Below are 71,856 nucleotides of genomic sequence, written 5' to 3'. Positions count from 1 at the left end.
TACCCCCACCAGAAGCCATCAATTGTGGAAAGCTGCACTTTAGCATCCTTATCACAATTTTAAGAGTTCTATTTGGTGACTTCCTGTCTAGGCTATTTCCTCTTTTTAGATGGTGGAGTGGTATGGGTATAGGAGTTGTCACAAAAGCCTAATATGTCCCTCTTTCTCACTGTGAGTTTGTAGTCATCAACATCCTGGCAAAAGTAGCTTTCTTGCCCTTTAAAGTCAGCAGGAGATCATGGACTTACACATAGTTTCTGGAGATAGGGCAGAACATGGACGTTCACATGGTCTCCAGCATCAGTAGGTGCAATGGACCTCAACATGTTCTCTGGTCTGGAAGTACAGACCACAGACATCAACATGGCCATATGCTGCTACACATGCCATGGACACCATCATTGTCTCTGTTAGCCATACAGGACAAGGACATCAACATGGCCTCAGGTGGCAGGTCAGGTCAGGTCAGGTCAGTCAGATCAAAATGGCCCCAGCAGCAGTACAGCCTAGGGCATCAACATGGCTTCAGGTGGAAGGAATTGCACAGACATCTGTATGACCCACAGTGGTAACACAGGACATGGATATCAACATAGGTTTAGGTGGCAGCACATACCACAGACATCCACAGGGCTCAGGGTAGCCCCTGGCTACAGCAGGATCATGACCAGAACATGGCCCTCATGGCAGCATGACCACAGATGTCAAGGTGATCTCAGGGGACTGCACAGGCAACTCACATCAACATGTCCCCTAGTGGAAGCACAGCCAACATCATCATAGCCTCGGGCAGCAGACAAGCAGAGGACATCTGTATGGACCTCGATAGTAGTTCAGGCCTGGGTCATCAACATGGCTCCTGGCTACTGTAGGACCACAGATATCCACATGAATCTTGAGCTTCAACACAGCCTTGGGCAGTGGGTCATAGATACCAAAGTGGTCTGCAGTTACATGACAGACCATAGAGGTGTTTTGAGGAGGTTCAATCCAGAAAATGAACTGTTCTTCATCTGGGAAATGCCGTTGCTGCTCATAACCAGGGTGATCATGTATCTGGGCAGTGTGTTTGAGGGCTCCATTGGAGTGCAAGCTCCAGGCTGCTGCATACCAACCTGTAGGACCTAGTTGACAACAAGATGTTCCCCTCTCCACCATAGCCTTCTCTCACACCAGTCAAGGACATTGTGTCTCCAGTTCTGCCTCTCTCCACGGCTCCCTCACTGCTCCATTTCTCTATCTTTCCCACCTCCCCATTGAATATTCATTCCCGGTAGTGGTGTTGGAGACGGTAACGCCAACCCCTTTGATTCTTCTACAGTCACCTTAGCAAAGAGTTTCCAAAAAGCGCTTTTCTCCTTTTCCACAGGGACGATTCTGGCAGCTTCAGTTCATTTTCATCTACAATCTTGTTTTCTCCAAAAAGGCTACAACTTTGTTCTTGATTTCTTCCAAACTGAGACACTGTGGGACTCTCCCTTAATGATTTGTTTCCATGGCAAACTGTGTCATTGTAATGAGTCATTGGTCTGGTTCAAGCTTTCTAGTTTCTGACAACCATCATTGGACCACCACCAAGATTCATCTTGGATATCTTGCTGTTGCCAGAATCATGGTGATCCTGCAACTCTGGCTTTTCAGGACCAGCTTCTCTCATACTACTAGCACTCATAAATGGTGGTAGATGATGGGGTAGACCCACTCAAAGTCCTGAATTAGGGCCCAGATGCTAGCTTAGTTGGTGCTGATTGGTCCTGTGGCTTCTGCCACCATTGACTGAGGTTTTCTATCTTTTTAGTGACTTCCACTGTGTCCTTGCCATCCACTGTTGTCCTTGAAGGCCGGGGACCAAAGGAGCCATAGAGGAATTCATATTGTTTCAGTGGCTACTTCTGCAAAGACAGATGCATACTCTTTCCCAGTTTTCTTCAGGAGAAGTAAAAATAGGGAAAGTTAATGTATCAGCTTGCTTATTGCCTACTACAAACACAGGGAAGTTAGAGTGTGCACTAGTATTAGTCTATCCCTGGAAATAATCCTGCAACACGAGCAGAATCTGAAATGATATTTACTGGTCTATCAATTAACTATTATAGATGAATCAAAGTTGTCAGTTCTACCTTTTGTGATGAGGTAAATATATTAGTAGATTGATGAATATTTGGACCATGTATCCCTCCTAAACACTTAGAAGAATCATTAATAAAATAAGTATCTTCTTGTGGCATGGGAGATAGTTGGACAATCTTTGTAATCATAAATTCAGTTTTGAGAGAAAAATCACATAGTTTGCCAGCTGGATAATGACTTCCTCTTCTTCTTAAGAAATCTTCAAATGGAATTTGAAAATCCACTGAGCTTTGCATCACTATTAAAAACTGATTGTTGGTTAAGGGTAATATAATGCAGCAAGGATCAATTCCATGTAATTGTTGACATTGAGTCCTCCCCTGATATACTAATTGAGCAAGAAGAATAGCTAAAACAGTATTTCATGGCCTTTATGGTGTAAATAAATCCATTCCTGAGATTTATCCTCTTGTGCTATATACAATTCCTGTGGGTGACAATTTAGTGGGGACAATAAGTAAGTTTAAAGGCTGTGAAGGATCCATGGATACACAAATGCTTCTTTTTATATTATTATTAAGAAATTTTCTATTCACTTTACATACCAACCACCGATCCCCCCTCTTCCCTCTTCCCAAGCCTTGCCCCCCAACCCACCTGCCATCCCCACATTTTCTAAGTCAAGCTCTCCCATGGGGAGTCAGCAGAGCCTGGCATACTCAGTTGAGGTAGGTCCAAGGCCCTCCCTCATGCACCAAGGCTGTGCAAGGTGTTACATCCTAGGCACTAGGCTCCAAAAAGCCCATTCATGAACTAGGGACAGATCCCGATCCTCTTGCCTGGTGGCCCCCCAAACAGTTCAAGCTAAACAACTGTCTCCTGTATCCAGAGGGCCTAGTTTAGTCCTATGGGACTCAACGGCTATTAGTTCATGGTTCATGGATTTCCATTAGTGTGGCTGATTATCTCTGCATGTTTCCCCATCATGATCTCAATGTCCCGTGTACGTAGAATCCCTCCTCTCTCTCATTGATTGGATTCCTGGAGCTCAGCCTGGCTCCTGGCCATGGTTTTTTGCATCTGCTTCCATCAGTCACTGGATGAAGGCTCTATGAGTTAGGGTATTCACTAGTCCTGGCACCAGAGTAGACCAGCCCAGACACCCTCTTGACCACTGCCAGTAGTCCAAGGTGGGGTCATCCTTGTGGATTCCTGAGAGCCTCCCCAGTACCCTGCCTCTTCCTATTCCCATGATGTCTTCATTTATCATGACATTTCTTTCCTTGCTCCCCCACACTGTCCCTATTCCAGCTTGACCCTTCCATTTCAATAAGTTCTCATCCCCCATTCTTTGCCATCCATTACCCACCCCCACTCACAGTTTGCTCATATAGATCTCATCTATTTCTCCTTTGCTGGGCTATCTATATGTCCCTCTTAGGGTTCTTCTTGTTAGCTAGCTTCTCTGGAGCTATGGGTTGTAGTCTGATTATCCTTTGCCTTACATCTAGTATCAACTTATGATTGAGTACATACCATGTTTGTCCTTCTGAGTCTAGCTTACCTTACTCAGGATGACATTTTCTAGTTCTACTCATTTGTCTGCAAATTTCATGCTGTCATTGTTTTTTACTGTTGAGTAGTACTCCACTGTGTATATGTGCCACATTTTCTTTATCCATTCTTCAATTGAGGGACATCTAGGTTGTTTCCAGGTTCTGGCTATTACAAATAATGCTGATATGAACATAGTTGAGAATGTGTCCTTGTAGTATGATTGAGCATTCCTTGGGTGTATGCCCAAGAGTGGTATAGCTGGGACTTGAGGAAGATTGATTCCCAATTTTCTGAGAAACCGCCATGCTGATTTCCAAAGTGGCTGTAGAAGTTTGCATTCCCACCAATAGTGGAGGAGTGTTCCCCTTGCTCCACATCACTCCAACATAAGCTGTCTTCAGTGTTTTTGATCATAGCCATTCTGATAGGTCGAAGATGGTATCTCATAATCATTTTTATTTGCATTTCTATGATGACTAAGGCTGTTGAACAATTCCTTATATGTCTTTCAGCCATTTGAGATTCTTCTGTTGAGAATTCTGTTAAGCTCTGTAGTCCATTTTTTAATTGAATTGTTCAGTATTTTGATGTCTAGCTTTTTGAGTTCTGTATATATTTTGGAGATCAGCCCTTTGTCAGATGTGGGGTTGGTGAAGATCTTTTCCCATTCTGTAGGCTGTTGTTTTGTCTTATTGACTGTGTCCTTTGCCCTACAAAAGCTTCTCAGTTTCAAGAGGTCCCATTTATTAATTGTTGCTCTCAGTGTCTGTGCTACTGGTGTTACGTAGCTGCAGTTTTCTACAGTCCTGCCTGGGTCTGCAGCCACTCAGACCCAAAGAAACACACAGAAGCTTATTTTAATTAAAACTGTATAGCCTAATTGCTCAGGCTTCTTGCTAGCTAGATCTTACATCTTTTTTTTTTCAGTCTTCAAATATCTTTTTTTGGAAGGCCATGCATTGCCTTCATTTATTGTATTTGAAATCACTGTACAGTTACTTTTGTGAAAACACTGCCTACATTTTCTAATATAAAAAAACCTAAAAATGGTTTCAAGAATGTAGATAAATATCCAATTTAAATAGTGAAAAAGTGCACCATAATCACTGCTGCACTGCAGTCATTTTTGCATTTCCTATGTTTCTTTTCTTTTTTTAAAATTTATTTTATTTTACAATACTATTCAGTTCTACATAACAGCCACTGATTCCCTTGTTCTCCCCTTTCCTTTCCCCCTCTCCTTCCCCCCAGCCCATCCCCCATTCACACCACCTCCAGATCAAGGCCACCCCCGAGGACTGAGATCGACCTGATAGACTCAGTCCAGGCAGGTCCAGTCCCTTCCTCCCAGATTAAGCCAAGCGTCCCTGTATAAGTCCCAGGTTTCAAACAGCTATCTCATGCAGCGAGCCCAGGACCTGGTACCACTGCCTAGATGCCTCCCAAACAAATCAAGCCAATCAACTGTCTCACCTATTCAGAGGGCCTGATCCAGTTGGGGGGCCCTCCGCCTTTGGTTCATAGTTCATGTGTTTCCATTCGTTTGGCTATTTGTCCCTGTGCTTTATCCAACCTTGGTTTCAACAATTCTCACTCATATAAACCCTCCTCTTTCTCACTAATTAGACTCCCAGTGCTCCTCAAGCTCTACTATAGAGCTCCAGTAATAAAAACAGCTTGGTATTGGCATAAAAACCGACATGTGGACCAATGGAATCAAATTGAAGACCCTGACATTAACCCACACACCTATGAACATATAATTTTTAACAAAGAAGCCAAAAGTGTACAATGGAAAAAAGAAAGCATCTTCAACAAATGGTGCTGGCATAACTGGATATCAACGTGTAGAAGGCTGCAAATAGATCCATATCTGTCACCGTGCACAAAACTTAAGTCCAAGTGGATCAAGGACCTCAACATAAATCCAGCTACTCTGAACCTGCTAGAAGAGAAAGTAGGAAGTAGTCTTGAACGCATTGGCATAGGAGATCACACCCTAAATATAACACCAGTAGCAAGGCACTGAGAGAAACGATCAATCAATGGGACCTCTTGAAACTGAGAAGCTTTTGTAGAGCAAAGGATACAGTCAACAAGGCAAAGCGACAGCCTACAGAATGGGAAAAGATCTTCACCAACCCCACATCTGACAGAGGACTGATGTCCAGAATATATAAGGAACTCAAGAAATTAGACATCAAAATGACCAACAGTCCAATTAAGAAATGGGCTATAGAACTAAACAGAGAATTCTCAACAGAGGAAACTCAAATGACTGAAAGACATTTAAGGAATTGCTCAACATCCCTAATCATCAGGGAAATGCAAATCAAAACAACTCTGAGATACCACCTTACGCCTTTCAGAATGGCTAAGATCAAAAACACTGAGGACACTTTATGCTGGAGAGGATGTGGAACTCGGGGAACTCTCCTCCACTGCTGGTGGGAATGCAAGCTTGTACAACCACTTTGGAAATCAATATGGCGCTTTCTTAGAAAATTGGGAATCAATCTCCCCCAAGATCCAGCTATACCACTCTTGGGCATATACCCAAGAAATGCTCAATCATACCACAAGGGCACTTGCTCAGCTATGTTCATATCAGCATTGTTTGTAATAGCCAAAACCTGGAAACAACCTAGATGCCCTTCAACTGAAGAATGGATAAATAAATTGTGGCACATATACACAATGGAATACTACTCAGCAGAGAAAAACAATGACATCATGAGGTTTGCAGGCAAATGGATGGATCTAGAAAAAATCATCCTGAGTGAGGTAACCCAGACTCAGAAAGACAAATATGGTATGTACTCACTCATAGGAGGATACTAGATGTGGAACAAGGATGACTGGACTGCTACTCACATCACCAGGGAGGCTACCTGGAAAACAGGACCCCAAGAAAGACACGGGGATCACCCAATGACGGAGAAATGGATGAGATCTACATGAACAGCCTGTACATGAGTGGGAGCAATGAACAGCGAGGGTCAAGGGAAAGAGAGCGGGAGATCCCAGCTGGGTCAAGAACAGAGAGGGAGAACAAGGAATAGGAGACCATGGTAAATGAAGACCACATGAGAAAAGGAAGAAAAAAAGTGCTAGAGAGGCCCACAGAAATCCACAAAGATACCCCCACAAAAGACTGCTGGCAATGGCCGAGAGACAGCTGGGACTGACCTACTCTGGTGATGGGATGGTCAAACACCCTAATAGTTGTGCCAGAAACCCCATCCAAGTACTGAGGAATCTGGATGCAGACATCCACGGCTAGGCCCCGGGTGGATCGCTGGGAGTCTAATTTCCCATGTTTCTTAAATAACTATCTTGTCTGATAACACACAATATAAAGAGCAATTATGAAAAACAGACATTTACATATACTTCTAAAGTCTTACTGAGAATACCCTGTTGGCATCGGATAGCCAATCATTGGCACAGCAGCTGCGGTAGCAGGATATGCATATGCCTGTTGGTTCATGCCATTGTGCATATTCGCAACATTACTTCCATATTACTGAGTGCTATCATAACTGTTCTGGTAAGTGCATAATTGGGTATTAAGCATTTGGATTCTTCTGAAATTATATTGGAAAACCACGTATGTCTCATGAAACTTGAGAGGAACTGGGAAATGAATTTCTTTTACCTACCCTAATCTAGCTTGCCTAGGTTGAAAAGCTGGGGTTTTCATAGGCTCTCCTAAGTATTCATCAAAATGTTCAGAATTTGAGATTAGACTGATTATCATATTCCTCAGCCCATACTTCAGGGTCATTTTCAGGCGTTGGAGGTTACTTATATGAAGGAAGCTCTAATAAAGGAATTGAGGGAGTTGTCACCAGCATAATTATCAGTAATGTACTATTTATACTTTTGATTTTGCCTAACTGGGAAAAATCACCTTTTTGCCTCCTTTACCAGTTTTAAGGTTTGATCATGAAGTTTATATTCAGTCAAGAAATTAGCCATCTCTTTCTCATTATTAATAATCTCCTTGTCTTCTTTAAGCATTTTAGTAACAGTCTGAATCAATGCCGAGGTGACCTAAAATGACACAGGGTCTTTTCCTCTTGTTTATATGCCTTTCCAACACTTTTTCAGACTCTCTCCAATACTTTTCATTGCAAGTTCCATAGTTTCTTTATCTGGAAACCAGGGGTTGTAATCATAAACAACTTGCAAGCAATCTGATAGTTGTGATTTTAATCCATGTGTTCCTCCTTACTTTAAGAAACGGTGCACAAGATCAACACAAGGCAAAGCTTCCCTGGTTTCTTCCCAACTATTCTCACTCACCTCCTTCTGTGAGGGTCTCCACTCTTATCTCCTAGTCCACTCCAGATCCCTGATTTGTGATTCCAGATGTTTACCACTCTGGAGGCGGTGAGACCTGGGGGAATGGAGTTGATAAATGAGTCAGACTAAAGTCTCATGCAATAGTCAACTTTATTCAGAGTACCAATTTATACTCTGAGGGCTAGACTGTTCAAATGAGTAAAGAGTCTGGTCCCAAGGGCAAGCCACAGGCATCAGTGAGCCACACATGGCAGACAAGCTGAACTGGGCAACACCACATTTTTTCCTTAGTGGCACAGAAACAAGTGACAATAGTCAGTTGCATTCAATAATCTGAGATAACTAGCTCCTATTCAGGACTCCTGGGAAGGACACAACAACACATTTCAAGGACAATGCTGTATATTTTAAGAAACTGAGATCACAAGAATCTTGTCTTGGTTTCTTGGAATTTTCTCATAAGCACTTAGAATCTCACATGAATCTATTCTTGGACTGTGCTCCCACAACATGGTAAAGAAGGTTTAAGGTGGATCTTGTGTGCAGAGATTTGACAGGAGGTGCATATAGAACCAATATTTAGAAACACAAATGTGTCTCAGTACCATTAAGAGAAGAAAGTTAAATTGTGGTGTAATTTTTATTCAGTGAAAAAGTTCCCCTAGGTTCTCTGATAATCACATCTTTAAGAATTAGAGAATGATTTTCCTATCTTTTCTATGTGCCATTCACATAGGCACACTTTAACTAACAACCCCTGTCCCCTAGAAGGGATGGGAATTTCATTGAATCTGCAGATTGCTTTTGGTAAGATTGCCATTTTTAATGTTAATCCTACCTATTCATGAGTATGAGAGATCTTTCCATTTCTAATATCTTCTTCGATTTCTTTCTTCAGGGACTTAAAGTTCTTGTCATACAGGTCCTTCGCTTGCTTAGTTAAATTTACCCCAAGTTATTTTATGTTATTTGTGGCTATTGTAAAGGGTGATGTTTCTCTGATTTCTTTCTCAGCCCATTTGTCATTTGTATATAGGAGGGCTTCTGATTTTTTTGAGTTAATCTTGTATCCTGCCACATTACTGAAGGTGTTTTTCAGCTGTACAAGTTCCTTGGTCAAATTGTTGTGGTCACTTATGTATACTATCATGTCATCTGCAAATAGTGAAAGTTTGACTTCTTCCTTTCCAATCTGTATCCCTTTGATCTCCTTTTATTGTCTTATTGCTCTAGCTAGAACTTCAAGTACTATGTTGAATAAGTATGGGGAGAGTGGACAGTCTTGTCTTGTTCCTGATTTTAGTGGAATCGCTTTGAGTTTCTCTCCATTTAATTTGATATTAGCTGTTGGCTTGCTGTAAATTGCTTTTATTATGCTTAGGTATGTTCCCTGTATTCCTGATGTCTCCAAGATCTTTATCATGAAGGGGTGTTGGATTTTGTCAAAGGCCTTTTCAGCATCTAATGAGATGATCACGTGTTTTTTCTTTCAGTTTGTTTATGTGATGTATTAAATTGACAGACTTTCATGTGTTGAACCACCCTTGCATCCCTGGAATGAAGCCTACTTGATCATGGTGGATAATTGTTTTGATGTATTCTTGGAGTCTGTTTGCCAATATTTTATTTAGTATTTTTTCATCAATATTCATGAGGGAGATTGGTCTGTAATTCTCTTTTTTTGTTGTATCTTTGTTTGGCTTGGGAATCAGAGTAACTGTAGCCTCATAATGAGTTTGGTAACATTCCTTCTGTTTCTATTTTGTGGAACAGTTTAAAAAGTATTGGTATTAACTATTCTTTGAAGATCTGGTAGAATTCTGTGTTGAAATCATCTGGTCCTGGGCTTTTTTTGGTTGGGAGACTTTTAATGACTGTTTCTATTTCCTTAGGTTTTATTGCTCTATTTAAATAGTTTATCTGGTCTTGATTTAAGTTAGATGTGTGGTACCAATCCAGAAAATTGGCCATTTCTTTTAGTTCTTTTTGTTTGTTCGTTCGTTTTGTTTTTTGAGACAGGGTTTCTCTGTGTAGTTTTGTTTCCTGTCCTGGATCTTGCTCTGTAGACCATGCTGGCCTCGATCTCACAGAGATCCACTTGGCTTTGCCTCCCAGAGTGCTGGGATTAAAGGTGTGTGCCACTGCCACCGTCTACTTCTTTTAGATTTTCCAAATTTGTGGAGTACAGGTTTTTGAAGTATGACCTGATGATTCTCTGGATTTCCTCATTGTCTGTTGTTATGTCTCTCTTTTCATTTCTGATTTTGCTAATTTGGATTCTCTTTTTGCCTTTTGGTTAGTCTGGATAAGGACTTGTCTATATTGTTGATTTTCTCAAAGAACCAACTCTTTGTTTCATTGATTCTTTGTATTGTTGTCTTTGTTTCTATTTTATTGATTTCAGTTCTCAATTTGATTATTTCCTAGTATCTATTCCCCCTAGGTGAGTTTGCTTTTTTTTGTTCTAGAACTTTCAGGTGTGCTCTTAAGTTGCTAGTGTGAGATTCCTCCATCTTCTTCATGTGGGCATTTTGTGCTATGAATTTCCCTCTTAGCACTGTTTTCATAGTGTCCCATAAGTTTGGGTATATAGTATATTCATTTTCATTGATCTCAAGGAAGTCTTTAATTTCTTTCTTTATTTCTTCCTTGACCCATTGGTGATTCAGTTGGGCATTATTCAGTTTCCATGAGATTGTAGGCTTTCTGCAATTTTTGTTGTTGTTGAAATTTAACTTTAAGTCATGGTGGTCTGATAGAATACAGGAGGTTATTCCAATTCTTTTGTATCTGTTGAGATTTGCTTTGTGACTGAGCACATCAATTTTAGAGAACATTCCATGGGGTGCTGAGAAGAAGGTATATTCTTTTGATAGGGTAGAATGTTCTGTAGATATCTATTAAGTCCATTTGAGACATAACTTCAGTTAAGCCCCTTATTTCTCTGCTAAGTTTTGATTTGGCAGATCTGTCCAGTGGTGAGAGTGGGGTGTTGAAGTCTCCCACTAATAATGTGTGGGGTTTTATGTATAATTTAAGCTTTAGTAATGTAATAAGCTTTAGTAAAGTAATAAGCTTTTACATATATGGGTGCACTTGTGTTTGGGGCATAAATGTTCAGAATTGAAACTTCATCTTGGTGGGTCATTCCTGTTATGATTATGTAATGTCTTTCTTGATATCTTTTGATTGATTTTAGTTTGAAGTCCATTTTGTTGGATATTAAGATAGCTACTCCAGCTTGCTTCTTAAGACCATTTGATTGGAAAGTCTTTTCCCAGTCCTTAATTCTGAGGTAGTGTCTATCTTTAAAATTGAGGTGTGTTTCTTGTTTGCAACAGAAAAAATGGGTCCTGCTTTCATATCCATTCTGTTAGCCTGTGTTTTTTTTATAGGTGAATTAAGTCCATTGATATTAAGGGATATTAATGACCAGTGATTGTCAGTTCCTGTTATTTTTTGTGGTAGTGTGTGTGTACTTCTCATTTTTGGGATTATATGCTGTGGCGTTATCTATTGCCTGTGTTTTCATGGGTGCATCTGACTTCCTTAGGTTGGAAGTTTCCTTAAAGTGCTTTCTGTAGGACTGGATTTGTGGATAGGTATTGTTTACCTCTGGTTTTGTCTTGGAATGTATTGTTCACTCCATCTATGGTGACTGAAAGTTTTGCTAGGTATATTAGTCTAGGCTGGCATCCATGGTCTCTTAGTGTCTGTATTACATCTGTCCAGGTTCTTCTTCTGGCTTTCAAAGTCTCCATTGAGAATTCGGAGATTATTCTAATGGGTTTTCCTTTATAAGTCACTTGGCCTTTTTCCTTTGCTGCTCTTAATATTCTTTCTTTATTCTGTATGTTTAGTTGTTTAATTATTATGTGGTGAGGTTCTGTGGGATGTTCTGTATGGCAAATGTGTTGCTCTGATTGGTCAATAAAAACATAAATAGTGGCAAGGTATAGATTTATGGAAATGGATTAATTTAAGCTATAAGAACAGTTAGCAAGAAGCCTGCCATGGCCATACAGTTTGTAACCAATATAAGTCTCTGTGTTTACTTGGTTGGGTCTGAGTGGCTGTGGGACTGGCAGGTGACAAAGATTTGTCCTGACTGTGGGCAAGGCAGGAAAACTCTAGCTACAGTGAGGGGACTTTTTTTTGGGTCTAGATTGTTTGGTGTTCTATAGGCTTCTTGTATCTTCATAGGTATTTCCTTCTTTAAGTTGGGGAAGTTTTCTTCCATGATTTTGTTGAATATATTTTCTGTGCCTTTGAGTTGGTATTCTTCTTCTTCTATCCCTATTATTCTTATGATTGGTCTTTTCATGGAGTCCCTGATTTCCTGGATGTTTTGTGTTATGACTTTTTTGGCTTTGGTATTTTCTTTGACTGATGAATCTAATTCCCCTATTGTATCCTCTACACCAGAGATTCTCTCTTCTATCTCTTGTATTCTGTTGGTTATGCTTGCATGTGTGTTTCCTGTTTGTTTACTCAGATTTTCTATTTCCAGCATTCCCTCTGTTTATGTTTTCTTCATTGTTTCTACTTCCATTTTCAGGTCTTGAACTGTTTCCCTCACACGTTTAATTGCTTTTTCATGGTTTTCTTGAAGGGATTTATTGATTTTTTCCAATTTTTTATTTGTCTTTCCCTCTATTTCTTTATTGATTTCTTCTAATTTTTGTTTGTCGTTTTCTCAATTTCTTTATTGATTTCTTCCAATTTTTTTGTTTGTCTTTCCTCAATTTCATTTTTTCTTGAAAGGCCTTTAGCATCTTCATAATGTTATTCTTAAGGTCACTTTCTTCTGGTTCATCTACATTGTGATGTCCAGGTCTTGCTTTTGGAGGAAGGCTAGGTTCTGATGATGCCATGTTGCTCTTTATGTTGTATGTATTTTTGCCTTGATGTCTACCCATCTCCTCCTCTAATAGGAATAAAAGGTGCCTGTGTATGAGAGAGTTGCTATTGGTCCACTCTGAGCTTGTTGTGTCTGGTCTCAGGGGGCCCCTCTGGTTCCATTCTTAGTTCTTGGTCTAATTGGAGCAGGCAGATTCTGTGTTTCAGGGAGCTGCTCTTGGTCAACCCAAGCTAGCTGATTCTGTGACTCACAGAGCCACTTTTGGTGTCATCATGGCTCTTGGTCCAGTCAGACCTGACAGATTCTGTGTTTCAGGAAGCCTCTCTTGGTCCAATGAGAGGTGGCAGATTCTGTCTCAGAAAGCCACTCTTGGTCTAATGAGGGCTGGCAGATTCCCTGTCTCAGGAGGTTACTCTTGGTGCAATGAGAGCTCTTTGTCCAATGAGAGCTGGCAGTTTGGTTTCTGTGCCTCAGGAAGTGGCTAGTGTCTCAGGCAGATAGGTATAGGGACAGGGTGTGTAGATTGCAGGGTCTGGTAGGGGGTCTTGGTGAGGGTGGGCCTTCCCCCAGGAGCCCTGCCTGCTGGGTGGAAACTGGGACAGAGTTGGGCTGGAGTTCCTGGGGACCAGCTGTGTCCCAGGGATGGGTCCTAGGGGCAGGACTCTGGGTATGAGCAGAGTCACTCACTTCTTGGTCCAATGAGAGCAGGTGGTTTGGTTTCCATGCCTCAGGAAATGGCTGGCATCTCAGGAGGATGGATACGGGGACAGGGCGTGTAGATTGCAGGGTCCAGCGGGGTATCTTGGTTAGAAAGGGGCCTTCCTGCAGGAGCCCTGCCAGCTGACAGGCAACTGGGACAAAGCTGGGCGGGGGTTCTTATTTTATTTTTATTATTGTGCAGTTTAATTTCAAATATCTTTCACTCCTGCTCCATAGTGTTTTCAGCAGTGAAGGAGTGGATAAGATTTAGGTCTGAATCAACTCTCCAATTTTATGCCCATTCTAGCATTCTCAGTGTTCTCATATGGGCTAAGGCAGAAGTTCAGGTACAGGTGAATGATACACTTCTTAATCCATGTCCATCTCTGTTAAGATCAGAGATTCTTAGTGGGTTTTTTTTTTTCCCAATCCAGACAGTTTTTTCCCACTTTGCTATTGGGTCACTCTGCACTGACAGTAATGTCTGGACCCCTCCCCACCCAAGAAAGACACCTTTAATTTCCTGCAAGAATCTTCTGCTTTTGTCCTGGGGCTGGTACCAATATTTTGAAGGAGGGGAAGGGAATTTGGTACTATGGTTGAGGGTCCAGTTTTGCAGTGCCTTTGCTAACATTTGTGGCTGTGAACATTCTCAATTTTCAAAGGATTTTTTAGGACATCTAAAGAGATCTGGAGATCACAGTTGGGTTAATCATTTATGAGCAGAAACCTGAAAAACTAGCTGTGAACAAAGGTCCTTAGTCCTGGAAGAGACCCAAGGTCTCACTTCCAACAAACAAAAGTGCAATGAGTTTTCAGATTTTCTTTTGTAGATGTATTCAGAACTTACTGAGTGGAATCAGTGTTGTCCACATATACATGTGTGTCAGGCTATCTACTGTAGTATGGGAAACATACACAGATAACCCCCCAAAGAAACCTGACTTCCTCTTCACACTCATTCACTTCCTGGAGCTGAGGGCCATGGAAGTATACAGCAGGTGACAACCAGTGTTTGACAAGTTGACCCACCAGACGTATCCCTGATGGGGAGCTGCACCTGGAAAAGCTGTAGGGTCACTGACTGTGGAAACCAGCTCTTTTCTATCTGTCACTTTCTCAGGGGCCACTGCTATGCCTCCCTAATAAGAACAGCGGTGGCATTCCTTCCACGGCCCTTTGGTAGTGTGCTTTACATCTTTAGGCATCCATATCGAGGTGGATGATCAGGTTATGATTTCTGTTTAAGTTGTTTAATTTTGATCTATAGAAACAATACTAGGCTGTCTTACATTACTCAGACTGACATAGGATTCTCAGTCACAAAGACAGCCTTTTACACAGATGACTTTAGACTTCAGAGCAGATTCAAAGCAGGCAGTTTGCCCCTAGAGACAAATACATGAGGCCATTTTTGCCAGGTGTTGTTTTGCTAATTCAAGGTCAGATCTTGAAGCAACTTTAACATAACTTTCTAAGTAACTGACTTTTTGCGCATAGTCCCAGCCTCAGTTGATGCTACAGGCTCAAGGTTCAGCCAACCCTTTTACTTACTTCCTGGGACCCCTCACCAACTTAGAGCTCCGTGCATGGATCAATATGACATTACTATCCTAAGAGAAACTACATGTCTTACCTTGTGTATTGAGAATGTGCAAAGCTCTGAAAATGTAACCTATAATTGTCCAGAGTTTGGTTGTGAGGGAGCCCCATTGGCAGGGTGAAGAGAGATGGCTGTACAGAGCTGTTTGAGAGCTGCTTCAGAATGTGAGTGAGGGGTGTGTATGTGTGTGTGTGTGTGTGTGTGTGTGTGTGTGTATGTGTGTGTGTGTGCATGTGTGTGTGCATGCATGCACACGCTAAGTGAGAAATGAAAAAGAATCATGAGAGATGTGTGAGGGAGTGAGTAAAGAGTAAGTGAATAATGTAAAAGAAAGATGTATGAGTGTGTGTGTGAGAGAGAGCTGTATGTAGAGGAGCTATGCCTAGGAACTGTGTAAATATTGAGAGAGCTATGTAAATGAGATATTTAGCTGTGACTGTGTAGAGATTTGCAATTGTGTGGAGCCAAGGAAGATGAAGCTGTATAGGAAAGATATGTACAAGAGAAATGTATGTAAAAGAATATATGTAGCCATGTGAAATGATGGATATATAAAAATGTATGTAGCTGTATTCAACAGTGTGGAGACATGTAGCTGTGTGGAGACAGAGTCAGATGTATTCTTAAGATAAAGTAAAAGAGAAAGTTATCATCAGAAAGCATGTGTGTTTCCTTATGTCACCAGTCATAAATAGATTAAAACTTATTCCTAAATACCCTCAGATAAAAAAGTTTCCTATCTCTCACTACTCTGAGGCATTCCTTTTATTGCCATGAGCTGATCATGGTAACTGGTCTGCTTGTTCCACATTATTATTCCATTAGTTTGTATTTAAACATTACACTTTTTCTTACATATATAAATTTTTTGTTTTGATCAAATCCACCTCTTAATCCTTCTTCCAACTCTCCTTGAGTACCTCCCTTCATCCCTCTCCCAACTTCAGGTCTTTCTTTTATTCTGTTTTTATTATTGTACAGTTTAATTTCAAATAACTTTCACTCCTGCTCTATAATGTTTTCAGCAGTGAAGGAGTGGATAAGATTTAGGTCTGATTATTTCCCAATTTTCTAAGAATGCCATATTGATTTCCAAAGTGGTTGTACAAGCTTGCATTCCCATCAGCAGTGGAGGAGAGTTCCCCTAGCTCCACATCCTCTCCAGCATAAGGTATCTTCAGTGTTTTTGATCTTAGTCATTCTGACAGGCGTAAGGTGGTATGGCACTTTCTTAGAAAAGTGGGAAATAATCTTCCCCAAGATCCAGATATACCGCTCTTGGGCATATACCCAAGGAATGCTCAATCATACCATAAGGGCACTTGCTCAGCTATGTTCATATCAGCATTGTTTGTAATAGCCAGAACCTGGAAACAACCTAGATGCCCTTCAACTGAAGAATAGATAAATAAAATGTGGTACATATACACAATGGAGTACTACTCAGCAGAGAAAAACAAAGACATCCTGAGGTTTGCAGGCAAGTGGATGGAACTAGAAAAAAAAATCATACTGAGTGAGGTAACCCAGAATCAGAAAGACAAATATGGTATGTACTCACTCATAGGAGGATACTAGATGTGGAACAAGGATGACTGGACTGCTACTCACAACACCAGGGAGGCTACCTGGAAAACAGGACCCCAAGAAAGACACGGGGATCACCCAATGATGGAGAAATGGATGAGATCTACATGAACAGCCTGGACGAGAGTGGGGATAATGTTGAGGGAAAGAGAGCTTGGGGGAGTGGAAGATCCCAGCTTGATCAAGAACAGAGAGGGAGAACAAGGAATAGGAGACCATGGTAAATGAAGACCACATGAGAATAGGAAGAAGCAAAGTGCTAGAGAGGCCCACAGAAATCCACAAAGATGCCCTCACAATAGACTGCTGTCAATGGTCGAGAGACAGCCCGAACTGACCTACTCTGGTGATAGGATGGCCAAATACCCTAATTGTCGTGCTAGAAACGCCATCCAATGACTGAGGGAACTGCATGCAGAGATCCACGGCTAGGCCCTGGGTGGAGCTCCGGGAGTCCATTTAGCGAGAAAGAGGAGGGTTTATATGAGCGAGAATTGTTGAAACCAAGGTTGGATAAAGCACAGGGACAAATAGCCAAACAAATGGAAACACATGAACTATAAACCAAAGGCTGAGGGGCCCCCAACTGGAACAGGCCCTCTGAATAGGTGAGACAGTTGATTGGCTTGATCTGTTTGGGAGGCATCTAGGCAGTGGTACCAGGTCCTGTGCTCATTGCATGAGTTGGCTGTTTGAAACCTGGGGCTTATGCAGGGACACTTGGCTCAGCCTGGGAGGAGGGGCCTGGACCTGCCTGGACTGAGTCTACCAGGTTGATCTCAGTCCTCGGGGGAGCCTTTGCCCTGAAGGAGGTGGGAATGAGGGCTGGCTGTGGGGAAGGGAAGGGGGAGGAGGGTGGAGAACAAGTGAATCCGTGGCTGATATGTAGAATTAAATTATATTGTAAATAAAATAAAATAAAAATTTACGTCTGAATCAACTCTCCAATTTTATGCCCATTCTAGCATTCTCAGTGTTCTCATATGGGCTAAGGCAGAAGTTCAGGTACAGGTGAATGATACACTTCTTAATCCATGTCCATCTCTGTTAAGATCAGAGATTCTTAGTGGGTTTTTTTTTTTTTCCAATCCAGACAGTTTTTTCCCACTTTGCTATTGGGTCACTCTGCACTGACAGTAATGTCTGGACCCCTCCCCACCCAAGAAAGACACCTTTAATTTCCTGCAAGAATCTTCTGCTTTTGTCCTGGGGCTGGTACCAATATTTTGAAGGAGGGGAAGGGAATTTGGTACTATGGTTGAGGGTCCAGTTTTGCAGTGCCTTTGCTAACATTTGTGGCTGTGAACATTCTCAATTTTCAAAGGATTTTTTAGAACATGTAAAGAGATCTGGAGATCACAGTTGGGTTAATCATTTATGAGCAGAAACCTGAAAAACTAGCTGTGAACAAAGGTCCTTAGTCCTGGAAGAGACCCAAGGTCTCACTTCCAACAAACAAAAGTGCAATGAGTTTTCAGATTTTCTTTTGTAGATGTATTCAGAACTTACTGAGTGGAATCAGTGTTGTCCACATATACATGTGTGTCAGGCTATCTACTGTAGTATGGGAAACATACACAGATAACCCCCCAAAGAAACCTGACTTCCTCTTCACACTCATTCACTTCCTGGAGCTGAGGGCCATGGAAGTATACAGCAGGTGACAACCAGTGTTTGACAAGTTGACCTACTAGACGTATCCCTGATGGGGAGCTGCACCTGGAAAAGCTGTAGGGTCACTGGCTGTGGAAACCAGCTCTTTTCTATCTGTCACTTTCTCAGGGGCCACTGCTATGCCTCCCTAATAAGAACAGCTGTGGCATTCCTTCCACGGCCCTTTGGTAGTGTGCTTTACATCTTTAGGCATCCATATCGAGGTGGATGATCAGGTTATGATTTCTGTTTAAGTTGTTTAATTTTGATCTATAGAAACAATACTAGGCTGTCTTACATTACTCAGACTGACATAGGATTCTCAGTCACAAAGACAGCCTTTTACACAGATGACTTTAGACTTCAGAGCAGATTCAAAGCAGGCAGTTTGCCCCTAGAGACAAATACATGAGGCCATTTTTGCCAGGTGTTGTTTTGCTAATTCAAGGTCAGATCTTGAAGCAACTTTAACATAACTTTCTAAGTAACTGACTTTTTGCGCATAGTCCCAGCCTCAGTTGATGCTACAGGCTCAAGGTTCAGCCAACCCTTTTACTTACTTCCTGGGACCCCTCACCAACTTAGAGCTCCGTGCATGGATCAATATGACATTACTATCCTAAGAGAAACTACATGTCTTACCTTGTGTATTGAGAATGTGCAAAGCTCTGAAAATGTAACTTATAATTGTCCAGAGTTTGGTTGTGAGGGAGCCCCATTGGCAGGGTGAAGAGAGATGGCTGTACAGAGCTGTTTGAGAGCTGCTTCAGAATGTGAGTGAGGGGTGTGTGTGTGTGTTTGTGTGTGTGTGTGTGTGTGTATGTGTGTGTGCATGCATGCGCATGCTGAGTGAGAAATGAAAAAGAATCATGAGAGATGTGTGAGGGAGTGAGTAAAGAGTAAGTGAATAATGTAAAAGAAAGATGTATCAGTGAGTGTGTGTGTGAGAGAGAGTTGTTTGTAGAGGAGCTATGCCTAGGAACTGTGTAAATATTGAGAGAGCTATGTAAATGAGATATTTAGCTGTTACTGTGTGGGGATTTGTAACTGTGTGGAGGCAAGGAAGATGAAACTGTGTAGGAATGATATGCATGAGAAAAATGTATGTAAAAGAAAGATGTGTAGCCATGTGAAAATATGTATATATGATAATATATGTCTCCTGTATGCAACAGTGTGGAGATATGTAGCTGTATGGAGACAGAAAGATTCGGAGCCCATTCTTTTGTTTTTTGTTTTGTTTTGTTTTGTTTTGTTTTGGACTTTTGTTTGTTTTTCGAGACAGGGTTTCTTTGTGTAGCTTTGGATCCTGTCCTGGATCTCACTCTGTATACCAGGCTGGCCTCAAACTTACAGAGATCCTCCTGTGTCTGCCTCCTGAGTGCTGGGATTAAAGGCATGCACCACCACCATCTGGCCAGAGTCCATTCTTAAGATGAAATAAAAGAGAAAGTTATCATCAGAAAGCATGTGTGTTTCCTTATTTCACCAGTCATTGATAGATTAAAACTTATTTCTAAATAACCTCAGATAAAAAAGTTTCTTATCCCTCACTATTCTGAGGCATTCCTTTTATTACCATGAGCTGACCACGGCAGCTGGTCTGTCATGGTCCCCATTATTTTTCCATTAGTTTGTATTTAAACATTACATTTTTTTCTTTCATATATAAATGGTTTGTTTTGATCAAAACCACCTCTTACTCCTTCCTCCAACTCTTCTTGGGTGCCCCTTTTCATCCCTCTCCCATCTTCAGGTCTTCCTTTCATGATGTGGGATAATGCTTTTGTTTTTGTTTTGTTTTGTTTTGTTTTTTGAGACAGGGTTTCACTGTGTAGCTTTGCGCCTTTCCTGGATCTCGCTCTGTAGCCCAGGCTGGCCTCGAACTCACAAAGATCTGCCTGCCTCTGCCTCCCAAGTGCTGAGATTAAAGGTGTGTACCACCAACGCCCGGCGGGGATAATGCTTTTGTACACTGGTTTAATAAATTACTAATTGGCCAGTAGCCAGGCAGGAAGTATAAGTGGGATAAGAAGACAAGAAGAATTCTGGGAATAAGAAGGCTGAGTCAGGAGACACCAGCCAGCTGTCCAGAGAGCAGCAGGTAATGACACACAGGTAAAGCCATGGTAAATGTGGTGACATATAGATTAATGGAAATGGGCTGTGTTTAAGTGCAAGAGCTAGTCTGTAATGAGCCTGAGCTAATGACTGAGCAGTTTTAATTAATATAAGCCTCTGTGTGTTTACTTGGGTCTGAGAGGCTCTGGCCTGGGTGGAACACAGAAAAAGATTCAGCTATGGTTGAGGGTCCAGTTTTTTAGTTCCTTTGCTAACATTCCTGACTGTGAGCATTCCAAATCACAAAGGATTTTTTTTTTTTTTAGAACATCTAAAGAGATCTGGAGATCACAGTTGGGTTAATCATTTATGGGCAGAAATATCAAAAGCTAGCTGTAAACAAATGTTCTTAGTCCTGGAAATGACCCAAAGTCTCAACTGCAACAAGCAAGAGTATAATGAGTAATTGTTTGAGCCATGCTTTGAAGCATTGCCCCCAGTAATGTAGCAGGTAGCTGTTACACCTGCCTATGACCTTGAGGTACATGCCCATGGGGCATGGCCACCAGGGACTCTTAAGTCCTAGGATGTACATACATGACTCTCTCCTCACTTTGATATCACGTGGTTTTGGATGCTGGTAAGGACAAGGGCAGAGCTCACCAGAGAACCGCATGGGACCATGCATCACACTTCCAGGATTCTGTGAGAAATTCCCTTATTCTGTCCTGTGAGTTAACCCCCAAATAAATTCCTTTGATTATTAAATAGACCCTGTGGGTTAATCCCAATGTTTGGGGCCCAATGTAGGACAAACTCCAAAGGCCTGAGTGGCCTCTGTCCTCAGCCTCTGTGGCTACTGTGGCGCACTTTCCACACTTCCCTGTCTCTTTCAAAATTCCTGCCCTGCTAGCAGAGTCTGCTCCCCTCTGCTTCCTGCTGCCCCACAGCTTTCCCTATTCCCGCTCCGATCAACTCTCGCTGATTACTTCAGTCCTAGCTTTCTCCCATGTTAGCCTGAGAAAAAAGTTGGGGTGGCTCCACCTCAGTGCATTGAACTGCAGGTCAAGTTGGACCCAGCTGCTTATTTAGACAAAAAGGGACCCAGTACTTACGCACTTCAGCTCAGATTCTTAAGAAAAGAAAAAGGGGAATGGATAGATAGAGGATTTTACGGCAGATTATTGTATATACTAGTAAACTAATTTAGTAAAATATCAGCCTTAGATAATTTGCACTGTCATGGATTCTTGTATATTGACACAAATGTAAACTGTTTTTATATTTCTACTTAAGATGATTTGTATATTGATACAAATACAGAACTATATTTGTTGTAATGTACATATATTTTTACTTCTAATTGAAATATTTTTTTATATTGATATAAATGTAAAATTAACATTACTGTAGAGATGATGAGCATGGGTGACTATAAACCTGTCTTATCTACCTAAATAACATAAAGACTAAGGCTTCATATAAAAATGGTAAACAGTCTGTAAACAAATAAATGTACAGTAAAAGGACCATTGTAACCTGAATCTTAAAAGGTCTTATTAGTAAAAACAAACCCAAAGCCAGGTATTGTGGTGAATGCTGAAAGATCAGAGAAACAGAACAAGCCACAGCCAACCTCACTTTACCAATTCCTCAGCTGATCTTGTTTCCTCAGACTGAATGCCTCTGTTTCTTCATCCAAATGGATCTCAGCTGAACTGCTGCTAAAATATAAAAGCTTAACAAGCCTAGTTCCTGAGCCTCACACCTTATATACCTTTCTGCTTCCTGCCATCATTTCCTGAGATTAAAGGTGTGTGTCACCATGCCTAGGAGTTTACAGTGTGGCCTTGAACTCACAGAGATCTGAATGGATCGTCTGCCTCCAAAGTGATAGGATTAAAGATGTGTGTGGACCATTTTCTGGCCTCTATGTCTGTCTAGTGGCTGTTCTGTTCTCTCACCCTGGATAAGATTATTAGGGTGCACAATATATTGGGGGACACAATATCACCACAGAATGTGACCTCAAAATTGTGACAATACCCAAAATATCTTAAACAGAGGTAATGTATAGTGCAATATACAATATGAAAACTATCTTAAATATATGTCAATATATAAAATATCTTAAACAGAGGTTGAACGTACATACAGTATGACAAATGTGACCTGTACATACAGTACATACAGTACATACAGTATGACACAAGGAAAAGCGATTAGTGAAACTTGCCAAGACAGGGTCTTGCCAAGTTTGGTCTTTCAAAATTCCTGTTTCTGAAAATGGTCTGTGTTGGGCCCTCACTCCCGTTCCTTGAGTAGCTGTTGCCTTGCTTGCTGACCTTGATCAGATGTCCTCCCTATGCTGATTCCCTGCTGGTTTTCTTCCTCCTGAACAGCTTACTGGAGGTTCCTTATTTGTGTATCCTGCATATTGGGCATAACAGCTAGGATACAAGTATGTAAAACATCTGTAGTGAACTTCTGCCCTCCGGGGTTCTCCCACTGTGCTGTAAGCCTGTATTTAAGGCCTCCCCCCTCCTTCAAAAAAGGGCATTCTACTGAGACCCACTGTCTTGTCTCTGTTTTTAATCCTCAGTCCCTCACTCAGACATGGTGAACTGGTGGTAGCGTGGGCGCTACAAGTGGACGTTCCACCAAGATCTGAGAAAGAAGGGACATGCTGAAGGACACCCAAAGAAGGCTGGCCAGCATTTTAAAAGAAGGTAAGAGGTGGTGAATTGATACGGGTGTAGCTAGTTCGCAATTGCTCCTGGAGGAAAAATTACTTGGACTGCTGAAGCAATAGGGCACCACCATTAAGAGCAGGATGGCTAAAGATTTCATTCAGAATCTCCAGAATGTTAGTCCCTGGTTTCTGGTTTCTGCGGAATTTAATATACCAGATTGGGAACAGGTTAAGATTGACTTACAAAAATGCTTGCATAAAGAAGGACCTGATTCCATACCCTTAGGTACTTTCTCTTTGTGGAGCTTGGTTAAAGATACATTGTTTAATGAAAATGTCAAAGTTAAAAAACAATTAACTGAAGCTAAAGTTGTGTTAAAAGATACTCAGGTAGAGGAGGTCCCAGCTGGGGGTGCCAGGTGGGAGTGCTTGTGCGCCGGGCACACCCAGCGCAGCAGACAAAGGGGCATGTGGCGGCACATGAGATGGCCTGGAGCAATGGGCAGGCAGGTACGCTCTGGGGTGGGGGTGGGGGTGCCGGCACTGGAGCATGAATGAGCACTGGGCGGGGCAGAGTGGGAGCCAATGCCTCAGCCACAGCCACAGCCCACGCCAGGCCAGGGCAAGGGCCTGCAGGGTTCGGCTTCTTACAGTGGTGGCGCCTGAGCCCCTCAGTGGCTGAGTGGTGACCTTCAGCCCCACACACAGTTGCTGGGACCCAGCACACGGGGACCGCTCCATGATGTCATGTCCTATTTGTGTTGAATTTTTACCTGTTCCTCATTTGGGAGTTAATCCTTAAGGACTTTTACCTAATCATGTTTGGCAAATGGATGTCACACACGTGCTTTCCTTTGGAAAATTACAATATGTCCATGTATTTATCAATACATATTCCTCTCTAATTCTTGCCTCTGTCCATTCAGGTGAGAAGGTTAAGGATGTAAAAAATCATTGTCTTCATGCTTTTGCTTATATGGGAGTGCCAAAATGCATGGTCCTGTATATAGCAGTATGGGGTTTTCAAAATTCTGCCAAGATTTTTCTATTGTTATTAAGACTAGTATTCCCTATAATCCTCAAGGACAGGCTATAGTAGAATGCTGCCATTGTGCCTTAAAAACATATTTTGCTAAAGTAAAAAGGGGGGAGCTAGGGGCTCATCTTTCCTCTCTACATTCTATTCTTTCCCTTGTTTTATATATTTTAAATTTTTCATTGGTGGATTCTGCTGGAATATCCACTGTAGATAAGCACTGGAGGGCTCCTGTTGCAAATCATCCTCTGGTGCAATGGAAGGATCTTTCTACTGGCACTTAGAAGGGACCCAATCTGGTGCTGGTGTGGGCTCAGGGGTCTGTTTGTGTCTTTCTGCAGGACAATGAGGTTCCTCTTTGGGTTCCTGAGTGCTGTGTGTGCCCTGTGGCTGCTGCCAAATCCCAACATGGCAGAGACCTGTTGGGCCTTTGTGAAAAACTCTCCCCTTCTGATGCCAGTGGGGCTTGAGAGCCCAATATGGCCAGCCTTGGCAAGTATTAACGTGAGCCTAGGAACTGTAGCCATGTGGTTGGATTCTTCAGAAGGTAATGAATGGTAACTGCTTTTTCAAGAATGTTTGAGAACATGTCACCCAGGCACCTTGGAGATTAGAGGGTAATCCTGACATTCGGTAGTATGGTCACTGACCTCCATTTGTTAACAGTACCATGCCAGCTAAGCCTTTTCATTTTTTCAATCCTCTTCAAGTTGGTGTAGTACCCACATTTTCAGGAATGGCTCTGTGCAACATTTATGGCCTCCTGAAATTCATCTAGACCTCTTTGAAGATACCTTAAAATTTGTGAGCCTAAAATGTAGCCATTATGAGACCATTAGTACTGCTCCTTGTGTGCTCTCTCTGTTTTTCTTTGTGGTCCTTAATTGTTCTTTACAGAGCTGCCAGCTTAAGTCATGCTGGGATTAAGAAAAATGAGCCTTGGTGGTTCGTGTTCCTGGAGCTGTGTCCATGCCAGTGGACCATCGCAGTAAGACACAGATGGTGCTCACATGCTCCAGAAGAGAATTTGACTTCACGGTGGCTGTTGTTGCTACTACAGTGGTACCAGCCACCACTGCTACTGTTTCTGGGATTGCTATTTCATAGTTGGTTACTACAGCTAGTACAGTGGAGACCCTGGCAGCAAAAGTAACTACCACAGTTAATTAATTCAGCAGTAATATACATTTCGATTGGCTTTGGAAGTTATAAAATTAATAAAACTCAAGTTCTACTTACTTTTGGGATACCATCTTACAAGAACTCCAATTTGCAGTAAGGCTCGTTAAGGAAGGGAATGGCTCAATTGCCCTTAGCCTACTGGCTATGGGTGGGTTAGGACTTCCATTGGTCTTTTCTGTGTCAAACACACAGATTGCAAGCCCAGAGCCACATTGAGATCTTTGGCAGCAGTTAACCCTACCACTCACACATGGTTGAGCCTGTATGGTAATGAGTATTCAGTGATAGGTAATGTCTAGGGGGCACTCACCGACCTAAGACAGACAGCCTGTGTGGCCTGTGCAGGTGTCTTCAGGATGGGTAAGGTGATGTGCTGACGTCCCATGTAACCTAAGACAGAAGCTCATTTTTCTTTTTAATAAGGGGGGAATCTGTTGGGCCCTGACCCCCATTCCTTGAGTAGCTGTTGCCTTGCTTGCTGACCTTGATCAGATGTCCTCCCTATGCTAATTCCCTGCCAGTTTTCTTCCTCCTGAACAGCTTACTGGTGGTTTCTTATTTGTGTATCCTGCATATTTGGTGTAAACAGCTAGGATACAAGTATGTAAAACATCTGTAGTGAACTTCTGCCCTCCGGGGTTCTCCCACTGTCCTGTAAGCCTGTATTTAAGGCCTCCTCCCTCCTTCAATAAAGGGCATTCTACTGAGATGAATGACCCACTGTCTTGTCTCTGTTTTTAATCCTCAGCCCCTCGCTCAGACATGGTGAACAGGTAGTAGCATGGGCGCTACAGGTCTGTCAAATAGTCTAGGCATGTAGCCAAATTGAATGCTCCAACAGTGCTGAGAAACTTTAGGTGAAAGTCCAGGCTTCCAGCTTTCTCTGTCTATTCTCAAAAGATTTCAGAAAATTGCTTGTGTGCATTTTCCCATTTTCTCAGGTATTATTATATTCCTCCTCAGGTCTTTGATAGGGTTGAAGACTAACAATTGCAGTTACAATCTTCTCATATCTTAGCTAGAACATACTAAGTACTAGATTAGGATTTTCAGGATAGGACAGTTTTGGAATAATCTCTCTAACATAATATTTCCCTATGTTCTGGACATCTCTGGATTTTAGTATGTGTCTCTTGTTTGATTATCTTAGGTCATTACCCATTATTTCTCCTGGACAATAATCATTCCTATTGTATATAGTTTTGTGTTAGGTTAGAACTTTCTCATTTAGACAAAAGGGGGAGATTTATTGAGTAGTTGTTTGAACCATGACCTGAAGCACTGCCCCTAGCAAGGTATCAGGTAGCTGTTACATCTGCCTATGACCTTGCAGTGCATGCTCCTGGGGCATGGCCACCAGGGACCCTTAAGACCTAGGATGCACATACTTTGTTTCATTACCTCATGGTTTTGGATGCTGGTATGGACAAGGACAGATCTCACCAGAGAACTGAGTTGGACCAAGGATCCTGTGAGAAATTCCCTTATTCTGTCTTGTGAGTTAACCCCAAAATAAATTTTTCCTGGCAGATCATTAAATAGACTCCATGAGCTAATCCCAATATAAGAGTGCAATGAGTTTTCAGAACTTCTTTGTAGATGTATTTAGAACCTACTCAGTGGAATTAGTGGTACCCACATGTACATGTGTGTCAGGTTATCTACTGTAGTATGGGAATCATACATGGATACCACTCCAATCACTTCCTGAAGGTCCTCAACTAGGAGGGGATCTTGTGAGTTCCCTCACTGTCCATGCTGTAACATTGACTAGGTCTGGTCTTCTGCAGGTCTTGTGTAGGTCTCCACAGGTGTTGAAAGTTTATCAGTCATGTCCAGAAGACACAGTTTCACAGGTGTCCTCTCTGAACTCTGGGTCTTGTGGGAAGGGATTGGGACATAAATGACCCATTTGGGGATGAGTTCTTCAGAGTCACTTTTTCTCAGCACTTTGCTCGTTTGTGCTTCTCTATGTTAAGATAAGTCCATTGCACAAGGAAGCATCTTTTTTTTCCTTTGAGGAGGGTCAAGAGATGGGCTAATCTATGGGTATAAGAATAAGTTTTTAGAAGGTAGTTAGAGACTGTATCAGTTTAGCAAAATGACAATATTCTCCCCAATGATCTATGACCTCTCCAGCCACAGGTTCATGGTCCCATTTAACAGTACTAGCAATGGGTCCCCTCTTGTTGAGTGAGCCTTAACCTAAGCAGTCAGGTATAGTTTATCTCCCCAAACATTAAAGCCATAAGTGGACAAATCTTCCTGGGTCAGTTATTTTAGTTTGCATAGCCTGGTAACACTTCATCTTTGATCTCTCAGCAGCCTTTCTAGCACTTTGTGGTTATAAAAGCTACCCATGAAGGTGAGGTATCCAGGTCAGTATTAGCTGTTTTTCTCCAAGTCTCATGAAAATTTCCAACACTGGAGAGTGCCTTCAGTGGTGTATGGTTTGAATAAGAATGACCCCATAAACTCATATATTTGAATGGTTAGTCACCATGGAGTGAAACTCTTTGAAAGGATTAGGAGGTGTAGCTGTTCTTGTTGGAGAAAGTGTGTCACTAGGGGTGGGAATTGAGGTATCAAAAGCCCATACTAGGTCACAGCCAAGAGAGGCAGGAGTAGAGAGGCTGAGGCAAGTTCCGCAGCTCCAGGACTATAGATGTTTTCATTGATCAGGCGGCATTTAAGACATAGAAGACCTTCAGTAGCTAAAAGCAGTAAGCCATCTAAACCTTTTCTGCCAACTTCTCATTCTCCCCAAGAGGGCTACTTAAAGGAGTGTGAAGACAGGCTAAGTACTGAAGAATTATGGGGGAATGTGTTTGATTATTCAAAAAGGAATGAAGATAACCATGAGCAATGCCAGTACTTTCAGGTAGATCTTGCCAGTAGCAGGGATGCTCAGAGAGAGGCTCTTTTCCAGCATTTCTACCAACTGCTCCAGAAAGCATGGGATCGGGAGAAACCTTCAGGTTGCATTATTGTCTCTATGGACACAAGTCAGAGGGATTATGTGACAGCCATGGGCCGCCGCCTACGGGATCATGGTCTTGTAGTGGAAACAATTCACCTGGCCTCGGGATCGGACCTCACTCGTGCACTGCAGGATGTTAAAGATGATTGTTCCCCCTTCTGTGTATTCTCATGGAGCAGTCTAATGTGAAATATTCCTCTTGTACCGTAATCATGCTTCATGAGTCCATCAAAATACATCGGCATATGCCCCTGGAGGATGTGCTGCTTCTGGTGGTTAAAGAATTAAAGAGGTTTTTCTCTGGACAAAGCACCAGGATTTCTCAGAGAGCTGCTGAGCTGGTGGATGACTTCCTGGGCCGCGAGTACCTGACCAGCTACTCTGTTCCATCCGACATCTGTCATCTTCTTTTCCTGTTGAGTGAGGGGAAGCTTTTGTACAGTGATGAGCTGGGCGTGCTCCTGGACTACCTGACAGTCAGGAGAGAGCAGCTGCAAGGATGCGAGGCTCTGGATCCGTCAGCCAAGAGCAGCATGCCTGCCTCGTTTCAGGGCAAGATCACCCCCATCGTGAGCCAGCCTCCTCCTCTGCTGCCAGTTTCTGGCCCCTGGCCCTTACTTGATATTCCCCCTCCCTGCTCAAGCAAGCCCCTTGTTGGAGACAGGCAGGAAGCTGGCCCGGTCCCAGCACCAGGACTGGTCAACCCCAAAGGTCTGTCCCCCACTCCCTTGCTTCAGATAGGCCCATCTAAGAGGCCTGCTCCCTCAGGATGCCGCTGCGTGGTGCCTGTCAAAAGACCAAGCCTTTTGACTCCATTGCCAGTTCTTTTAAAGTCAGTGCTACCAGGGTTGATACTCCAACCCATGTCCTTACGGAATTAAGGGATGTGCTGAGGTGTCTGAAGAACAAGGTGACTGGTTGTGGCCCAGATGGCAGCTTTACATCTTCCAAGAATCAAGGCCCCTGAACACAACTGTGGCTTTCTTTGACATATAGTCCCATGGAGACTTTCTCATGTATGCAGTGTTTTTATGTCAAACAAGATAGTTGTACAAGGTCATTGTTACATTGAACTCTAAAGTTATTCAGTTATGTTAAAATACAATAAATGTCTGATTTTTACATAAAAAAGCCCATACTAGGCCGATTTTCTGTCTCAGCCTATGAATAGGATGCAATTCTTGTTTTCTTTTTTCTTTATTAAATTTTTAAAAAATTCATTTTACATACCAACCACAGATTCCCCCCTCATCCCTCCTCCTGCTCACCCCAGTCCTCCCAACCCCACCTCAAAACACACCTCCTGCCCTCCTCCTAAAGAATAAGTTCTCCCATGGGGGGACAGCAAAGCCTGGTACATTCAGTTGAGGCAGGAAAAGTCTCTCCCCCTTCATCAAGGTTGAGCCAGGTGTCTATCCCTGGTGTATTAGCTGACTTTCTGGATCCCATTACTTATGATCAGACACCTTGCTTAGGATGTAATTCTTAGTTAGCTTCTTCTCCAGTGACATGCTTGCCTGCTGCCATGCTTGTTACAACTGTGCTTCTTACCATGTCAATAATGGAATAAACTTCTGAAACTACAAGGAAGCTCTAATTTAAATGATTATTTTTATAAGAGTTTCTTTGGTCATGGTTTCTCTTCATAGAAGTAGAATAGTCGCTAAGAATGTATTGGTACTAAGGCCCGGGCATTGCTCAGACAAGCCTAACTATACTGTTTATTGGAAGAACACTGAATACTTTGAGATTTTCACTAGAAAAGCAGTTGGGTGCTTTAAGTGGAACTTAATGAACTATCCAAGTAGTAGCATAGAAAACAGTGTGGAGGGTGGTGTGGAAGGTGGGGACCCAGCTCAAGAAGTTCCAGAAGGGAAGATTATTAACAAGTGGCCTAGAAATAATTCTTATGGTATTTTAGAGAAGAATGTGGTTGCTGTTTGTCCTTGTCCTAAAATTCTGCCTGGAGCTAAATTGAAGAGTTGTGGATTAATAGCTTTGGCAAAGGAGATTATAAGACAGCACATATGGACTGTGTCATGTGGTTATTAATCATAACTCCTATGCAGATCTACAATGATAAGGAGCAAGGAAAAAGGCTAAATAAACAGTTTGAAGGGAAAAGTAGCACCAAGAGGTGTAGTGGAACTAAGTTCTTTGCTCAAGGAGTAAAACATTTAAAGGAAAGCCTGATGCTAAGTGGAATAAAGGGAGTATGGCATCAGGCCAAGACCCCACCCAGAGAAGCTTCCAAATTGTGAGAAATAATTTAAAAAATCTTAAGCAGTGAAGGAGACCATTGATAATAGAAGGCTGATGAAAATGTTTTAGTCCTGTAAAACAGCTAAACTTGGCTACTTCAACCACTAGGTTCTGGCTTTAGAGTCAACAATACAATGAGATCCCAAGATATTGTATATGCCAGAATCATGGGACACATGCCAAGGGGAGCTGCAGAGCCAAAAAGAAGAGAAGTATGTTGCAATCAACAGAGATGAAAGGAGTCAGAGATCAGAAGACTGCTTTGACATCAGACATGGAAATGTATCCTTTGGAGTTTTCCCTGCTGGTTTTCCAACTTGCATTTGTCCAGTATTTCTTCTCTATGCTCCCTTTACCCTCCTTTGGAACAATAATGTACAATCTATGGCATTGTATGTAGTATGTGATCTGCTTCTTTAAAAAATTTATTTATTTTTATTTTATGGGCTTTGGTGTTTTGCCAAGGGTGTTTGTTCCCCTGGAACTGGTGTTATAGGGAGTTGTGAGCTGCCATGTGGGTGCTAGGAATTGAACCTGGGTCCTCTGGAAGTGCAGTCAGTGCTCTTCACTGCTGAGGCATATATCTCTAGCCTGTTTCTTAATTTTTATTTTACTAGGGTTACTCTTAAGAGATTGCCATGGGTCTCAGAAGAGAATTTGAACTTAGGACCTTTAAACAATGTTGAGACTGTGGTAGACTATGGGGACTTTGAAGCTGGACTCAATACACTTTTGCATTGTGATATGTCTACCAGCCTATTGGGTCCAGGGAATGGAATGTGGCAGTTTGAATAAGAATTTCCTCCATAGACTCACATATTTTAATTCCTAGTCTCGAGGGAGTGGCACTATTTGAAAAGAATAGAAGGATTAGGAGATGTGGCCTTGTTGAGGAAGTGTGTCATTGGGATGAGCTTTGAGGTTACAAAAGTCCATGCTAAGTCCAGTCTCTCTATTGGCCTATGGATCAGGATGTACTTAGCTACTTTTCCAGGGCCACAATCGCCTGTCACTATGCTCCTTGTCATGGTGATAATGAACTCTGTCTGTCTATCTATCTATCTATCTATCTATCTATCTATCTATCTATCTATCATCTATCTACCTATCTATTTCTGTATGTATGTATGTATGTATGTATGTATGTATGTATGTATCTGTCTGTCTGTCTATGTGTTTGTCTATCTATTTCTATCTTATAATTTTAAACACAGTGTAACCCTCTTAGAGGTTTTTTTGAATTCATCTTATGGTTTATCCCTAGAATTTCTGACCACATGAGCATTCAAGCTGCTAGGCGTGCATGGCTTGGAATAATGCTACAGCTTTGGCATTTGGCTCTGCCCCAATCCTTGGTTCCTTGAAAGGCTAGTCTCATGGCAGAGGCATGCTTACCACCAGTTCTTCAATCCATGTTTACCACTCCAACCCTGAGAGGTTTTTGGGCCCATGCTGCCAAGGAGTAGTGTACTACATGCTGCTCATAAACTCCATTTAAGTGTTTGGTTGCAGGGCCTCTTAAAAAAAACCACACAGTTTTTGCCCTAAGCTGAATCAGGAAGCCATCTCTCTTTCTCTCTCTCTTTTTCGTTTTTTAATTTAAGAATGTTTTAATTCATTTTACATACCAACAACAGATCCCCAACTCATCCCTCCTCCCCCTCCCCACAAGCCTTCCTCCCCCTGACCCACCCCTCATGCCCTCCTCCAAAAGGGTAAGAGCTCCCATGGGGAGTCAGCAAAGCCTGGTACATTCAGTTGAGGCAAAACCAAGTCCTTCTTCTCTGCATCAAGGCTGAGCAAAACCTTCTACCATAGATAATGGGCTCCAGAAATCCAGCCCATGCACCAGGAATGGACCCTGATTCTATTGCTGTGGGGCCCCTCAAACAGACTAAGCTACTCAATATTCTCCCCTATGCAGAAGGCCTAGTCCAGTCTCAAGCAGGTACCTCAACTGTTGGTCTAAAGTTCTTGAGTTTCTATGAGCTTGGTTCAGCTGTCTCTGTAGTTTCCCCATCATGATCTTGAACCCCCCTTGCTCATATAATCCCTTTTCCCTCTCTGACTGGACTTCTGAAGCTTGGCCTGCTGTTTGACTGTAAATATCTGCATCTGAGGAAGCTATCTCTTAAAGGAGCCATGCCTCTGCTCACTGCCAGCAAGCAAAGCCCATTGGAGTTTGGTATTTACCAAGAAGCTGTGTTTGACTAGTTTTTGTGTGTTTAGAATCCTTTTTTAAAGCTTTCTCAGGTTTTATGTGGAAAGTCTTTCCAAACGTTTGGGTGCCACAAGTAAGTGGAAGTTTCTCCCCTGCCTGCTTATTTCCAAATATCAAGCAGCCACTTCCCAAATAATTGACTCAGTGGCTAAATATTACTTATAAATTCTTGGCTGGTAGCTCATGCTTATTACTAACTAGCTCTTGCACTTAAATTAACCCATAACTCTTACCTATGTTTAGCCATATGACTTGGTGCCTTTTCTCAGTTCGGCATTCTCATCCTGCTTCCTCTGCATCTGGCTGGCAACTCCTGACTCTGCCATTCCTCTTCCCAGAATTCTCCTAGCCTACAAGTTTCATGATGTTATTGTTTTTTTAACAGCTGAGTAATACTCCATTGTGTATATGTATCACATTTTCTTTATCCATTCTTCATTTGAGAGGCATCTAGTTTGTTCCCTGCTTCTAATTATTATGAATAATGCTACTATGAACATAGTTGAGCAAGTGTCCTTGCAGTAAGATTGAACATCCCTTGGGTATATGACTAAGAGTGGTATTAGTGGGTCTTCAAGTATATTGATTCTCAGTTTTCTGAGAGTCACCATACTGATTTCCAAAGAGCCTGTACAAGTTTGCCCTCCCACCAACAGTAGAGGAGTGTTCCCCTTGTCCCACATCCTCTCCAACGTAAGTTGTCCTCAGTGTTTTTGATCTTAGCTATTCTAACAGCGTAAGATGGTATCTCATATAATTTTGATTTGTATTTCCCTGTCTTAATCCAGATTACTACTTAAAATAATTATAAAACCAAAAGAGGTATAGTTTTTAAGAATGCGCCGGGCGGTGGTAGCGCATGCCTTTAATCCCAGCACTCGGGAGGTAGAGGCAGGTGGATCTCTGTGAGTTCGAGGCCAGCCTGGGCTACCAAGTGAGCTCCAGGAAAGGCGCAAAGCTACACAGAGAAACCCTGTCTCGAAAAACCAAAAAAAAAAAAAAAAAAAAAAAAAAAAAAAAAAAAAAAGAATGCCTGATTTTTTTCTGAGACCCTCTTCTCTTTTTCTCTCTATCCTCTCTCTTTCTCTTTCCCTGAAACACCATCACTTTTATTTTTACCTTTTCATTTATTAAAAAATATCTTTTTGTGGTCAGGCATGGTAGCATACATCTTTAATCCCACCACTCAGGAGACAGAGGCAGGCATATCTAGTCTACATGATGAGTTCCAAGCCAGTCAGGGCTGCATAGTGAGTCCCTGTCTTAAAAATTTTGTCTGTTTGCTTTTCTGGCATTTCTCACAAATCTCACTAGCCGTTCTTCAATGAATCAGTCCTTCATATTCTTCAACAAAAGGCTCACTGTGGAGCTGACTTCACATATATAAACTGGATTTCAAGTTTTTAAAAGTGTGTATTTTTATTTTTAGAAATTAAAATGTAATTACATCACTTGCCCCTTCTGTTGCTTACCTCCAACCACTCCCATGAGCCCTCCCTTACTCTCTCTTTTTTTCTTTTCTTTTATTTTACAATACCATTCAGTTCTACATATCAGCCATGGATTCCCTTGTTCTCCCCCCATCTTGCCCCCTCCGCTTCCCCCCACAGCCCACCCCTCATTCCCACTTCCTCCAGGGCTAAGCCTCCCCCAAGGACTGAGATCAACCTGGTAGACTCAGTCCAGGCAGGTCCAGTCCCTTCCTCCCAGATTGAGCCAAGCGTCCCTGCATAAGTCCCAGGTTTCAAACAGCTAACTCATGCAATGAGCCCAGGACCTGGTACCACTGCCTAGATGCCTCCCAAACAGATCAAGCCAATCAACTGTCTCACCTATTCAGAGGGCCTGATCCAGTTGGGGGCCCCTCAGCCTTTGGTTCATAGTTGGCAATGGCCGAGAGACAGCCAGGACTGACCTACTCTGGTGATGGGATGGCCAAACACCCTAATAGTTGTGCCAGAAACCCCATCCAAGGACTGAGGAATCTGGATGCAGACATCCACGGCTAGGCCCCGAGTGGAGCGCCAGGAGTCTAATTAGCGAGAAAGAGGAGGGTTTATTATGAGCGAGAATTGATGAAACCAAGGTTGCATAAAGCACAGGGACAAATAGCCAAACGAATGGAAACACATGAACTCTCTTTATTTCTTTAATTGTTACTGCACACAACATAACCATACACACACACACATGCATGCACACACACATATTTTCCTAAATATATAAATACAACTTTCTCAGTCTGTATAGTATTACTTGTATGTATGTTGTATGTATGATATCCTGGTAGAGAATGACCAGTCTGAGGTTCTTCCTTGGAGAAGACTGTTTCTCCTGTTCCCAGCATTCCTCGTGGCCTGTAGTTCTCTGTCAAGTGTTGTGCTTTCTCCCTTATATGGGAAGAAAGACTGTAAAATCAAAATCAATGAAAAACTTTCTTATTCCAAGAGGGAATATCCAGGGCACAGTTAGTCACAAATCTGGACAAAGCAAAATCAAATTTCAAAAGTATAAAAATTGCAGTGATTGACACATGATTCTCTAGCTCCAAAGGGCTCCATTTTCCCAGTCCTGCTGTTCACAGCACACACAGTTTGTAAGCTCAGGCTTGCTGCACTCCAGAGTTGCTGCTGTGCTTGCCAGTCATTTGCTGGTACTGTGTAACACAGAATGCTAAATGGTCTTGTTAATAACAAACCTGGAGCCAGATACTGGGGTGTAAGCTGAAAGATCAGAGAAACAGCACAAGCCACAGCCAACCTGACTTGGCCAACTCCTCAGCCGATCCTGTTTCCTGGAATACTCAGTCTGAAAGCCTCTGGGTCCTCACCGCTGAGGGTCATAGTTGAACTGCTGCTAAAAAGCCTCTAGTTCCTGGTCCTCATGCCTTGTATACCTTTCTGCTTCCTGCCATCACTTCCTGGGATTAAGGCATGTGTCCTTCCCAAGCAAAGACATGAATCTCAAATCCTGAGACTAAAGGTACATGCCATTACTTTCTGGCCTCTATGTCTGATCTAGTGGCTGTCTCTGTCTTCTGATCCCCAGATAAGGTTTATTTGTTAGAACACAAATAAAATATTACCGCAATACTGCTATCTTTAAAGTGCTGTGATCTCTACTGCAGCTGGGCTGCACCTCTACCAATATAGCCTCTTCTGAGACCTCTTCAGGGTCTCAGATCCTGCCATGTGGTGTCAAGCCTCAGCTTCTCTCCATGACCCCTTTACTCCTAGGGCTTCTACTTCACCTGATAGCACACATTCACCAATGGCCTCTCCTGGCTGTCATGATGCCAAGCCTCATTTGCTCTGGATGACCCCTTTATGCTTTCAAAGCCAGTACCATCTAGGAAATTCTTATATATTACCAAGTTTGGCTTCTAGCACAAAGTTCATTCTTGGCTCCCTCTGGGTCACAGCTTCTGTGTGCTGACCCTGAGCAAATATTTACCAGACAATTTTCTCTCAATGGTGATGGTACCTTCTTAATTACAGCTAATTCTTCAGTCCTGATTCACCAGCATCAATTGTCCCAGCAAAGAAGTTTCAATTTAGTGGCTCTAACCCAAAGTATCATTGGACCAGATAGAGTCTTTAGGGCACTTTCACAATTTCCCTCTCAAACTTCACAAGCAAGGCCTCCATTTTCTGATTGATTTCATCACTATCTTCCTTTTTTTCTTTTATTTATTTTGTTTTACAATACTATTTAGTTCTACATAACAACCACATATTCCCTTGTTCTCCCCCTTCCTGCCCTCCTCCCCTTCCCCCCAGCTCACCCCCCATTCCTACCATCTCCAGATCAAGGCCACCCCCGAGGACTGAGATCGACCTGATAGACTCAGTCCAGGCAGGTCCGGTCCCCTCTGAATAGGTGATACAGTTGATTGGCTTGATCTGTTTGGGAGGCATCTAGGCAGTAGTACCAGGTCCTGAGCTCATTGCATGAGTTAGCTGTTTGAAACGTGGGACTTATACATCACTATCTTCTAAATGCCCACAATTGCTAATTAAGCTCTCAACGATTTTCCTAGCCAAAGTACGTATATCACTACACCACTCCTCAAAACAGATGGTTAGATCTGTCACAGCAATGCCTCACCACTGGGTACCAATTTCTATCTTAGTTAGCTTTCTATTGCTTTGATAAAACACCACGACCAAGAGTAACTTGAAGAGGAAAAGATTTATTTCTGTTATGCTTCTACATCCCAGTATAGCATCAAAGGAAGTTGGCAGAAACTCTGTGCAGGAACCTGGGAGGCAAGAACCTGAAGCATAGATTGTCTAGGAATGCTGCCTACTGGCTTGCTCATAGGCCATTCTGGTGGGGACATTTTCTCCACTGGGTTTTCTTCTTCCCAAATGGCTCTAGTTTATGTTGTTTATATAAAACTAGCCAACACAAGTATATTTTTCCTTCTTTTCAGAACGGAGTGTTGTTTTTGTATATTCTGCAGGGCTGGCTTGGTCGTCATATATTCCTGTAGCCTGCTTTTATCAAGAAAAGTTTTTGTTTCCCCTTAAACTATGGAAGAGAGTTTTGCTGGGCAAGCTCAAATACTGGCTGGATTTCATGCTCAGGGATTGGTTAGTTGGTTTTCCTCTCAGGGATTGGTTAGTTTTCATGCCCAGTTGGTCTTGGGCAGAGTGTATTTCTTTGGCTCTGGTTGCAGAGCCAAAGTGTATTTCTTTCTCTGGCTCTGGTTTCAGGGCCAGGTTGTGTTTCTTTGTCTGGCCTTTTTACCCTGTAACAACCAACCTAGATGGCAGTTGACAGCTGAGTGGAACAAGAAAATGTGGGGGCTGGAGAGATCACTCAGTGGTTAATAGCACTTGTTGATTTTCCAAAGGATCTAGGCTTAGTTCCCAGCACTCACGCGGTCATTTATAATCATCCACAACTTCAGTTTCAGGGAATCTGATACCTCCTTCTGATCTCAACAGACACCAGGAATGAATGCAAGCAGGTAAAGCACCCACACATAAAATAAATCTAGAAAAAAGAAAATGTGGTGTGTATATACACAATGGATATTTAGTCAGCTGTGAAGAAAATGAAATTATAATACTTGCAGAAAAACTATCACATTGATTTGATTTTTTTAGTTGACACAGAGAAATGCATCTAAGAGTTTGCACTGTATTTCATAGAAGTTTTTAAAATTGAATTTTAGAGAAATGACAGGAAAGTTAAGAGCTGTGGGGACACTGTAGTAGAACAAATACATTTAGCCTTGTGAGATGGACATTGTCTTGGTCAGAGTTTCTATAGCTGTGATGAAACACCATGACCAAAAAGCAAGTTTGGGAGGAAAGTGTTTATTTCCTTATACTTCCAGATCATAGTCCATCATTGGAGGACGTCAGAACAGGAACTCAAGCAGGGCTGGAACCTGGATTCAGGAGCTGATGCAGAGGCCATGGAGGTGTGCTGCTTACTGACTTGCTTCCTCTGACTTGCTCAGCCTACCTTTTTATAGAACCCAGGACCACCAGCCCAAGGATGGCACCATCCACAATGGGCTGGATCCCCCCCCCCCAATGATCACTAACTGAGAAAATGCCTTACAGCTGGAACTCATGGAGGCATTTTCTCAAGTGAGGCTCCCTCCCCTCTGATGACTCTAGCTTGTGTCAAGTTGACACAAGACGAGCCAGCACAGACATGCAATGGCTGCTAAGGGCCAGATTGTTACCCATCGGGTCATGCAGTTTGCTAGCAGATGGCACTTTGGGGAGGTGGTGGAAACAGGATGATGCCTTGGAGTAAATTTTGGCACTGATGTTACTGGGAACTTGGTCCCTTACTGTTTTTTATTTTGTTACAGTCATGAAGTTAGCAACTTAGCTATACCACAGACTATCTGCTCTGCTTCACGTAAGGACAAAGCAATTGACAAAGCAGTCACAGCTGGAATCTACTGAAACTCAGGCAAAATATCTGTTTCTCACTCTTAGTTTTTTACATTATTATATGTTTTTTCAATGCTGCAATACTTAGCAGTGTCTATACTATTATTACTAATTTTTATATAAACTTAAAATGTTTTTTTTGAGACAGTGTTTCTCTGTGTAGCTTTGCGCCTTTCCTGGAACTCACTTGGTAGCCCAGGCTGGCCTCGAACTCACAGAGATCCGCCTGGCTCTGCCTCCCGAGTGCTGGGATTAAAGGTATGCGCCACCACCGCCCAGCTCTTAAAATGTATTTTAAGTAATTCCCAAGTCTGGTGTTATCAATTATTCTTTTCTACCCCACCCCTATCAATTACGCTTATTTTACCAATTATTTCCCCATGAATTCTGAAAGAAGCCATACTTGTAAGCTAGTCCACTTTCCTGGTAGTGCTTAGTTCTAGAGTGTCCACCAAAGCCTCATCAGTTGAAAATGTTAGTATTATTTCAAAAGAACTAATAGTGTGCAGGAGGCTCCTTCATGGAGGGAGTGGATTAATAGGGCATGATTTGAAGGGTGTTTTGTTTGTGGAAATACCTCACTTCTTTTCTCCTTTCCACTTCTCCTCTTCTCTCTCCCCATCTCTGCCTTTCTGTCTCTCTCTGTATTCTAGGTCTCCCTGTTTCTGTCTGTCTGTCTCTCTCCCCACCCCTGTCTTCTCAGCTGCCATGAAATGGGCAGCTTCCCTTCAGCACACACTTCCCCCATCATGTGCTGCCTCCTCACACAGGCACTGAAGCAGTGGACTAAAGTGGCCATGGGAATGAAGCCTGTGACACAGGAACCACCATAAATCTTCCTTCCTTATGTTAATTTCCCTCAGATATCTCACTACAGCAATGGGAAGATGGCCAACCATTGTATGACGGACTTTTCTTAGGGAAACAAAACATATACAGTGTACTCTCCTCAGAAAGGGAACCCATGACAGAACAAAGTAGTTGCATCAAAGCCCAACCTGGTGAACCAGTAAATTTTCTTGAGGTTACTAAGAGGAATTTGGATGAGGGGTTAGTTATAGGGGCAGTGATGACTCAAAAGAGCAGCTACATCACTGAAAAGCCCCCCCCAACACCTTATAAAAATTGTTACCTGGGGCTCTCTGCACAGCTTCTAGGCAGCTCGATAGTCAAATAAGACCTCCTTTGAAGCTTGGCTGCTCAGTCTTCTTCCATAATACTATTTACTCCTTTCATAAAGCTAGATAAATGCCTTACAGAGTCTTCAAATTTTGGTTTTACCAGACATATGACCTTTTTTTCTTTTCATAACTTAGTAAGCCTTATGAGATTTCCCCTTCCCTCGTAGACTCCAAGACTCAGAGGGAAGGTTTCAATTCCATGAAAATGCGATACATCACTGATTCACATTCTATCTCAAAACTTGACCAGTATCACTGACTATAGAAATTTTGGCCCAGGAGTCCAATTGGCGAGAAAGAGGAGGGTTTGTATGAGCGAGAATTGTTGAGACCAAGGTTGGAAAAAGCACAGGGACAAAAATACAAACAAAAAGAAACACATGAACTATGAACCAATAGCTGAGGAGCCCCCAACTGGATCAGGCCCTCTGGATAAGACAGTTGATTGGCTTGATCTGCTTGGGAGGCATCCAGACAGTGGGACCAGGTCCTGTCCTCAGTGCATGAACTGGCAGTTTGGAACCTGGGGCTTATACAGGGACACTTGGCTCAGCCTGGGAGGAGGGGGCTGGACCTGCCTGGACTGAATCTACCAGGTTGAACTCAATCCTTGAGGGAGTCTTTGCCCTGGAGGAGATGGGAATGGGGGGTGGGCTGGGGTGAAGGTGGGAGTGTGGGGGGTGGGGGGGAGAACAAAGGAATCCATGGTTGATATGTAAAATTAAATTTAATAAATAAATTTAAAAAATGAAAAAAAAAGAAATTTTGGCCCAAGATTTCTTCAATATATTATGATTTTCTTCAAATTTCTTGCTGTGATTTATTATAGTTATTTTATATATAGATAACTGGTATAGTAATTTTAATTTAGCTCACTATTTTAACATATGGTTTATATGGAAAAATTTTGCTAACAGTTAAGAACAATCCTAGAGTATTGTATTGTGATGATATTTTTCTTCATTTTTTCCCTTGATCAGAGGTCAGTTGTTAGAATTCTTTAAAGTGGTGTCACTTTGGCAACAACATCCTTCTTTGCCTCTCTTGAGCTTTTCCTCCTGGAACAAATACAGCAAACAACATAAGAAAAACAAAATGGGAAAAGACACAGAGAAGAGGGATATCCTTGTGTTCTTTAGAGCGACTTCGTCCTTTACTCATCAGCTTTGGGAAAAGCCACAGTTCTTCTCAAAAGATTGGAATAAAACTTGTGAATAAAAGACTGAATTCCCTGGGAAGCTCTGTGAGGCAACTCTGATTCCTCCCACCTTGGTTATCTCTGCATTCTCAAATGGGTTTTGGGAGAAAGCATGGGAAGCATGTTTCAAAGCAAGTTTTATAATCCTTCCCTTTTCTTTTTGTGATCATTTTATTGACTATTCCATTCTTCTCTGACATGAGTTTTTTATTCCTAGTGGAACCAATACTGTCTCAGTCTCACAGCAAACACAAGAGTCCTTCCCTCAGATACACTGTCATGGGTGCCAGGTTCTTCAGTCTTGTATATAGTCTCTAAGTTAGGTAGTGACTGTCACATCCCAAGTGTGTAGAGACTGTTAACTTTAGAAAGCTTACCAGCCCTCACTGGTCTGAGGGATGAAATGCTATTTATATTTGTGTGTGACTGTGAAGTATTTTCAAAGATATGTGCTTCATAATGGGGCCAAGAAGACAGAAGGTACATGAACTTGTCAGGGTATGTGTTTCATATTGGGTCAGAGTAAAACAGAGGACACATGAACTTGTACTATTTACCATAAAATCTTCTAGCACCACCTGGTCAGAGCTGATTCTTGTGATGTAGAGTTTCAAAATACATTTGAAACCCCTATATAAAGGGACGTACAAAATGTCTCAATGCTAATGCCAATGACCATATGTGAAAATGCCTAGTTGTCAGCTTGCCAGGGAGAAACTCACCCTGAATTCCCACTCACCTTCCTCATCACAGACCACTGGCACACAAGTACCCTAAGGGAAAGGTAGAGGTGTTACTCACTCATTTTCCACATCTTGGATGGAGTCAGGCAGAGGCTGATTCTTGGTCTCAGGAAGGAGAAGGGCAACAAGGCCACCAATGATGGGGAGGACCCCATAGATGATCCAGGGCAAGGAAGCAGAGTACATGGTGAGGATCATAAAGAGGGGAGCCAGGGCTGCTCCAGCACTGCCAGCAATTCCAATGACTCCTAAAGCAGTTGCCCTTGGAGCATAAAGTATAAATCAGAAGTAATCTAGCAAATTCACACACAGAATTTATGACTTCATCTCTCACATTAACTACAATTCAATGAGCAGTGTAATTGACTTAAGGACGCTGGTAACTTTCAAATTTCTGTTTTGTTTGGTGTTATCTTTTTGTCAAGGTCAGAGTGTTAAGACACTTGTGTATCACTTACAATATAACATGCATGCTATGGAGCATAAATACTACATGTGTTCTGTCATATGTGCAAGCTACTCTTTAGTTTTCATGTATGTGTACATATGGGTGGATATCTGGGTATAGACTATGAAACTAGAAATGAATGATCATAAGTGGTCAGGAGGAGGTCTTAAGTGGAGAGAAGGATTTTTATATAGTATGTCTGTGACATGAAAGGAAAGGGGGTTACTGAGGATCGGACTGGGAGTGCAAGGGGGGATGGAGCAACAGGGGAGTTAGATAAAATGATAGTATCTGAAAATGTTATATTGGAACCCAAATTTTCTATGCTAGTTTAAAGACATGCAGCTAATAAAAAAAGACATGAGTATAGGAGGTAGAAGTGTGGAAGAAGGAGTTAGCAAGAGTGGGCAGAGAGAGGAGATTGAAGACTATGGAAAGTGAATGTCTTCATACCTGCATGAAATCATAAAAAAATTAAAACACACACAATGAAAGAGCAATCCAAAATAAAACATTAAAAGAGTTGTGTGTCTCTTGGTAGCTGCATTCTTTTAGGTGATTCCAAATTGTATAGGAGATGCTGGTTAAGGTATGTTGGACTTGAATCTATCTGACACTTTCAGGACACTGTGACCATTCCTGTTATCACAATTGGTTGCTAAAGTTACCCAGCAGTTTTTCTTTGTTCTTGTCCTTTCAGGAACAGTGAATGAACTGAGAAAACCATCTGCTCTGACCTGAGTCTTACCTGATTACAGTGGGGACTAGCTCATTTGCATGCACAAGAGTGCTCGTTATAGAGGCAGAAGAAATTGCTCCCCCCAGTGTTGTCAAAATTGTTCGCAGGGTCTGCATTTCTAGAGAGGAAGACAAGTGACAGTCGGGTGGGACAGACACATGAATCTGAGTGTAGAACTTTTCAGCTCCCCAACAAAAATGGAATATAATTTTGTTGGAAATTTGTATAGATCTAAAATTTAGTAGAGGGAGACTGCAGAGACGTGTAAATTTTCAATGGCTACAAGCTGTGAAAGGTGACTTATTTGCATATATTGGTTTACAATGAAGAAAAGCTTCTGAAAAAAGTGGATGCAGTGTCTCATATTTGCTTAAGAAGTGGAGAGCATGTAGCTGCAGAAGGAAATCACATTCACCTTTTCTCTCTAGGGCCTCAGCAATCATTCAGACAGAATGTAGGGCTGTCATGAAGAAAATTATGGAGGACTGTCAGCTCATTCAGATACACACAGTATTTAAAATCCATGGCCTGTGTGCAATTACAGAAGAGCAGAAAGACAGAAGGCCTACAGTGGTGGGCAAGCTGGGGTCTGGCTTGATTTGGAATAGTGCCTGAGGACTCAAGGATAAGGACTCTTACTAGGAAACCTGTCAAAGTTGTAATGTGGAACCAAAATAAGACCAAAATGCTTTCACCCCAAAACTAAAGGCCTAAGACTGCTCCTTTTAGCTACAGGCCAGAAGTTACTGAAACCAGTCAGTTCAGATTCCAGAAACCAGGAAGTGTAAAAGTACAGAGTCACAAGATAGTCAGGAGGTAATGGCTGCTGGACTATGGAATGTCCTCTCCCTGGCCCCCTAGGCAACTGCTTGACCATAGAATGTCCCAACCATAGTTTCCATAGTGACTGTGTAATCACCAGATCCCCCCATCTGGGGGCAGCCAATGAGAAATGGTGGCGGGCAACTACCTCCTTAGAAGGAAGATTGAATTGTGATTTCTGGAATTCCTAGACACAAGCCAATCAGAATTGTACCCATACTAGCACCCCCAAATGATGTAACCTTGTGATTTTTCCCTTTAAAAACTGGGCTTGCAGATAGGTGGGCACTTCCTCCAGCCTCCACTGCGTTGGATCTGTTGGACAAAGTCCCTGCCTAGGCTTGTATTGCATTTGGATATCCCGAAATTAAACCTTGCTTTTGCATTCCGGCTTGCTCGTCCTTGGTGGTCTCTCTGGGGGTCGAGATCTGGGCACAACAGTAAAACCATTCACAGGGTCAATTTCCACTCAATTTAAAAAGTCTCACGAGGGTTTGATTCTTAGCACCCACATGGTTTCTCACAACTATCTGTATTCCAGTTTCCAATGGATCCAATGCCCTCTCTGGCATCTGTGTACACCAGGCACACATGTGGTGCACATACATGCTTGCAGGCAAAATACTCATACACACAAAATAACTAAATTTAAAAAAAAAGGGCCATGAAAGCTTTACAAAATGGAGTGTTTCTTGAGGCAAGGAAGAAAACTGACATCACTGCTGACATTCAAGAATCACCACTGCTGTTTTGGGATTTTATGAAACATGCCAGAGTCCTGGGTTTCAGTAAAGCTTGGTGACCCCCTCAACTTCCTCCTGACATACACCTATTTAACTCAATGAAGTCAATTTCAACAGTCCTGTGGCTTAGTCCATTCCTCCTTTTTTGAACTTCAGTGCAAGTGATGTTTCTTTTCTCGAGACAACTCTCCAACCTAGGGTTGGACTCATGGTGATACAATGTGAGTTATGAGTAGATACATATATTCAGGAAATAAATTGTCATTGAAGCTAAAGTAATGAGAACCTGTGGGACAGAGGAAGGAACAGTGTGTTTTGGTCAGAATTTTAAGTTCTTAATCTACATAATTGCTATGAAGTTTTGGAATTTCCCCAGGGACCTGCCCTGAGAAATTTCTCCCCAGAGTCCTGTAGAAGACACTATGGTCAGTGATGGGATAGTCTGAGGGAAAAGAACCTAAGTACACTGGGCTCTTTTGTCTGTCCACTTTATTTCTTTAAGACAAAATTCTATCTACATAGATTCAGTTCTGTTCTGACACTTGGTTCCTCTCTGTCCCTTCTTCTTCTGTCCTCTCATAGCCCTAGTAGTAACTAAGCTCTTATGCTCTTGACCTCATCCTCCTCTGCTCCTCAGCCCTGCATTGTTCCTTTCTCTCCTCCTCTCTTGACCTGACTCAAATCCACCTACACTCCTTAAAAACTTATCCTCACTGCTTTTTCCTTGGGCCAACCCATTAACTACAGAAACTCTGCCTTGACCCTCTCTCCTCTGGCCATGTGACTCCATCCAGACCAGGAATTCTGCTCCATCTTTACTGTACCTGGTTATGCAAAACACCCTTTGTTCCTAGTCAAGTGCTTTGTAATGCCATTTGGCCAATCTGGGAAAGGAAGTTCTGAGCTTCATTTTTACAAGAAACTAAGCTATGCATCTGAATACCCACCTGTCTCCTAGATTCTGTAGGTGTGTTGATTCTGTAGTGTTACCTAGTTGAGATCAGCTGTAAGTCTGAGAAGCTTATACTTTTGCCTTTAAGGCCTACTAGTATATTAGCACACAAGAAAGTCATAGCAGAAGACAGGTGGTATATTAAAAACTGAATAACACTAAATATTCCCTGATATATGTCTTCCCTCTAGAAATATGCCTTGACCTTTCTAGGTACAGCTTTTTATACACAACTGAATCTCTATAATATATTCTTGGGGCTGGCAGCAATGAAAATTATAATTCACCAATGACTGATTCATTGTTGACCTAAACACATTTGGGAATAAATGTAGCAGACACTTATTGCATGCAATAAAGACAACTATCTGAACCTAATTTTACTGAAATTTTGGCTGTTATTCTAATATCTTAATAGAATAATGTGTTATAAATGCCTGGACTGCTTACTGCAAATCCATAGGATGCTACTATCCCCAATTTCTCATCTGACAAATCCTGAGAAAAAGGATGGCTGTATTTTCTCTGGTAATCATATGTCCTTTTCTTACCTTGAGGCAAAAATATGGTGGCCAAAATGGAGATTCCCAACAGAGACATGAAAATCATTTGGGTTGTTCTGCGGCCAATGTGGTTAATTGAAAATTTTCCAAGAACATTGGCTGGGATGGACAGCATACCATAAAGACATTGCAGTAGGAACACATTACTGCTCAGGTATTGGAAGTGGGTAAGCAGTCCCGAAACAGATATCAATGACACAAATCTGTTGAGAAAAAAAGAGGAAAGTCACATCATATGGTTTGGAGTAGTTGCTCAACACATGATAATGTAATTACCTCAGGCAACTCATTTTACTTGTTAAAATAATGAGGCATCTATTTTCTGGAAAATTTACAAGTGAGAGATAATTTTGTAATCATAAAAATATTCTATGATGAAGGAAACATATCATCACTGTTAAAATTTTTTAAGGGGTTAGGAAATCTTGGAATACAAGCTGGGTCCATCCAGGGTTTTAGAGTTTTTCTTAAAGCTTGATCTGAATGAAAGTTATAACTTTATATCTGTATATACCCATTGATATGTATACCCTCATGTAGTTGATATTTGAAGTCTTATCTCCTTTGATATAGAAACAGACAAATGAGGAAGCTTATATTCCAAGTTTTTCCAGTAGTTTCTGGTACTGAACTTGTCAGAGTGATTGGATAAACACTCCTCACAGCACAGTTAACTCTGTGTTAGCATAATCTAAACCCTTGGATCCCCCCAGTATAGAAATTCCTCATAATTTCTCTATAAGTCTGTTAATAAGAAGATAAGTGTCTGCACTGTTTTTTGAGACAGGATTCAATATGTAGCCTTGGCTGGCCTTGAACTCTGTATAAACCAGGCTAGGTTCAAATTCATAGAGATCGGCCTAAATCTGCCTCCTGAGTATGGGATTAAAAGCAGGAACCACCACTGCACCATTTTCAGAGTATCTGTGTGAAGCCTACCTCACAAAGGACAGGAGACAGATGCGCTTACGTAGGTTGGGCGTTCGGAACACATCCAGTGGGGAATGCTTTGTCTGTGCCACCTCCAGTTCCTCTTTCATGGTGTTTCTCACAACCTTCAACAACATCAACCAATGGTTGTCACAAAATGATACACACTGTGAGTGTTCTGGTAACCGACAGAAGGCTAGATTAATAATCATTGTTTCTGTCTACTGAGCAATATACAGACACCAAGAAAACAATGGCAGACATAGAAGTGCTGAAAAATGTAAGCCCAGTAGTGAAAGGAGACTCAGGCATTTCTACAGTGAGGACATGTTAAACAGGATACTATAGTTGTAAGTAGATTATTGAAAGGCAGATAAAGGTTAGAAATCCAGATTAGAAAGGAAAAAAGTGGAGAGTTATTTAGAATATGGTCCCCCATTCCACACACAGCAGATGTATTTGTATAAATTGACATCTGAGCCTGATGCTTCACTGATATTTAAAAATATTTTTTTAAATAAAAATGTAATTACATAATTTTCATCCTTTCTTTTCTTCCATCCATCTACCCTATGCCACCCACCTTGCTTTCTCTCAAATATATGGCCTCTATTTATTTAATTACTGTACACACACACACACACACACACACACACACACACTCACCCCTAAATAAAGGGATGACAACTTGGCATTAGATAACCAATTTGGGCCTCTTCCTCATGGGATCTCTGTTGCTCCCAGCCTTCCTTAATCGCTGCAATTCTTTGTCTATGGTTGGGGCTCCATGGAGTTTCCCCTTTCCATTGGTGGAAAGGTTGTAAGAACAAGAGAAACAGAAAACTTTCTGTGAGATTTTTGTCTTCTAGATATGTTAGAGAAACTACATTCATGAAGTTCCATCAACATGACTGCTTCAACAAAATATGAGCAAAAGTAACACCAATATGCATGCTAACACAGAAGGGGAAATTCTACTGATTTTTTAATGATTGAAAAAAATAGTCTTAGGCTGGGCACTGTGGTGTACTTCTTTAACCATAGCTCTTGGGAGGCAGAGGCAGTAGGGTAACATAGTTACCCCACACTCCCATACCCCCTCAAAAGAAAAAAAAAACAGTCTCAGGAGGATTAATTCTTTACAGAGAGTATTTATTTTCATTTGGGGTTCATTCTATTTTGAAGCACATCATGGCATGCTATACCCCCACAAGTAGCATGTCTAGAATGAAGTTGGAGGATTATATTACATTAAGTTGTTTGTTGGAGGGATGTGGAAGAGTGTTGACACAGGGTAAGGAAATGTTAGAATGCTAAAAACAGAGCTCAATGGATGATTCTCGTGGGAGTTCAGATTAGAATTCTGGTAAAAACATGAATAGTGAAGGGTCATGAGATTTCATGAGATTCCACTGAATATGGTGAATTCTTCTGTTCCTGTTGAGATGTGGGCCTGGCCTACCCCAACCGCACATTTCTAGAATATCATTCTGTGTGGTCCTTTGGTTCTGGTGAACCCCCCAACTCCCACACACAAGACTTTGTCTTGTGCAGCCTCACCTATAGTTATATTGCCACATAGTTCCTCTGAGCCCTGCGCATTCCTGCACTGCCACAAGATAGGCTCAAATCCAGTAAGCAGTCCTACCTTAGCACCAGCTCTTCTGGGCCATCTTCAAGTCATCAGCCCAACAACTCATCTTGAGATTTAAGCTAAAGTATCATCCCAAATCAAAAGGACCTAACAGACACCTGCAGAGCCTTCCACTTAATCACTATTGAATATCTATTCTTCACAACAGCTCTTGGAATCTTGTCCAAAATAGGCTACATGTTAGAGTCCAAAGCAAGCTGCAACAAACATAGTAACATTGAAATAATGCCCTGTATTCTATCAGACTGCAGTGTAATGAAGCTAGTTATCAGTAGCAAATACAATACACAAAACCAATATACCATGAAACTATAGAATCTAAAAAAAATAGATGAAATTGTAGATACATATGGCTTACCAAAATTAAAGGAAGTTAAAATGAACAACTTAAACAGATATATAAATTGCCAAGAGTCACTTGAATTCACTGTAGAATTCCCAACATTCAAAGAAAAACTAACACCAACATCATTCAAATTATTCCACAAAATAAAAGAGAAAGGAAGGCTTACTATCTTTTTATTGAATCAGTATGACCCTGATGCCAAAACATTCTCAACAAAACAAAAAGTTTTTAATTCTGGCCAACAGTTGGCAAGAGATTCAAGTTGGCTTCAGAGATTCAGGGATGTTCCAACATAGGTAAATTAATAAATGTAATTCCATAAATGGAATCAAGACAGAAATTACATAATTATCTTAATAGATGCAGAAAAAAATCAGCAAAACCTAATATCCCTTCAGGATGGAAGTCCTGGAGAGGCTAGGAATGGATGGGCCATATCTCCATATAGTAATGGCTACATGTTACAAACCTTTAGATGACTGTTGGTTTCCTCCCTGTCATTATGATAAATACCCTGACAACTCAAGAAAGAAAGGTTTATTTTGGATTACAGTTCCAGGGAATCAGATACCATCATGGTAAGGAAGACATATATAAGTCAAGGAAGACATAGAGGCATGAGCAGGCAACTGGGTGAGCACACTGCACCTGCACACAGGAAGCCAAGAGAGATCAGCAAGTGGGACCAATCTATAAAATCTTAAAGCCCACCACCAGTGGCTTACTTCCCTCAGTAAAACTCCACTGAATGTTTCATGAATATTGTCACCAGCTGGGGATCAAGTATTCAAACATATGAACCTATGTGGACATTTTCTATTGAAACCACAAAATGCACCTTACCTCCATAACCTCACGACCAGCTCACAATGCAAAGTGTACTTATTACAACTTCAAAAATCCCCACAGTCTTTAACAATACCAACTTTAAAATTTCCTCTGGGACTCAAGGGAATCTCTTAACTCCCTACAGAAACAAAAACACTACACCCCAGCACAATACCACATGGTATACATTCCAAAAGATAAGAATGAAGGCATAGTGAGGAAATCATTGACCAAAGCAAGACCAAAACCTAGCAGGAAAACATCAAATCCTATAGCTCCATGCCCAATGTCTGGGACTTTAGTTTTAAAGGGGTTAGATGATACCATATCTCCAACTATATATTGTTTATCACACATAACTTCTATTTAAGTTAGTTGCACTTAGTGCGTGCATGGCATTCCGGTTCAGATACAATATCTTTGCATCTCCATTCTATTTAGTTTCCCCTTTACAATTCATGCAATAGGCCTGTCAAAGTCACATTGCAGTGACTCCAACTCTGCCACACAATTATCTGGCTTCTTCCAATATCTACAACTGTGGAACAAAACTCCATGAACTCTTCTATCTTGCACACTTAATATCTGCAAAACCAACACTCTGTGGGGTCACGCTGTCAAGTAGTGTTACCAGCTAAGGATGAAGCCTGGCCTTCTGGGACCACAGCTGTATCTGCTTCCATATGTTCATCCTGGGGAAACAGTTTACAAGACAGTTGCTTTTGAGGAACAGGGAATCCTATGAATGTGTCATCAGTTCAAGCTTTTTAAATAAGTTTGCATTTTCACAAGTGGAAGTCTATGATATGTAGGTCTTGCCCCCAGGGTATGTTATCCACTGTTTCAGATACAAGAGGTTTTTTTTAACAATTTCAGCTTCTTTTTTTAGAGCATGCATAGGTGGCAAAGTTTAAGTTTCTTGATTTCTTTGCTTAACAAACTGCTCAACCTTTCTTTTTTTTCCACTGCAGACCTGTATAATTCAGTAAAGACTAGCCACACAATAGTCTGGAATGGTCTCCTGTTTTACACTTTCCCCCATCAAACACACTCATTTATTATCTTTAAGTTTCACTTAATGTAAATTCTCAAGATATGGACAGAACGGAGGCAGAGTCTTGGTAAAATTAATCACATGAGTGACAAATCTTTTTTGGATACAGTCATTGTTCACTTCTGAACCCTCATGAGTTTGAGTCCACTGTCCCTGTGTCTTTCAGTATTCTTGTTTTCCCAAGTCCTACCACAATGTCCTGTTGATGTCCTGGTGCTATTTTCTGTATTGCTTACTTGTCCTGTTGCTGTGATAAGATAATTTGACAAAAGAAACATAAGAAAATAAGGGTTTATCTTGACTCATGGCTTGAGGGTTTAGTCTTTTATGATGGGAAAATCATGGCAGCAGGAAATTGAGGAGGCGTCTGACCATATTGCATTTGCATGTGAGAAGCAGGAAGTAATGAATGTTTATGCTTGGCTAGATTTCTTCATTTTATGTAATTGGGGACCCAAGCTCAAGGAAATTTTGCTGTCAGTTTTTGGATGTTCTCCTACTTCAGTTAACCTAATCATGATAATTCCAAGCTCAATTATTCCAAGAGGCTAACCTAATCAAAATTGTCAAACACAGGCGGGTATGTTTGGGAATGTATCTCCTAGGACATTCTAGATAGTTTCAAGTTTACAATCAATAGTAACTATCACACAATTTCATTTAAATTTCCCAACAGAACCAATGCTAAGGACCTATTACTAAGTATACTACATGCTTTGGTTGCAGGACATAGAGAAATCAGCTAGAACTGATTTGCAAACTTCCTCCCTGCAGGCTGGCTTTCATAGTTCTAGAAGGTGCTATGTATGCTGGAGAATTGTCATCATAATTTACTCAGCTGTAGACATTTGTGCTGCATGACTGATCATTGCTTGGCAAGTTGTATTCACGGTGTATCTGATATCACTGTTATGGTGGTAACCAGTATTTGAGGCCTGCTCACAGGTGGGAATTTACATTGATCCTTTAAACTCCATCAAAAGCCCATGACTATGGATGTCACAGACCTTATTGGGAAACTACTGTAGTTATTTTGCTAAATAGAGATGGTTTCTAATTGAATTGCTTCCAAATTTTTATTTTTAATTTCTATAGATCAATGCTTTGGTCAGAGAAGCTACTTTTTCCATTATTGGTGTCAGTTACTGCTGGGTCATAACTGGTCAAATGCTGAGAATTCAGCCATAAATGGGATATCTATATTACTCTTTCCAAAGTTCATGGAACATTGTAAAAGTGGGGAAAGAAAGAAGGTAAAAGGCAGTGGAAAGTGTAGAGTAATGTATAGTATTGTCTTCTTGTCTTGTCATGGTCCATGAGTTTTAAACTGCAAGAGAGTGAGCCCATCAGTTTCCATTATGGAGAGTAGAGGAGTTCTTGAAGCCCTGCCTCTCCTTGAATATTTATAGGTAGTTAGCTATTGCTAATTAGGAAAGGCTCATAAATCCCTCCTGAGGATGTATAGGGAGTTCATCTGTTAATGGTTGCTGCAAGGAGAGAAATTTTCTTCAGTGATGTAGCCATATCTTGAGTTGCCCAAGCATTGTAATTAAATCTTCACAATTCACAGTGATTTTGTAAGAAACTTTAATTAAAATTACTTGTTGAGCCGGGCGGTGGTGGCGCACGCCTTTAATCCCAGCACTTGGGAGGCAGAGCCAGGCGGATCTCTGTGAGTTCGAGGCCAGCCTGGGCTACCAAGTGAGTTCCAGGAAAGGCGCAAAGCTACACAGAGAAACCCTGTCTCGAAAAAACCAAAAAAAAAAAAAAAAAAAAAATTACTTGTTGAGAGAGAGAGAGAGAGAGAGAGAGAGAGAGAGAGAGAGAGAGAGAGAGAGAGATTGAAGTGGAAGCAGGACTAATTGGGAAGGGGAAGGAATAAGCAGAAGTGTGAGGGTAAGCAAATAGAGTTGGCATGATGTAAAATGATAAAAATACACTATGGACATGTATGAAGCAGTCAAAATGAAAACCAATACAACATATAACCAATATATTCTAATAAAAAGAAAAAAAATGAAACCCCATGGAGATGGTTCTTGTGGTGATATTTTGTCCCCCAATATATTGTGCACCCTAATAAACTTATTTGGGGTCAGAGAACAGAACAGTCATTAGATAGACATAAAGGGTCAGAAAATGGTCTTGCCTTTAATCCTATCACTTGGGAAGCAGAAATCCTTCTAGATCCCCGAGTTCAAGGCCACACTGGAAACAGCTAGGCAAGGTGACACACACCTTTAATCCCAGCATTTGAGATCTCATGTCTTGTATGGGAAGGACACACGCCTTTAATACCAGGAACTGATGGCAGGAATCAAAGGTATATAAGGTATGAGGACCAGGTGCTAGAGGCTTTTGAGCTTTCAGGCTTTTAGCAGCAGTTCAGCTGAGATACATTTGGATGAGGACTCAGAAGCTTTCAGTTTGAGGAAACAGAATCGGCTGAGAAGCTGGTGAGATGAGGTTAGCTATGGCTTGTTCTGCTTCTCTGATCTTTCAGAATTCTCCCCAATACCTGCCTCTGAGTGTTTTCTATTAATAAGACTAAGATTCATGTTTAAGGTTCTGAAAATTGAATTTATCCAGTTTGCTTTTTATTGCTGTGATAAACACAGTGCCAAAAGCAACTTGGGAAGGAGAGGGTTTATTTCCTCTTTTAGCCTACAGTGTACCATGAAGGGAAGTCAGGGTGGGAACCCGAGGCAGGAACCTGAAAAAGAAAAGGCCATGAGGAATGTTGCTTACTTGCTTGCTCTCTTTGGTTCGCTCACCTTGCTTTCTTATATAACACAGAACTGCCTACTCAGGAGTGACAACCACCTACAGAGGGCTAGGCACTCCCACATCAAACAAGAGAAGGCCCTATAGGTTTGCCTATAGGCCAATCTAATGGTGGCATTTTCTCACTTCCAAGTCCCTCGTCCCAGATGACTTTAGCTTGTGTTAACAAAAAAGTGACACACACAGAATTCAAGAAACAAAATGAAAAAAACAGAAGTGATTTTAATTTTTCCTTTTTTCAAGATAGGATTTCTCTGCATAGCCCTGACCATCCTGGAACTCTCTCTGTAGACTAGGCTGGCCTCAAACACAGAGATTCTCCTGCCTCTGCCTCCCAAGTGCTGGGATTGAAGGCGTGTGCCACTGTCACTGTGATTTTAATTCTTTTTGAATGAAACATCCTTATGAAGTCTTTTTAGTGACCACACATTGTCTCTCATGCACTAACTCATGTATATGTCAAACTTGTGTTTTCTTTGTGTCATAACAAGTCCATTATACTCACCTCCATGGTTAGGATATCTCCAGAACTCTTCATCCCATTCTTGCATGCAGCTTTTCTAAGTTCCTTTAAGCCCTTTTGGAGTTTGTTGGTCACGATCAGCCACCTAGCTGATTCTGACAGCCACCTGCTCAAGATGTTGGATGTGAGATAATTCTCCAGCAGTCATTTTTAAACTACTTTATCCTTGAACCACTATGTTCTTTAATTTAATACCCACCACTCATTCAATTATATTAATAAATATAATCTTACACTGTCTAGACCTTCACAAGGACAATGGGAAATGACTCATGCATACATTATACCCACACTTTCCAGAATGCAGACCTGGAATTATGTTGGTCTGCTCATTCTTACCCAAATATGCATTTACATGGAGTTCCCAAAATGACAACATGAAGGATACTTGTATAGACATTTTCTAAATTTGCTGTTAAGGTAAACATAGGAATAAATGTTTACTTTGTTCTTTTCCTAAAAAAGAGCCACTGAATAAATTTGTTCACTAATTCCGTCATTCAAAGTGCAGTCCTATTCCTAGCAACTAATGCTTTCTGGCCACAAAAGCAAGTTAACTCTACCTCTCTACCTTCATTTCTAATCTGTAAAATGGGGACAGCAGCATCAAATTCTTTCTTGTTTGTTTTTCTTTAGACGAGGTTTCTTGGTGTATCCTTGGCTGTTCTGGAACTCACTTTGTAGACCAGGCTGACCTCAAACTCAAAGAGATCCACTTGCCTCTGCCTGCCAAGTGCTGGGATAAAAGGCATGTGCCACCACCACTGCCTGGCTAGAGCATTATCATAGTTTTGTTGGCTGTGCTATGAAGATAAAGCGATATGGAAGAGCCTGACAGAGGGTCCTCCCTCTTTTCTGTATGGACTCATCTCACTATATTTATCTATAAACATTTTGTGGTCTTTCCTGACCAAATATGCCTCCTCTGTTGATGGCATCATAGCACTTCTTAATTCTTTTTCAAATGGAAAGCAAGAAAATCCAAAGAGCCAGTGAGAGAAATGGGCCATTCTGCCTACAGCTTTAAACTGAGGACATGATTTTCCTTCATTGAACAGTTGCAAAGATAAACTTACTTTATATGCCTTTTATTAATATCAGTGTTACCACAATTTTCAAAGAATTTTTTGTTTGCAAAACTACTCATAGAAATATAAACCACAACAGAAGAAATATGATCTTTAAATGTTTATTCTGTTACTGTCTGGATAATTTAAACTTAGTAGCAGGGACAGATAGAAAGACCAAGAACGTTCTGGTAAGAATTCATTGCTAATTTCTGCTTTTGGTTTTTTTCTCTAGTAAACACAATAAATTTGTGCATGGTAAAATTTGAACATCAATCAATTATTATACATTTTTTACTGTAAATATACTACATCATTACTTTGGATATAGTTACACTGAAAGTATCTATCATTTTTAAGTAATATGAATACACTGAAATCTCATGTACTTTACCAGCTATTAAACAAAATATAGAAATAACAGTTTTCAAATAAAGAATGAGTACTTGTCAGAAAATGTGGGTCTTTTACTATGCATATGTATGATTATGATTTTATAAAAGTACTTTGTGCTCATCTTAAGTTCAAGTGAATTCAGCATCCTCAGTTTTGTCTGACAGAGTTGCTTGCCCTCATGTCACATAAGGACAAAGTGAAGTGCTCATGGTCTTGTGTAGACCAAGCACAAATGACTTTCTTATGTCCTGATTCCATGTGTATTGTCATCCCTGGATTATACAGCAGAGGAGGAATGAAATCTCATACCTTGTGGGAATAAGGAAGAAGAACAGTGGTGCAGACATTGCCAACTGGAGATGGTGCCAGTTTCGAATTGCAAAAGCCAGACCTCCCAATATTACCTGTCCAATTCCCCCAGCACAAAATGCCAGTGCCATTATCAAAGCTTGAAATTCAGGGCTTGTCCATTCTAATACTGAAAAAAAAGAAAATGATGTCTGACTTCTAAGAAAGCTGGACAGGGCGTCCATGTCAAACCCAAGGCTTGGACAATGTCCATCACAAGCTTTGACTTACTGAGCAACACACTGTTTGTCCTCATGGAAGAGGAAGAAATTCCTGCCAGGAAGCGAAACGAGCAGTAGACGAGGAAGGTGGGAGCAAAGGCCGCACCGGTTTCACTGATGGCCATTTGCAGTAAAGCACCTGTGAAAACGAACTTCCTCCCAAACCTGAGGAAAAGGAAGGAATTGATTACGGGAACAATGCGAGTTTGCCCAAACAATGAAGACAGGAAGTGCTTTGAAATGATAAATCATCAAGAAATTTAAAAGGACAGACTTCCTTTACAGCCAAGAGTGCCTTTCCAACCTCTTTCTTTTTTAGATGGCGGTCTTACTATGTAGTCCTTGCAGGCCTGGAATTTACTATGACACCAAGGCTGGTCTCAAACTCTCAGAGATCTGCCTGCCTCTGCCTTCTAAGTGCTGGGATTTAATGTGTGTGCCTCCATATCTGCTCTTCTTGATTTCCTTTCTTTTCTTTCTTTTTCCTTTTTTGGTTTTTCAAGACAGGGTTTCTCTGTGTTGCTCTGGCTGTCCTGGAACTCTCTCTGTAGACCAGGCTGGACTCAAACTCAAGAATCCACCTGCCTCTACCGACTGAGTGCTGGGATTAAAAGCATGCACCACTACTGCCTGGCTCTTCTTCATTTCATATCACTAGTTTTCCATATGAGTTAAGCCATGTATGACAGACTACCAACCTTGAACTTTAACACAAGTATGTCATACTAAATTATGTACATAACATATCTACTTGCCATTTATTGAGTCACAGTGACAAAATGTCTGACAGAAGCTACATGAGGGAAAGATTGATTTGGGCTCACAGCTTCTGAGTGTGCCATCTGCCACAGTGAGAAGCTACAGTGTCAGGAGCAGGTGACAGACTTCCTCCCTTGGAGTCTAAACCAATTAGAATTCACACAGAAACCTCAAGCAACCCAATTCTGCCAGTCGATTCCCACATCCCAAAGTCTCATAACTTTCAAAGCATTCCCTCAGCTAGGGGACCAAATAATCAAGTACATGAACCTGTGGTGTCAAAAGACTTAAATTCAAAATAGAAAATCTAAAATGAGAATGAATCACTTTTATACAATTGGTTATATACAATCTTTTGATTATTGATGTGTAGACTCTATTGATTATTCCTGTGAAGGAAGGCCTTTGTATTCACTGTCTTAGATTTTGCCTTGTTGGCTTTGAATATTGATATATTACATCAAACATATCATTATATCTTTCAAAAAGTCTGTTCCTTCCCCACTCTCTCCTCAGTCTTATACTACCATAATGCATATTTTTGGTCAGCTTCCTGACGTCCCATAAGTCCACTGAATGCTAGTTATTTGTAAATCTATCTTTTGGCTTCTTAATTTCTCTTCTCTAATTCATTATTGTATTAGTGGCACATGCTACTAAATGTTTCCAGGGAAATTTTTGATTTATTGTATTTTTAAAATCCAGTTTTCTGTTTTGTTCTTTTATATGATTTCTATTACTAATATTCCCATAGTTAAGTTTCCTAGTTGTCATTAATACTTTGTCTATGCTTGATTTCATCCTGCTGCATATACTTAAGATGGCTTTTAAAGTATTTGTCTATTGAATCTCCCACAGAGACCATTCCTAGTATGTTTCATTTTGAATAGGCCATACTTCTTTTTTCTTGTCATATTTATGACTTTATTGTTCTTGTAAAAATTTGTATTTGATTGTTATAATGTAGAAATTTGAAATTCATATTCTCACTTTTGCAAAGAATGTTCTTCATTTATTTTAGTTTTGAAGTATAATGCCCTGCAATTTTTTATGACTTTACCAAACTGTTGCAAAGATAGTCTTTTGTCCTGTGTTGTCATAGAAGTCTTAAATTTCTTTATATCATACTGCTAAAGGTTTTATGCATGTTTCTTGGAATGCCAGGATAGTTCCTGTTTTTGGTGGTAGACAGACATTTGTCAGGATACTCCTTGAAGATGAAACTAATATTGCTCTAATATTAGAACTAGTTTGATGTATAAGCTTAACATCTCCATGTTGTTTGAGGAGGTGTGTCACCTTTAGTTATATGATAATGTCCTATATTCACACACATGTCTGCTAGATTAATTAAAATTAAAATGATAGAGTAAATACAACGGCTGTGGGATGTTCTGTATGTTAAATGTGTTGCTCTGATTGGTTAATAAATAAAACACTGATTGGCCAGTAGCCAGGCAGGAAGTATAGGCAGGACAAGTAGAGAGGAGAATTCTAGGAAGTGGAAGGCTGAGGCAGGGAGATGCGGCCAGCCGCCGCCATGAGAAGATGTTAAGATACCAGTAAGCCACGAGCCATGTGGCAAATTATAGATTAATAGAAATGGGTTAATTTAAGATATAAGAACAGCTAGCTAGAAGCCTGCCACGGCCATACAGTTTGTAAGCAATATAAGTCTCTGTGTGTTTACTTGGTTGGGTCTGAGAGGCTGTGGGACTGGCAGGTGAGAGAGATTTGTCCTGACTGTGGGCCAGGCAGGAAAACTCTAGCTACATATAACCATATTAGAAAAATACCCAATGTGAAAAGGCTAAAAACATCAATGAAAAAAATAGAGATAATGACAGTGAATTAAAGATAAAGACCTAGATGTGAACTAGTTCTTTCAATAAATAAAATAATGTTGTCAACATAGTCTATGCAAGAAAGAGGTGGTTGAAGAGGCAATATTAATATTGGACAGAAATGCATTATAGAACTCTTTTCCAAGTGCAGTGGTATCCACCTGTAACTCCATAATGTGGTAAATTGAGGCACCAGGATCATGATTTGAATGGTATTCTAGCACACAAATTTTTCAAGGCCAGTTTGGACCACACAGTAAGACATTAGCAGGAGTTCTGTTTGCAGAAGTCTTGTTTCTTATGCTGCCAAGGTATAGGAATTCACACTAGTTCAGGCAGAACAATCAGCCCTAGTTTATTTTTAATCAGGAGAGTGAGCAAGAGCACAAAGTCCACTCCAGAGTAGACAGTCAAATGAGTCAAGTGATAACAATGAAGTTTTCCTCTAATATCTGACTTTGTAAGTCTGTGTCTATTAGATGTCTTCCCCTTGTTACTTCCTGGAATGGTCTGGGGCATTCTCCTCCTTAGAACAGGAGGAGGCTTCTTAGAAGCTGGTTTTAATCCACAATTCAGACTGTTGAAATTAGATACAATAATTGCATGAATATTTATGAAGTTAGGAGTGCCCATGGCTTTGAGAAATTTACTAGGGTAAAGTTGCTTTGGGCATGCCTCTCAGAGAGGGTCTCTGTGGGGGCCAGGAGAGCCTGTTGGGACGAGCTTTATTTTTCACAGAGTTCCTTTTGTCTATGTAATTTTCCATCTCATGTCAGCTGCTTGCTTTTTGATTTATATTGCCCTGTTTTCCCAAACTTTCTGTTTCAACCTCAACATCTATTTCAACCCTTGTTGTGGGATATTAATTTAAGATGTGTTACATTCATTTACATGGGGAATATTTGTTTAATGATGCAAAAATGTGTTGCTTTCTTTTATGTTGCATTTGTTCAACTCTCTAAATCTGTGTTACCTTGACTGCCTAAAATACCTGATTGGTTTAATAAAGAGCTGAACACCCAATATCTAGGCAGGAGGATAGGCAGGGCTGACAGTCAGAGAGAATAAACAGAAGGAAAGAATGAGAAGAAGGAGGAGCAATAAAAGGAGGAGAGAAGATACTGGGGTCCAGCCACCCAGCCACAAAGCCAGACATGAAATAAGAAGGAAAAAATATATACAGAAATAGAGAAATGTAAAAGCCCAGAAGCAAAAGGTAGATGTGATAATTTCAGTTAAGAAAAGTTGACTAGAAATAACCCAAGCTAAGGCTGGGCATTCATAAGTAAGAATAAGTCTCCATGTAATTATTTGGAAGCTGGATGTTGGGCCCTCAAAGAGCATAGAGTAAAAAAAAAAAAGAAAACCAACAACAAACCATAATAATCCTAAAGCTTGGCAGTTTGAGTCAAAAGAATTGTGATTTAAACACTACCTTGGGATACATGTAGAACCAACATAAGCTACATAGTGCTACATAATGAGACACAGTCATCAAAAAAGGAATAATAAATATGGAAACTAATTAAGTAGGTAATACTTTAATGGGTGTTCATTGAGATATAGAGGAGTGTATACTAAAATATTAATTTTATATTTACATAAATACAGTATTTTCAACACAGAAAATGAAAACACAAAAGTAAAGGAAGAAATAGGTCACAGAGAGACAAATTTTATCATCATTACTTCATAAATGAAAACAATAGGTAGAGAATGATCACAAGATTCAAGATTTAAGGATGGATCCCTCCCACCAATATGACCTGATTGGTATAGATACCATCCTATTCCCATGAATGGCAGAAGACACATTTGCTGTGATCTGAATGTGTTCCTCCAGGATTCACACATTTAAACTTTAGGGCCAGAACAACAGTGCTAAGAAATTGGATCTTTGAGACTTCACTAATTATGAGGGTGGTACCTTCATTCATTGGATTATGAAAGAGGAGCAAAGGAGCTGTATGCACTGTGTACTATGTGAGAGTCCCATGTTGACTTCTTCTGCTGTGTGAAGATGTAACCACTCACTTGGCAGAAATGGGTTTCTATTTAAAAGACATGTTTTCAGGCACAGAATCCAAATTCATATACCACAAATTGTGATGACCATTGTTGTTAGACGAATTACTTTGCTTGGCTGGAAGTGTGATTTTTAGAATCTGCTTTGGTACAACTTAGCTTTTCCACCTACCCTCTCAGCCTCTCCTCCCAGCCCATCTCCATTCCTTTCTGTTGCACACCAACCCTCAGAATCACTCTCTACCAAGGAACCCACAGCCACCACACTTGCCTAGCATCCATAGAGGGTGACAGCAACCAAAGAACAGAACACCCACCCAACAAAAACAAGACCAAATATCTACACTAAGAAACACCTCAAATACTACATTTCCAGATGCCTAGATCTCAGTGAAAAAGCACAAATATGAATTACCAAGACAATATGACTCCACCAGAACCCTATTACAGTAGATTCTGAAAAAAGCAATATAGCTGAAGCACAAGAAAAGGACTTCAAAATAACAATTATGAATGTATTCAAGGACCTTAAAGAGGATAAGGAATAAACACCTTAATGAAGTCTATAAAAACACAAAGGAACGGTTGAATGAAATAATGAAAACAGTATAAGATGTAAAAGGAGAATTTAACAAAGAAATAAAATCACTACAGAAAACTCAAACATGGAAATTAAAAATTTAAGATGTCAAACAAAAACCTCAGAGGTAAGCCTCATCAACAGATTACAAAACATGGAAGAGAGAATCTCAGGTTGAAGGCAAGGTAGAAGAAATGGATGGCTCAGTCAAAGGAAATGTTAAATATAAAAATACCCAGGCAATCTGGGACAAATCAACTAGGGAATCTGGGACACTATGAAAAGGCCAAATCTATTAATAATAGGGATAGAGGAAAGAGAGGAATCCCAAGTTGAAGATATAGAAAATGTTTTCAACATAATTGTAGAAGAAAATGTCCCCAACTTAAAGAAGGAGGTACCTACTAAGATTTAAGAAGCATACAGAACACTAAATACATAGGGCCAGAAAAGAAATTTCCCATGACATTTAGTCAAAACACTAAATGTATAGAATTAAGAAATGATATTAAAAGCTGTTAAGGTAAAAGACTGACATAGACAGCCAGGCCCATTAGAATAACCCCTGACTTCTCAATGGAGACTAAAAGCCAGAGGGTCTGGATGGATTTCTAAAAACTCTTAGTAACCTCAGATACCCAGCCCAGACTACTATAATCAGCAATACTATCAATCACAATTAACAGAGAAAGAAAAACATACAACAATAAGACCAAATTCAATCAATTTCTGTCTACCAATCCAGCTCTACAGAGGGTTCAAGAAGGGAAATTTCATTTTGAAGAGGTTGACCACACCCAAGAAATCACAAGGAATAAATAATTCTAGGGGGGAAAACTCTACAATGTAACAAAAAAAAATAGGAATCAATAGACACTGCTCATTGATAACTCTTAATATTAGTGGTCTCAATTCCCACAATAAAAAGATACAGACTAACATATTGGATTAGAAAACAGGATGCATCTTTTTGCAGCCCGAGAGAAACACATCTTATCACCAAGGACAAAAATCACCTCAGGGTAAAAGGATGGAAAAAGGTAATACAAGTAAATGGACCCAAGAAACAAGCAGGTGTAGAGATTTTAATATCTGACTAAATAGATTTCAAACCAAAACTAATCAGAAGAGATAGAGAAGGACATTACATATTCACCAAAGAAAAAAAATCCACCAAGAGGATATTTCAATTATAAACATTTATGCACCAAACACAAGGACACTCAAGTTCATAAAAGAAATACTACTACAGTTAAAAACACATATTGACCCTCACACACTGGTAGTAGGTGATCATAATAACCCAGTCTCACCAATAACCAGTGAATCCAAATAAAAACTAAACAGAGAAATGTTGTAGGAAAACCTATAATGAATCAAATGGATAGCTAAAGAACATATCACCCAAACAGGAACTTTACAAACTCATAGAAACTGAGCCAGTCACTTCTGAATGAACAATGGGTCAAGACAGAAATCAGTAAGGGCTCCGACAGCACAGGCACTAAGAACAACAATTAATATATGGAACCTCATGAAACTAAAAATGTTTCTGTTCAGCAAAGGATAGCAGCCTACACAATGGCAAAAGATTAAGAGGATTAATAACAAAATATGTAAAGAACTAAAAAAAACTTGAGCAACAACAAACAGAAACCCAGTTAAAAATGAGGTACAGAATTAAGGAGAGAGTTAAATCAAGAGACAAAGCACATGTGCCTGAGACACAAAGAAATGCCCAACATCCTTAGCCATCAGGAAAATGCAAATCAAAATTATTTTGAAATTTCATCTTATACCAGTCATAATGGCCAAGATCAGCAATTCATGCTGGAGAGGATGTGGAGTAAGGAGAACACTCACCCATTGCTGGTGAGACCTCAAACTTGTACAGTCACAATGGAAATTAGTGTGGTAGTTCCTCAGGAAGCTGGGAACAGATTTACTTCAAGATCCAGCTATACTACTCTGGTACATATACCCAAAGGACTCTACATCCTACTACAGAGATACTTGCTCATCCATGTTCATTGCTGCTCTATTCAAAATAGCCAGAAATTGGAAATAGCCTAGATGCCCATCAACTGAAGAATAGATAAGGAAAATGTGGTACATTGACACAATGGAATATTATTTAGCTGTCAAGTAAAATGAAATTATAAAATTCCAAGTAGATGGATGGAGCTAAAAAAATCATCTTGAGTGAAGTAACCATGAGCAAAGAGACAAATAGTATATATGTTCTTTTGTATGTGTGCCTTAGTTAATGTTCTATTGCTGTGAAGAGATGTCATGACCACAGCAACTCTTATACAGGAAAACATTTAATTTGGGCTTGCTTATAAGTTCAGATGTTTAGTCTGTGGTGGAAATCATGGCAGCACACAGGCAAACATTGTGCTCAAGAGATAGCTGAAAGTTTCACATCCAGATCGGAAGGCAACAGGAAGAGTGATAGACACTGGGCCCAGCTTGAGCATTTGAAACCTCAGAACTCACCTCCTACAACAAGACCACCCATACTCCACAAGGTAATACCTCCTTATAGTGCCACTCCCTGGTGACCAAGCATTCAAATCTATGATCCTATGGAGGCCATTCTTATTCAAACCACCATAATGTCCATGTTAGCTTTCAAGCCTTTTCATGTGTATGGAAATCTCAATAACCACAGAGTATATAGTAAGAACTAGGGATGAAGAGAGGATCTCCTAAGGCAGGGAAAATAGAATATATTGTTATGGAGAGACAAAAGGAAAACTATAATAGCAGAATTAAATAGAGAAGGTGATGAGAGAGAAGGGTGAAGGAAGGAATATGGCAAAAGACAACTAACACCTAATGACATTTGAAAATGCCTGTTACTGAAGGCTACACTTACATATATCAGTGAACATGGAGAAGTCAAACTGGTGCCTAACTAGAAGGGTTACCTCTATGGTTTAGCATTCATGGGACTAGAAGTTTCTCTGCATGTTACCCAAGGAGAAAGGCAATCATCAAAGCTCCCAGCTACAAATCCTGTAATCTGTGACAGTGATCTATCTGTCTGCGAGAAACGCTGTTGAAAGAGTGACACAAATGTTAAGGGAGTGACCAACGACTTCTGATTGGATTTAAGGCCCACCCCATGATCTGGAACCCATATCCGAGAATACTAAAGTGGCCAAGAACCCCACACTAGGGAGGTCATGGGAATAGGGGAAACCTACTACTATTTTTCTGCTAAAGGAACACAATGTTAAAATGATGCCTACTGACATACTGCTAAACCCATAGGTCAGTGCCTTGCTCAGTTATCATTATAGAGACTACTTCTTGCAATATATAGGAATTAATACAGAGACCCACAACTGGACAACATGTAGAAAGTGAGAGATTTTGGAGCACTCAGTCCTAAGTGGGATTCCTACCCTCAGGTATCAGGGAACTATGTGGAAGAGGTGGAAAGACCGTGAGATGCAGAGGGGAGGGATGCCTCCAAGGAAACTGTCTTCCAGACATGAAAGGACTGATTCACATATGAACTCCCAGAGACTGTGGTAGCACACACACGGCATGCATAGACTCAAGCCAGACAAGGTCTCAGCACTGAGAAGGGGAAGTGGACACAGGCTCCCACCTCTAATCAAGAAGCTATCTGAAAATTATACTCACTGGTGTAGGAAAAGAAAGTTTTCACCAATGGAGTCTCACTGGGCATACTAGACATACTTCAGGGTATGTACCAGGCCCAGGAGTAACTGGTCAATAAATAAATTAACTCAGTAGTATCTTTGTAGACTTTTTACCTCATTTTGCTTTGTTTGGACAAATTTTTTTTTTTGGGGGGGTGTCTCATTGGTCTTTTGCTTGTTTATTTTTAATTCCTTTTTTGTGATTTTTGGGTTTTGTTTGTGTATGTGTTTCTTGTTTTTTTTTTTAATTTTTGATTTCTTGTTTGTTTTAAAATGAGAGAGAGAAAACACAACCTGAAATTGGATGGGTAGAGTGCATCTAGGAGGAATGGGGGGAGCAAACATGATAAAAATATATTGTATGAAAAAATTTTCTTTTCAACTAAAAAAAGAGAGAAATTGTTTTGGCAGAAGCAAAAATAAAATCAACAGGCATGGCTTCCCAGCCACACCCATTGCACCTCGCACATCAAGGACATTCCACTGTCATGCTTGAGCAATTAAAGCATAGTTTCTATTCTCTTGTCACCATGGCTATTTAGGGCAATGTCTGTGAAGCCTGGAGTCTAGTGACCCAGACTAAGAGTGACAGTGGTGTTTTCCACTAAGTATTTCATTAAGATATTCAAATAGGTTTAATTCTATATGATGAAATATATTTTTCTCATTCCCATAGCTAACTCTTCTTATCTTTCTAAATCATGTTATTTCATTTCTTCTCTAAACCATATCTTGACACTTCTGTGTCCACACAATACGTGGACTTTTTAACACTTAACATTTTCATTTGTGTTCAGTGATCTCCAGGATCAAAGGTACACATAGAAGAAATATAATCTGCAATGACTACTTCTTTATGAATGAACGACTCACAGATGAATAAAATACTGACATGTAGAGAAAGCTGTAAAGCATAGTCACTCACCTGTCTGATAAATGGCCACCTATGATATGTCCTATAAAAATGCCAATCATGAATATAAATTTAGCCACTGAATTCAGTGCCTGAGATCCACAAACCAGGTCCCACTGAAAGAGAAGACAACCAGCATGGCAGCATTTCAACGTAATTTGTTCAAAATAATTCAACTTGAGATTCCAGTTATGTTGCACCAGTCCCATCTTCCTCTCCAGCTTCTATTTTCATCATCATCTGACTTCTACCATCCAGTTTCACCTTAAACAAACCCACTTTCAGGAATCTTCCTGTAACTCTGTAGGTTACATTAATGACTTGTAACTTGTGCTAAGAAGTTCTCAAATGGCGAGGCAATGGTGGGACACACCTTTAATTTTATCAGTTGGGAGGCAGAGGAAGGCAGATATCTGAGTTTGAGGCCAGCTGGGTCTACAGGGTGAGTTCCAGGACATCCAGGGCTACACAGAGAAACCCTGGCTCAAAACACATTCCTTCCCCAAGAAGTTCTCCGATGTGACCATATCCACATGCAACATGAATCATGCCATGATTTGAGACCACTGGAGAATTTATTGGCTCTTGTGTGTCATTGTACCATCTTCCCTGTGAATCCCTCAGGGGTGGAGACTGGGCACTGACTTATTTATTTATTTATTTATCAGTCTATTTTTTGCAATATTGGTGATGGATTGTAGGGCTTTTAACATTTTGGAAGGGTGCTAGCCATTAGTCACATTCTAGTCATAAAAGAAGGTAACTTTTTTTTTAGGGTGCTTGTTTTAGAGTTTGAATCCTCGACCACACACGTCCGACACATTCACTATAGCACTGGGCCACATTCCTAGCCAGCCACTGTAGTTTTGTGTAGTAATCCAGATATCTTATATTTGAAATTAAAACTAAATGACACTGACTTGTCACAATGTTTATGAGGTTCCACATGAATTATTTGATTAAACTGACTTGGCACAGAAATTACTTCTTAAATAATGTTCATCACTATAATGAAAAGATAAGGAGAATAAATCCTTAAAATTTTTATAACAATCACTAGATGCATTAAATAATGTGTCTCATAGTAAATAAAGAAATAATTACAATGGCTAAAAATAAAGGCTATTCTCAAAACATGTGCGCTCTTTAGGCTATCAGTAAAGTCCCATCATGAACTCTTGATGGGGAAAGGAATTGACTGACCTGGGTCACAGTGGTGGAGAGGAAGGTGCTTCTGTCATACACCCAACCATCCACACAGGGCTCTGTGTCTGGCTCTGTCACATTGGAGAAGGTTCCATTTAGATGAAGGAGATGCCATTGTGGTTGGACGAAGCGACGGCATTTCTCTGGCTTCAAGTTGGAGTCCAGTGGGATGGAGATCCTCAGGAGGTCATCTTGGCTCAGGGTTCCACTCTCATTGTCAGAGACAGTGACATTGTCAAGGATGTGGACCCAGCAGCGATGACCAGGGATGGCTGCTGTAAAGTTCTCCAAAAGAGTGTGAGGAAGCACCATGCCACTGCAGATCAGAAGGAAAGCCATCTGAAGGATCTGGAACTTCCCTAGGCTGCCAACATGAATAAGAAGGTCCTGAAAGGCCATTTAGGCTGAATCTCTATCTCCAATGGGAGGCAAAAATGATTATATCTAGGCTTCTAAAAGTTATTTTTCACAAAGACACACTAAAAGAGTGTTGATCCTGAACTCTTCTTCATGTGTCCCTCTTCTGAGTCAGGGTTAGGAAGAGAGTTCTTTGCTTGAGAGTCACCAAGAGAAATAGCCTGATGATTTATTTCTGTAATTGAATCGGTTAAAGATCTACTTTGTGAGAAATTTTGTCAGTGCACTGCCCCATGGTCAGCTGTGGACATTGATCTTCAAATTCCTGAAAATAGTTAAGTTAACTGTTCATTATCATCATGGCAAAGAGCATATGAGAGGCAAGTGTGGCCCTGGAAAAGTAGCTAAGAGTTACATCCTGATCCATAGGTCAGTAGAGAGACTGGACTTGGCATGGACTTTTGTAACCTCAAAGCTCATCCCAATGACACACTTCCTCAACAAGGCCACATCTCCTAATCCTTCTATCTTTTCAAATAGTGCCACTCCCTAGAGACTAGGCATTAAAATATATGAGTCTATGGAGGAAATTCTTATTCAAACTGCCACATTCCATTCCCTGGACCCAATAGGCTGGTAGTCATATCACAATGCAAAAGTGTATTGAGTCCAGCTTCAAAAGTCCCCATAGTCTACCACAGTCTCAAAATTGTTTAAAAGTCCTAAGTTCAAATTCTCTTCTGAGATCCATGGCAATCTCTTAAGAGTAAAATCAAAATTAAGAAACTGGCTGGGGAGATTCCTCAACAGTAAAGAGCACTGACTGCACTTCCAGAGGACCCAGGTTCAATTCCTAGCACCCACATGGCAGCTCACAACTCCCTATAACACCAGTTCCGGGGGAACAAACACCCATGGCAAAACACCAAAGCCCATAAAATAAAAATAAATACTTTTTTAAAGAAGCAGATCACACATTTACTAAATACAATGTCATAGATTGTAGATTATTGTTCCTAAGGAGGGTAAAGGGAGCATAGAGAGGAAATATTTGACAAATACTGGACAAATGCAAGTTGGAAAACCAGCAGGGAAAACCCCAAAGGATACATTTCCATGTCTGATGTCAAAGCAGTCTTCTGATCTCTGACTCCTTTCATCTCTGTTGATTGCAACATACTTCTCTTCTTTTTGGCTCTGCAGCTCCCCTTGGCATGTGTCCCATGATTCTGGCATATACAATATCTTGGGATCTCATTGTGTTGTTGACTCTAAAGCCAGAACCTAGTGCCTGAAGCAACAAAGTTCAGCTGCTTTACAGGACTAAAACATTTTCATCAGCCTTCTATTCACTGCTTAAGTGGTCTCCTTCACTGCTTAAGCTTCTTAAGATTATTTTTCACAAGTTGGAAGCTTCTCTGGGTGGGGTCTTGACCTGATGCCATACTCCCTTTATTCCATTTAGCATCAGGCTTTCCTTTAAATGTTTTACTCCTTGAGCACTGGACTTAGTTCCATTACAACTCCTGGTGCTACTTTTCCCTTCAAACTGTTTATTTAGCCTTTTTCCTTGCTCCTTATCATTGTAGATCTGCATAGGAGTTATGATTAATAACCACATGACACAGTCCATATGTGCTGTCTTAGAAGCCAGGCAATGGTGTTACATGCCTTTAATCCCAGCACTAGGGAGGCAGAGCCAGGCAGTTCACTGTGAGTTCAAGGCCAGCCTTGTCTACAGAAGGAGATCCAAAACAGGCACTCAAACTACACAGAGAAACGCTGTCTCAAAACAAACAAACAAACAAACAAAATGCTGTTTTATAATCTCCTCTGCCAAAGCCATTAATCCACAGTCTTCAATTTAGCCCCAGGCAGAATTTTAGGACAAGGACAAACTACAGCCACATTCTTTGCTGAAATATAAGAATGATTTATAGGCCACTTGCTAATATTCAACCCCCTTGGAACTTCTTGAGCACCACCCTCCACACAGTTTTCCATGCTACTACTTGGATGACCCATTAATTTCCACTTAAAGCGCCCAACTGCTGTTCTAGTACAAATCTCAAAGTCTTCAGTATTCTTCCATAAACAGTATAGTTAGGCTTGTCAGAGTGATGCTCAGACCATAGTACCAATACTGTCTTAGTGACTGTTCTATTGCTATAAAGAGAAACCATGAACAAAGCAGCTCATAAAAAAATCATTTAAATTAGGGCTTCCTTCCAGAAGTTTAATTCATTATTGACATGGTAAGAAGCACTGTTGTAACAAGCATGGCACCAGGCAAGCATGTTCCTGGAGAAGAAGCTAGCTAAGAATTACATCCTAAGCAAGGTGTCTGATCATAACTAATGGTATTCAGAACGCCAGCTAATACACCAGGGATAGACACCTTGCTCAACCTTGATGCAGGGGGAGGCGCTTGGTCCTGTCTCAACTGAATGTACCAGGCTTTCCATTCCCCCTCCCCACTATGGGAGAACTTATCCTTTTGGAGGAGGGGATAAGGTGTGGGTTGCAGTGGGGTTAGGTGGGACTGGGGTGGCAGGAGGAAGGATGAGAGGGGAATCTGTGATTCGTATGTAAAATAAATTAAAAAATTTTTAATAAAGAATAAAAAAGAGGAAGAATTACATCCTATTCATAGGCTGAGAGAGAAAATGGGCCTGACATGGGCTTTTTTAAATGTTTTTTTTCCTTTTATTTTATTTTACAATACCATTCAGTTCTACATATCAGCCACGGGTTCCCCTGTTCTCCCCATCCCACCCCCTCCCCTTACCCCCAGCCAACCCCCCATTCCCACCTCCTCCAGGGCAAAGCCTCCCCCTAGAACTGCGATCAACCTGGTAGACTCAGTCCAGGCAGGTCCAGTCCCCTCCTCCCAGACTGAGCCAAGCATTCCTGCATAAGTCTCAGGTTTCAAACAGCCAACTCATGCAATGAGCACAGGACCTGGTCCCACTGCCTAGATGCCTCCCAAACAGATCAAGCCAATCAACTGTCTCACCTATTCAGAGGGCCTGATCCAGCTGGGGGCCCCTCAGCCTTTGGTTCATAGTTCATGTGTTTCCATTCCTTTGGCTATTTTTTTTCAGTAATTGAGTAAAACCAAAATTTATTATAAGCCACAGTCGTCCAGGGACCTCCATGCTATATATATAGCCTCTGTGGTTCTATGGGTTGTGGTCTGATTGTTCTTTATTTTATATCTAGAATCTACTTATGAGTGAGTACATACCATGACTGTCTTTCTAGGTTTGGGGTACCTCACTCAGGATGATTTTTTCCAGTTCCATCCATTTGCCTGCAAATTTCATGCTTTCATTGTTTTTCTCTGCTGAGTAGTACTCCATTGTGTATATGTACCACATTTTTTTTCATCCATTCTTCCGTTGATGGGCATCTAGGTTGTTTCCAGGTTCTGGCTATTACAAATAGTGCTGCTATGAACATAGCTGAGCATGTATCTTTATGGTATGAGTCAGCATTCCTTGGGTATATGCCCAAGAGTGGGATGGCTGGGTCTTGAGGTAGTTCGACAAGCTTACATTCCCACCAGCAGTGGAGGAGTGTTCCCTTTGATGCACATCCTCTCCAACATTGACTGTCATTGGTGTTTTTGATCGTAGTCATTCTGACAGGTGTAAGGTGGTATCTCAGAGTCGTTTTGATTTGCATTTCTCTGATGATTAAGGATGTTGAGCATTTCTTTAAATGTCTTTCAGCCATTTGTAGTTCTTGTTTTGTGAATTCTCTGTTTAGCTCTTTAGCCCATTTTTTAATTGGACTGTTCAGTACTTTGATGTCTAGTTTCTTGAGTTCTTTATATACTGTGGAGATCAATCCTCTGTCAGATGTGGAGTAGGTGAAGATCTTTTCCCATTCTGTTGGCTGTCTTTTTGTCTTATTGACTGTGTCTTTTGCCCTGCAAAAGCTTCTCAATTTTGAGAGGTCCCATTTATTAATTGTTGTGCTCAGGGTCTGTGCTGTTGGTGTTTTATTTAGGAAATGGTGTCCGGTGCCAATGCGTTCAAGAGTGCTTCCTACTTTCTTTTCTATTAAGTTTAGTGTAACTGGATTTATGTTCAGGTCTTTGATCCACTTGGACTTGAGTTTTGTGCATGGTGACAGATATGGATCTATTTGTAATCTTTTACATATTGACATCCAGTTATGCCAGCACCATTTGTTGAAGATACTTTCTTTTTTCCATTGTATAGTTTTGGCTTCTTTGACAAAAACCAGGTGTTCAT

At 41.0% G+C, this 71,856-nt stretch overlaps 1 protein-coding gene across 1 annotated transcript; it reads right to left on the bottom strand.

Annotated features, from left to right (window-relative positions):
• Positions 1-40,648: 40,648 nt before the first annotated feature.
• Positions 40,649-67,806, bottom strand: LOC114680701 (solute carrier family 22 member 19-like). The gene is made up of 10 exons (XM_028853754.2): positions 67,235-67,806; positions 66,044-66,147; positions 56,244-56,398; positions 55,974-56,142; positions 54,184-54,307; positions 47,022-47,137; positions 46,071-46,285; positions 43,012-43,120; positions 41,874-42,077; positions 40,649-40,932 (listed from the first exon to the last, which is right to left on the bottom strand). The coding sequence occupies exons 1-10, from the start codon at positions 67,634-67,636 to the stop codon at positions 40,875-40,877; spliced, it is 1,656 nt and encodes a 551-aa protein (XP_028709587.1). The 5' UTR covers positions 67,637-67,806; the 3' UTR covers positions 40,649-40,874.
• Positions 67,807-71,856: the final 4,050 nt, after the last annotated feature.

Source organism: Peromyscus leucopus, chromosome 1 (genome assembly GCF_004664715.2).
Source record: "Peromyscus leucopus breed LL Stock chromosome 1, UCI_PerLeu_2.1, whole genome shotgun sequence".
NCBI lineage: Eukaryota > Metazoa > Chordata > Mammalia > Rodentia > Cricetidae > Peromyscus > Peromyscus leucopus.
Note: the sequence above shows the minus strand (reverse complement) of the source record. Positions and strands in the feature narration are given on the sequence as shown.

Coding starts and splice junctions, on each gene's coding strand:
- LOC114680701 (XM_028853754.2), bottom strand. CDS start 67,636: ATGGCCTTTCAGGACCTTCTTATTCATGTTGGCAGCCTAGGGAAGTTC. Junction 46,286..47,021: donor TGTCTCCTGTCCTTTGTGAG/GTAGGCTTCACA, acceptor TTTTCTCAACAG/ATTTGTGTCATTGATATCTG. Junction 40,933..41,873: donor ATCCAAGATGTGGAAAATGA/GTGAGTAACACC, acceptor TATTTGTTCCAG/GAGGAAAAGCTCAAGAGAGG.